General features: G+C 28.8%; 3 protein-coding genes and 1 pseudogene across 3 annotated transcripts in view; 2 read left to right on the top strand and 2 right to left on the bottom strand.

The window, feature by feature from the left end:
- Window positions 1-20,359: 20,359 nt before the first annotated feature.
- LOC124934952 lies at window positions 20,360-21,670 on the bottom strand (annotated as a pseudogene).
- A 9,045-nt stretch (window positions 21,671-30,715) lies between these two features.
- LOC124934378 lies at window positions 30,716-37,854 on the top strand. Its single transcript, XM_047474901.1, has 13 exons — window positions 30,716-30,893; window positions 31,509-31,605; window positions 31,933-32,079; window positions 32,179-32,294; window positions 32,464-32,618; window positions 33,173-33,261; window positions 33,559-34,093; window positions 34,467-34,595; window positions 35,082-35,236; window positions 35,340-35,419; window positions 36,100-36,211; window positions 37,342-37,416; window positions 37,519-37,854. The coding sequence occupies exons 2-13, from the start codon at window positions 31,516-31,518 to the stop codon at window positions 37,657-37,659; spliced, it is 1,824 nt and encodes a 607-aa protein (XP_047330857.1). The 5' UTR covers window positions 30,716-30,893; window positions 31,509-31,515; the 3' UTR covers window positions 37,660-37,854.
- A 312-nt stretch (window positions 37,855-38,166) lies between these two features.
- On the bottom strand, window positions 38,167-38,816 carry LOC124936894 (major strawberry allergen Fra a 1.06-like). The gene is made up of 2 exons (XM_047477424.1): window positions 38,608-38,816; window positions 38,167-38,516 (listed from the first exon to the last, which is right to left on the bottom strand). The coding sequence occupies exons 1-2, from the start codon at window positions 38,789-38,791 to the stop codon at window positions 38,218-38,220; spliced, it is 483 nt and encodes a 160-aa protein (XP_047333380.1). The 5' UTR covers window positions 38,792-38,816; the 3' UTR covers window positions 38,167-38,217.
- Window positions 38,817-47,895: 9,079 nt separating this feature from the next.
- LOC124936131 overlaps window positions 47,896-50,822 on the top strand; it is a 3,315-nt gene continuing 388 nt past the window's right edge. The window contains exons 1-6 of the mRNA XM_047476595.1: window positions 47,896-48,447; window positions 48,733-48,944; window positions 50,076-50,319; window positions 50,389-50,474; window positions 50,567-50,658; window positions 50,733-50,822. The exon at window positions 50,733-50,822 is cut by the window's right edge and continues 388 nt beyond it. Coding sequence (XP_047332551.1) covers window positions 48,127-48,447; window positions 48,733-48,944; window positions 50,076-50,319; window positions 50,389-50,474; window positions 50,567-50,658; window positions 50,733-50,822 — 1,045 coding nt within the window. The 5' untranslated portion in view covers window positions 47,896-48,126. The remainder of the gene's footprint in view (window positions 48,448-48,732; window positions 48,945-50,075; window positions 50,320-50,388; window positions 50,475-50,566; window positions 50,659-50,732) is intronic.

Here is a 50,822-nt window from a genome sequence, read left to right as displayed (position 1 = left end):
TGTTTATAATTATGAAAAGTAAATACGTTTGTGAATAGTAATACTCAAATATGAGTATTTCAGAGAGAAAAAAATGGTATTTTCATTATTTTGAGTTTGGGTTTGAGGATGGATTGGAGGGAAAAAACGCAAAATGAGTTTAAATTTGAGGGTGAGTTGGAGATGGTCTTAAGGATGTGATACACGCATATCCGGTATTCATTAGTATTTCATTGTTGAGATATGATATTTTAAATTGGTTTGGAGTTGTGTCAAGTATGAGGGCGTGAAGGAGGAACTCATTCAGGTTCAAGTTACGGATGTAGATGGTACAAAATCTATTTCTGTTACCTAACTATATTTATATTGAAAATAAAATAAAAAATTATTAAAATTTAATATTACATTTCACATGTCATCTCATAAAAATATAACTCAATACATATATTATTTATTTTGTTTCTTATCCATTTGTAACTCCAATTTTATTTTTTTAATATTTTAAGATTATTTCTTTCTCAAATCATTACTCTTTCATATATTTTTTTTATTAGTAAAATGTATTTCTCTTTCTTCATTTTTTATCTTTAATATTTATTTTTGTTATCTTATTGAACATCTATTAAATAAGTAATTAATTAAGTATGTATGTCTCTTTATCATCTTCAATATCTTTAAAATTATGTTTATTCTTCTAGAATATTTAATCTAATAAGTATAGATATAGATATACATCATGTTTGAGTAATGAAATTAAAATAGGGTTCGAAATGGTAGTACTTGTTGATCTCCTTAATTATATTTGACTACCTATCAAATTTATAATTTTCTTCTTAAAGTTTTTTCTTTCAACACTCCTAATTGGACTTTCCTAGCTCCATTTTCCTCGAAATTAGAGTATCATTATCAATATTTTTTTACTTCTCTTTATAGGAGAAAACTATTCAAATGTAGAAAAAAAAATTATATTCAATTACTTTTTTATAATCTCATTTCCTTTTTAAGCACTCATTTTGAATTAATTTTATGTTTTATTTGGTGCGATGTCTTCTTTAATCATACAGATTTTTCTTTAACATTTTTTACTTCGAATAATATTCTTAAAGTCATTATTATTGGTCATTTTTTGTTATAAATATGTTCTAATCTATATATATATTTGTTATAAATATGTTTTAATCTATATATATATATATATATATATATATATATATATATATATATATATATATATATATATATATATATATATATATATATATATATATATATATATATATATATATATAATGATGCTTAATTATCAAAGTGTCTGAATTGCCGGTCGAGAGCTGTGGTTAATTTGGATATAAATGTTAGAGTAAATGGATACTTGAGTCGGATTGTGAGTTCACCCGCCCATAAACTTAAAATGGTTAAAAATAAAATTAAAAATGTTACAAGTATGTTTCGAACTCGCAACCTAACAAAACAAGTACAACCCTTTAACTAATTAAGCTAATAAGACTTTATATTTTAATTTCAACACCAAATTTGATTAACGCGGGACGTTTTAACAATATAAATTCAACTTTTTAACTAACTAATATATATATATATAATTATTCTTAATTTTCAAAGTGTCCGGATTGTCGGATCGAGAGTTGTGGTTAATTTGGATATATATTTTAGAGTAAATAGATACTTGGGTCGGATTGTGGGTGCACCCGCCCATAAACTTAAAACGGTTAAAAAAAATTAAAAATGTTATATGTATGTTTCGAACTCGCAACCTAACAAAACAAGTATAACCCTTTAACTAATTAGGCTTATAAGACTATATTTTAAATTCAATACCAAATTTGATGAACGCGAGATATTTTAACAATATAAATTTAACTTTTTAACTAACTAATTTATATCTATATAATGATGCTTAATTTTTAAAGTGTCTGAATTGTCGGGTATAAGCACATTTTATATATATATATATATATAATTTTTAGTCATATCAATTATATATTAATACATAAATTTATTAAAAGAAATTAACAATCTTTAGTGGTTAAATGGTTAAGTGTTCATTCTACATAATAAAGATCGAGGGTTCGAATCTTACCCGGTGCAAATTTGTAATAATTATAAAGAGGGATTAAATAATATGTTGGTTATTTGACGAAAGTAAGTTGGTAAGTGGGTGAAAATAATATTGTTGTTTGAAATGCTTTGATAAAGCTCGGTAAAGAGAAGATGTTTGGGTAATATATAATATGCTAGATAAAAAAATGAGTTTGTAAGACCATCTCCAACCAAAAAACTCATTTTCAAACTCATTTTGGTGTAAATGTCACATCAAACAGTAATTCTACTCCAACCGAAAAACTCATTCTCAAACCCAAAAGAATATTCTTATAATATTCTTTCTTATATCAACTTTTATAACTTTTTAATAACACTCATATCTTTTACAAACTTATAAATTACACCACAATATTATAATATCATCTAAATATTTTAAACTTAAATATAAATTAATTATAAAAATTTATTAAAAATTCAAAAATTACAATACACGAACAAAAAAAATACATATGAGATTGAAATAAAAAATTATTCGTATAAATAAAAAGGAGAATAAAAATATTGTAATGTATTGTATTATTGTAATGTATTTGGTAATTTTTATAATTATATTTAATATAATATATATATATATATTAAAGTAATTATTTTTAATATTATTATAATTATTTTTAAATATTATTATAAATTTATGTTATATAAAAAATATTATATAAATTAATTTAATAATTATATAAATAAGCTCAATCTAAAATATAGAATAAAAATAAAAACATTAACAAATAAAACATATAAATAAATAAAATATATAAACAAATTAAAATATAAATAAATTATATAAATAAATTATATAAGTAAGTTTAATATATAAAATTAATTAAGTAAAAGTTAAAAGGCTAAAATGCAAAAAAATAAAAATATATGCGATTGTGAACAGTAGCAACGCATATTTGCGTTTTTTGAAGAGGGAAAATGAGAAATCTCATTTTGGGTTTGGTTTTGCATTCCGGTTGGAAGAGAAAACCCATTTTGGGTATGTGTTTCCAGTACTATTGGAGTTGCTCTAAGTGGGTGAAATTAAGATTGTTGGTTGACCAAAGTGAGTTATAAATCTCTGTAAAGAAGAGATAGTTGACTAATAAGGAATATGTTGTTTGATTAACGAACATGAGTCGGTAAGTAGGTGATGATGAAATTGTTATTTTATTTTTAACCGTTCAAATGTACGGAAACCTTGATAGTATGTATATAGTGATGCTTAACTTTTAAAGTGTCTGGATTGTCGGGTCGAGAGCTTTAGTTAATTTGAATATATATGTGAGAATAAATTAATACTTGGGTCGGATTGTGGATTGACCCGTCCATAAACATAAAACGGTTAAAAATAAAATTAAAAATGTTATATGTGTGTTTCGAATTTGCAACCTAACAATACAAGTACAACCTTTTAACCAACTAGCCTACCAAATTTGATGAACGCAGTACATTTTTAACTAACTAATCTATATATATATATATATATATATATATATATATATATATATATATATATATATAATTATGCTTAATTTTTAAAGTGTCTGAATTGTCGGGTCGAGAGCTAATATGGATATATATGTGAGAGTAAATGAATACTTGGGTCGGATTGTGAGTTGACCCGCCATAAACTTAAAACGGTTAAAAATAAAATTAAAAATGTTATATGTATGTTTCAAACTTGCAACCTACCAAAATAAATACAATACTTTAACCAACTAGGCTAATAACATTTTTTGTTTTAAATTCAACACCAAATTTGATGAACACATGACATTTTTAACTAACTAATCTATATATATAATGATACTTAATTTTTAAAGTGTCCGGATTGCCGGGTCGAGAACTGTGGTTAATTTGGATATATATGTGAGAGTAAATGGATATTTAGATTGGATTGTGGGTTGTCATGCCCATAAACTTAAAATGATTAAAAATAAAATTAAAATTTGTATATGTATGTTTCTGTTAGGATCGGGATCGCCGAAGGAGACTAGGGTCTAGCTAGGGTGAACGCTTACACACACGCCGGTTGATACTAATCATGTTAGAGGTTAATATCGGTCTCTATACTTAATAATTAATTATCTAATTTATCTAACAATTTCTCCCTTTTGATTATTTAATTGAAATATTCAAAACCCTGTAATCTTTGGCCGCTTAAGTTAATTTAATTTCTAACAATTTCTCCCTCTTTAATATTTTAGAATAAATTATCAAAGCCAATTTGTATTTATGAAAAACATTTCTTGTCAGTTTGTATTTATGAAAAGCATTTCTTGCAATTTCTCCCTTTTTGATTATTTTAACATTTAAAATTATCAAAACCAGTATTTAAAAAGGGGTTTATCATGAAGCATTCATGTTTGATAAATATGATAAGTAGAGTTAGTAAAGCGTAAACCATAATGTTTCAATCCCAAAGATACAGAAAGTAAAGACATATGAGTAAAGGATGGAAGGAGGAATAGGATTTAGTGTCTCCCTCTTTTGATTCTTGAGATCGTGTGTGAGAGAACATCTTCTACCGGTTGACCGCTAGTGTTCGGTTCAACATTGTGATCAGTCGAGCTCCCACCACCTCTTCAGAATCTTCGGTTTGACCGGGCACTGCGTGGAACAGCTTCTAGTGGGGGTGCTTCTGGTTGAGACTGAGAGAGTATTGTAGTTCTATGTTTTCGAATTAGTGGTATTTCATCCTCTTCTTCATCATCTTCTGGTTTTTCATTCTCCGGTTTTTCGATCTGTAGTTTTTCGGTCTCTAGTTGCGCATTTACCAGTTTTTCAGTCTCTGCTGCCTCAGACCTCTTGGATCTTTTCCATTTGACCGCCCTAGTCTTCTTATCAGTAGGAGCGGGCACGGTTGTTTCATTTGCATTGAATTCCTCTTGAAGACGATGATCAACCTCTTCATTTACCTTTTTAGCGGCCTTCGCATTCTCATCTTCTTCTTCTTGAATTCGACGGACATCTTCTTCATGCTCCGTGAGTTTCTCAGCATCGACAACACTTTGGGACTTAACCAGTTCATAGAGTTGTGATGATACGATCTCAACGGTTGAAAGTGTTTTAGAGACAATGGTCTTTAGTTGGCCTACTTTTTGCCATACCTTTTCCAATTTCTGATCATGAGACCTTAATGAGGAGGCTTGATATCTGATTGCTTCATCTATTCGGGCTTCCATGGATGCTTTCCATGGGACTTGGATGTTTCGGATTATCTGATTAGTGTTCACCCTTGGGATTTCTTTAGAGGTGGATCGGGTTGAACCAAGAGCGCGAGATTGAATAGGTAATACCCCGTGAGAGCTGACTTGAAGAGATCATTCTGTGCAGGTCGGTCTTTTAGCGTTGTTATCCCTTGTCTTGTTATTGTGGTCAGAAGACTTACCCGATAAGGATTTGACAGTTTCTTTTCCGGTGAGTGATGGGTTGGAGTTGGAAGTATCTTATCCATCCTCATGCTCTTCTTCTTCACAAGTTGACTTCAACGAACCAAATTCAACTTTATCCTCCAAAGCGACTCGAAATCCTTCGATTATTTCTTCATAATTCTGTTTTCCTATTCTGAAAGGATCGGCGTAATCAATAGACTTTTTATTCTGCACAATCCTTGCAAACTCTTGAACGATTCAAGTGCGGAAACGTTTTCTTAGGTTTGAATAAAAGAACCAAGAATGAAAAGATGACAGAAAGAAACAATACAGCAGTTTGTTTATGGATGTTCGGAGTTAACTCTCCTACGTCACCCCTTCTTCCAACCACCAGAAGGATTCACTAAACTTTCAACGAATCAAATACAGTCGCATGACTAGCTCACTGTTGAACAGAACAGACTTTGTTCAACTTACAATATGAAGAATATCACTCAGCTAATTCAATGCTTTGATTCTAACTCTCTCTTGATTGAACACACAGTAAAAGCAAGAAAGCAACTCACTCAATATGATAGTTTGTATGCTTAAGATAAAATAATCTGAGTATCGATAGATCGATGATTCTTCTGTTGTCCTTGAGGATCTTTAAATAAGGGGAAGGTACCAACGGTTGAATCTTCCATAGTGACACATGGAGAGCTTCCATTGGAGCGCCTCCATAGTACACAGCAAACTCTGAGTACTAGGATCGTGGCCGTATCAATCCGGTAGTGCGCCAAATACTATTCAAGGATATTCCTGCAAAAACAAGTAGTGGGAAGAATATTTGCTTACGTGACATTAATCAATTGGGTGCAACTGGTTGTCGTACTGATCTTCACAGGAAAGTGGAGCAGGAGTAGCGTACAACTAGTTAATCATGGGTAGACGGGTGCTAGCTTCAAGCAACTACTTAAGCCTAGCATTAGACGTATTTCACTTAGACGACCTCGTCTAATGAAATTAGACGCACCCGTCTAATATCAGGATCTATTAGACCACCTGGTCTAATGGAATTAGATAACACGTCTAATACCACATCCCTTCAGACTAATCTGAAGGAGTAAGACTGCACGTCTAACTTCCATTAGTTAGACTGCACGTCTAACTTCCATTAGTTAGACTGCACGTCTAACTATACATCCCTTCAGACTAATCTGAAGGAGTTAGACTGCACGTCTAACTCCACTAGTTAGACTGCACGTCTAACTCCTCTAGTTAGACTGCATGTCTAGCTCCGCTAGTTAGACCGCACGTCTAACTCCGCTAGTTAGACCGCACTTCTAACTCCGCTAGTTAGACCGCACGTATAACTACGTGTGTTAGATTGCACGTCTAACTCCGTCTGTTAGACTGCACGTCTAACTATGTCTGTTAGACGGCACGTCTAACTCCGTCTGACTCAATGCATCTAATGCCAAATTAGTCTAATGAACCTCATTAAGACTAAGTCTAATATAACATGTTTTCGATACACTAACACCAAAAACAATTAGACGACATAAATTGAGTTTTATATACATTCATCATCAAAATTCCAATAGTCAAACTACTTTGACACTTAGTCAAAATAATTTGACCCAACATATTCTAATGTACTTTTCTTTAACGCATGGACCTTGAACATCATAACCGTCAAATAATTTTCGTTCCTCGGAGGGAGTCTAAGTAAGCTTAGACAATTGACCCTTCTCAAAAGATGGCTTCACGTTTTCAGAAGTTTGAGTTTCTCCGTGAATAATAGGCCCTTCTTCAACCGGTGCAGATGTCGGTATCTCCTCAACCGTTATAGGCATTCTTCAAACTTAGAGATGACGACAAGAAGTTCCTCCATAAAAGTCTTTAGGAATACAATTACAGTCTTATTCACTCTTGTTGTAGCTCCACTTAAATTGAGATTCTCCTCCCGTTTTACAATAATTGACAGCAACACCTTCCTTCTAGCATTTGCTTCGACAAGTTTGCTTCTTGTCAAGGCTTCAGGTACTGATATGATTTTTTGTCAAAGAGAAGATCACCTATTAAATTAGGTATAAAATTGTAACTCCTTCCACCTGTTATAAGCCTTTACTAAAATCTTATTCCATTATTACCCTTATATATAATTTTATTGTATTTTATGTTTTTCATAAAATTTCCTAAGTTTTTCTCTATATTCTTCTTCATCCTTGCACCTTCCTTACATAATATTCAACAAATACATATAGATTTATATATTTCTTCTTTTCACTTATTTTTAATAAAAACATTTTCTATTATCCTTTCCTTGAGAAAGATACATAATTAGACTCTTGTGTTTGATTTTATTGTGTCGTCAATAACCTTTGATTTCAAAATTTATTTCTGTATGTCATTGAAAAATTGATGTTTCATTCGGTTTTGTTAATATGTTAATAATTTTTTTATATTCCTTAGTTTCTGATGGCTATGGTTCCATTCAACTATTTTGATGAGTTAGATTTAATTATGATGTGTTAGATTAGACTAAATTGGGTTGGGTCGAGTTAAAATATGTGAGTTGGTTTGAATTTTTATCCTAAATATATATTTATGTTTATTTTTTATAAATTTTATTTGTGCTTAACTAAAAGAATACCGAAAAATTTTCAATATTAATTGGTATATTTTGTTATCTCTATTAAGCTAAAACAAACAACTACACAAGGACAACCATTGAGGATGAAATTGAAACTAATGATAAGGAATAACAAAATGTTAGAAATTAATATATTTTGTTTGTGAGTATTAATATTTATATAATTATATAATTTAAATTATAAAGAATTATATATAAAATAATGCAAATGATATAATAGTATTATTTATTTTAAAAATCTATTTATATTGATAATTATATATTATTATTTTTATTAATTTTAATATAATTAATAATACAAATTACCTATAAGATAAATATTAAAATAATAATTAAAAATAATTTATATAAATACAAGGGAAAAATATATAGTCTTTTAGACGTTTTACTATTTTCTTATATCACTAACCGAACACAAAATAATAAAATCTATATAATTTATACTCTCCACTAAACACTAAAAACATATATATAAAAATTTATAATGTAATAGGATATAATGTAAATTCATAAAAAAAAAATCAACATGATTCGCGATTACCCATAGATTACTGTTACATCTAATAAAAAAAATAAAAAAATATTTTAGTCTAAATTCTAAAACAAAGAAGATGAAAAGTTTAGAAAGTAAGAAAATTTAAGTTCTCAAATCATATAAGATATTTTGTCACATAAGATTTGATTAATTAAATGTGCGCATATATATATATATATATATATATATATATATATATATATATATATATATATAAAAGTTTAATTAAATTTACAAAATTATATTTACTGATTTTACCATTTCTTTTAATTAAAAAATTGTGAAATTGTTATTATATTAATTTTTTAATTAATTATTTTAAAATATATTGAAAGTAAATTATTAAACATATTAGGTTACAATATCTAAACAATTTTCCCTCTCAAGGGAGACCGTACCAACACTAGGATATCTCATAATAGAGTAAAAATACAGAAAAATTGCATTAAACCGATTATATATTTTGATTAAGTATAAATATATAATAGGAACAAATTTAAATTTATTAAAAGAAAATCGAACTCGATTCGAGATCACCTTTATTTTGAGCTACCGTAGTATTTATGTTAGGGGTGTTCAATATTTGGTCTGAACCGAATATCCGACCGAATTCAAATAAACCGAATTCGAATTTTATTTTTGGTTTTCGAATCGAATTTCAAACCAATTCGAATGCAAATACGATTTTCGAATTGATTTTCGAGTTTGGGTTTCAACTCGAAAATCAAACCGAAAACCGAATTCATTTTTTTATTATATTCTTCCAAACTTAACTTAAGAAAAAGTTCAAAATAATCAAATTAGAATATTTTAAACTCAAAATTTAATAATAAAATAAAAAATAAACAAAAGCACCAGTGGTCTAGTGGTAGAATAGTACTCTGTCACGGTACAGACTTAGGGTTCAATTCCTAGCTAGTGCAATTTATTTTGAGTTATGATAGTTTCAAAAAAACGGTTTAATTAAAATTTATTCGAATTCGGTTCAGTTTTCGAATTGACTAAATAAAATAAAAATTCGAATAAATCGAACCGAGGAACTCGAATAACCCGAAAACCGAACCGATGAACACCCCTAGTTTATGTGATTAGGTTTTCTTTTCATTAGTTATATTGATTTTTTATTTTACCAAAAATTTCATATTACCTCTTACTTATTTTCAATCATTTAATTCATTTAATTCATTTATCATCCTACTAAAATACTTTTACTTCTATTTTCATTAAATTTAAATCTTTAAATAAATAAATTGTATTATAATAATTCAACCAATTAAACAATCAAATAACCTACTTTTATATCTAACCATATATATACTTTTTTTTTAAACTCAATAAAAATCCTTGTATCATCAAATGTGGTAGTTTGATTTGATTTTCCATTGAAGTTAAATTTTGTTAATACATTTTAATCTTTGTATCATTAAAGTTCAGTCAATCCCAAAGTGTTCAATTTATTTGAGTTATTTTGCTTATTTGAATTATAATGTGACCTATAAGCTAAAATCCTACTTACTTCTGTACGGGTTATTTGCGTTAATTTTCAAATAATTTTGTGTTTTCAAATAAGTTTGTTGATCGGTTTAGATTATTGAACAGTTGGTTATTTATTTAATATATAATAAACAATAGTTTTGAAAAAACAAAATAAAGAGTATTTTATTTTATTTATTAAAACTACAGTAAACTCTCGATAAAATTATATTCGATAAAATTATAACATCGATAAAATAATAAATTCTTATAGTCCCGATTCGGCCGAATAGTTAAAGTAATAATTCGTTAAATTTATTAAGTAATATAATTTTTTTGGCGCATATAGGTTCAAACCGATATATAAAGTAATAACTAATAATATACTATTTTTTTTAATAATTCAGTAGTGAAATTTGAGTTCACCGTTGTATGAAAATTTATATCTATTTGAATCTATTCCTCACTTTTTACAAAGCTTTATGAAGATGTGGAGTTCTTCTATCATATTGTAGAAGAAAATCACTAAGTTTTATTGTTGCTCTAATTGCTTTTTTTTTGTGAGAAACAGGTTCTAAAACACGACTATCATCCTCATTGTCTTCATTTGATTATTTTCTCTAAGACCCTCAATGATTTCTTCATCAGTTAAAATCTCGTTCGTGTCGTTTTCACCCGAATAATCCAAGAGTTGATCCACATTCATTGCGTTACGATAGTGTAACTCCTTTATTGTTGACCATAATTCCTTAATGCCTTCTTCTTCTTCGAAAAGGCTGTGAAACCACATTTTCTACTAAACGAAATTAGCAATGTTGAAAACAATTTGCAATTGTGGTATTCTTAACATCGTTCATCCAAGCTGAGATAACAATGGTTATTGCATCTAGAACATTGACCTTCTCTGAATTTGTTTCTCCAGCCTCAAAACCCTCTAAAATAGAACAACAAAATATGCGACGATAATGCATCTTAAATGCTCTTATAATTCCTGCATCACATGGCTGAATTTTTGAAGTTGTATTGGGTGGTAAGAAGAACAATTCAACATTTTGTAACCCTTGAAATACCTTTAGATGGGCAGGACAATTGTCAATAACCAATAAAACCTTTTGTCCATCAATCTTTTTGTTGAACCATCAAACATATTCTTCAAACAATACTCCAGTCATCCACGCTCATTTATTGGCACGATATTGGAAATTTAAACTTTGTAAATTAACATTTTTGAAGCAACATGGTTTCGCAAACTTACCAATGATCCATAATAGCATTTTCTCTTACCCATCTTCATTGCAACAAATGGCTACTATCATTCTTTCTTTGTCCTTTTTTTCCTCAAGTTGTTTTATAGCCAATGAATGATCATCTTGTAATCTATAAAAACAACCTAGTTTCATCCATGTTAAAAACATATTTCATGGAAAACAACCTTAATTTCTCTCTTATTGTTGGCAGGTTTCTATCCACATCTCTCATATTGACAGACCCTCTTTCGCTAAAACACCTAAAAGACTTGATACTATGTTGTGATTTAAACCTCTCCACCCAACCAAGAGAGTAATCAAACTCTTGACCATTATCACTATACAATATTTTCATAAATTCTTTTGCATTCTCTTGAATTAACTCTCACAATATATTTACCCGCTCTTGATGTTGAAGAATCCATTCAGACAAAGCATTTTCTAGATTTGGAAATTTTGCGGATTTGTGTCGTTTGCCATTAGGTTTCGTCAAATCAGCCGAGAGATATTCTGATAACCACTTAATTGTATTTGATATTGTCGCTTGACTAATCTGGATGTTAAATTTTTCATAAACCCATTTTTGTAGCTCTTTTTGAGACAAAGTTGGATTCTCATTTTTATACTCACACAATGCTTTACGCATTTCACATGTCATGGTTGTATGCTTCACTCCTTTGAGATAGAAAGCCATTAGAGATTAATACAACAAGAAAGAAGATAATAGTATAAGATTGATTAGAGAATGAAGAAAATAGAAGAGTAGTAGAAGATTGTGTACTATATGTATGTACTTGAAGCTGAATATTTTGAGATGAAAATTATCTTACAACATAGAATATTATATCATTTACATATTAAATGATTTTGAGAATAAAAAAAATTGTACAAATGATTATATTTTAACAACTTATTTAATAAATGAATCCTAATATATAAAATTTGAATTTTAAAATTTAACAACATTCAATACAATTATATTTTCGATAATATAACAACATTTTTTGATGATTATTTGTATTTTCGATACAATATATAACAAATGATTATTGTATTTTCGATATTTAACATACAGGTAAAATAATAAATTATTATTTGACCGATTAAATAATATTTCAATAATATAATATTTTTTTGGCTGACCTAACGTTATTACTTTTATTGAGTCTATTGTATTGTTATTACTGTATTAGTAGCTAGGACGACTAACGATATAAGTAAATTGTGAATCCCACCTTATTTATTTATTTAAACTTACTAACACGATTACATAATTCAAACAATTTTAAATATGCCTCAAATAAAAAATACATTGTTTAAAAAATTGAACTATTATTTGAATAGATAAAATAAGTTACAATAAAAATGATGACGGACTAATTTTGAAAGATAATATATCTCAAAAATATTGTAAGATAAAGACTTATTAGGTTATTTTAAATATTTTGATTTTTTTAAGAAAAAAAATTGTTTTTTAAAAATAATTTAATTAATAAAATACCACTAGTATTTATATTTTAAAATGTTGGAAAATATTAAATAAAAATATCTTGATTAAGAATTATTAATCTAAGATATTAGTTTGATTTGAGTTAATTTTAGATTTTTTTTTATTAAACTATGGTCTGATTTTGAAATATGCCTTTTAATTATGAATATCTTGAATTTACTATTTAAGTATACATCAATGAAATAAACTCTTTTCAAGTAAAATGAATTAACAACTTTATATATTTATCAATTTAGATGATATATAATATGTCTCATTAACAATTTAACACAAAATAAATAATAAATAATTATTTTTTATTATATATATTTTTTTCCAAACAATTATCATTCTCTCTTTTAGATCATCTCTAACCTACCCTTACCCCCAAAATATGTTTTTTCACTCTCTCTACAGCCGGGGAATTTGATCAAATGACGCTCAAAAGAATGTGGGAAATTTGAGGAGATGACCCTACTAATAGGCCTAATAGCGGAAAGTGCAGAGCTAAAAAAAAAAAAGCATTGGTGGACGATAATGCCCAGTTACTTTGTACAGATGACCCTTACTGTTTTTGAACGAAAATGTCCCAGTTGCATCACGCAACCTCAAGTTGCGTGACGCAATTTTTTATTTTTTTATTTTTAAAAACTTTAATTATGAATTTTTTTGGACGAAAATGTCCCAGTTACGTCACGCAACCCCAGTTGTGTCACGCAATTGCGAGACGAAAAAAAATTGGTTGCGTCACGCAACTGGAGTTGCGTTACGCAAGGGTATAATTGTCATTAAAAAAAGAGGGTCACCAGCGCTATTTAAATTATGCGCTCACACTATCCTCATTTAGGCCTATCAGTGGGGTCATTTTCTCAAATTTTCCAATAAGGTCATTCTCAAAACTGACCTTAATAATTTCAATTTTTTAATAAAATTGGACAACTTTACCCTTTCAATTATTTTTTTTAATCATTTTCCCTCTCATTTCACAGTTCCCAATCCATTTCACTTAACCCACTTTCTCTCTTTTCCTTTCCCCTTCTCCCCCGCGACCCAACTGGCACCGGGATCCCCTACCACCCCGCACCCATTCTCATCTCCTCATCTCACCAAGCAACGCCGCAGAACGACGAGACCCACCTGCAACGCCGGATGACGACGAGACCCAGCAGCATCGCCGTCCGACCAGCATCATCGCCTTCAAAATGAGTATGTTCATTTCTTTCATTCCCATTTAGTTGAACACTCAATATGTTTGGTACGTTTGAAATGCTGTGTCAAAATGGGTATGTTTACTACACTACCCACGCAATTTCAGTGGCATCCCACGACCCACGCACCACAACCCACGACCACGACCCACGCACGATTTTGTCTCACGCAATCTGAGTGGCGTCCCACGCACCACGACCCACGCACCACGATCCACGACCACGACCCACGCACCATGACCCACGACCCACACACGATTGCGTCCCACGCACCACGACCTTGGATAACAAGAATCACATTTAGAAGTACTTGCATCCAATGATCTTGAATGTGACAATCTTGGTTCGATCTGCCATGTAGATACTCTGATCCTCGGGAATTATATTGAAGAGATAGTGGTTTCAGCCGTATCTTACCATTTAATGAATAACAAGAATCCTGAATATATAAATGGGAAGCTGGTAATATCATCAGCCAGGTAGAACCAGTTTTCTTTTGTTGGATTTTTTCCTCCTTATAATCGGTCGGTTCGATATAATTTGCTATTGGTCATTGGAACAGCTTATCCCATGGATTTAGCATCTTCTAGGATGGAAAGGCTGTGAAAGAGATACTCTTAAGTGGAGGCAAATGCTGAATCATTAAAGGTTTCTTCTTCTTCATTTCCTTCCAAATTTTCATGAATGTCTCACTTGTTTCTATTGTTTCAAAAAACCGAAGTGGAAGCTGCAACGAAGCCTGAGGCGTGTAATGAACTACGTCGGGCCTGATTTTCTCATATTATGAGAGTACGTAGGCAACCTCTCACGAGGTTCGACCCTAAAAAATCACATCTTTTGTAATGAACTACGTCAGGCCTGATTTTCTCATATTATGAGAGTACGTAGGCAACCTCTCATGAGGTTCGGCCCTAAAAAAATCACATCTTTTGTAATGAACTACGTCGGGCCTGATTTTCTCATATTATGAGAGTATGTAGGCAACCTCTCACGAGGTTCGGCCCTAAAAAAATCACATCTTTTGTAATGAACTACGTTGGACCTGAATTCCCTTAGCTATGGGATACGTAGGCAGCTTGTATGAGCCCGATCCTAAACTTTTTATAAATACACAACCCCTATGTCAACACTAGGGTCATTTTTTATTAAAATAAAAATGATGGTTAAAATGATGAACGTTTAGCTTAAGTAAAAAGCTAACCTTGACCAGGTCAAACGTCAAAACCCAACATCGAAATTAGGGGCATTCAAAATAATCAAATGCTTTCACGCAATTGATCATGATCACATTGAGACGATTATTGACCTTTGATCTCTTTAAATGAATGATGGATAAAGAAATTAACACGAAAAGTGAAACGAGGATTTAGAAAATAAGTAAGGATAAGGAAAGGTCAATCATTTCCTTGACTGTCTCAAAAGGAGCCAAAGTAACTCTTGAAATTCGAATAGAGTGCTATCTGACTAAACTCACTCGAAAGTCTTACGGAGCGTCTGAAACATTGTTGGAAAAGCTCGTGGAAAAAGTCAAAATGCCCAAACTTGGAACCAATGTTACCAACAGAGGCGTTTCATCTCTAAAGGAGGTTATGCGTAAGAACTCAATGTCTCTAAAAAATAAAAAAATAAACAAGAACTTATATTAAACAAGATTGTGTTGGTTGAGATATTGAAATCACCACTAGTTGTTCGACCTAGACTCTTGTTTGGAGTGCTAAATGCAAGAACAAAAGTGTATCGATTCTATCAGATATACCCCGGTCGTTGGAAGAAAAATTGTGAAAAGACACTCATAATGGTTGAGATATTGAAATCACCACTTGTTGTTCACCTAGACTTTTGTCAGATTTTCTAAAGGCAAGAACAAGAGTGTATCGATTCTATTAGATATACCTCGAGTATGTCTAAGTAAATACATTTTAAGGCTTAGAGTTCGAAGCACATAACTTCCTAAAGAGAAACGAGATTTAACCTCATGGTACGTGGTTGAAAGATTAAGCTTGACGTGAACTTCATATATTGATGTTCGAGCTTATAGGATCCTTCAAGGAAATCGATGTTATCGTTCGTACTAGAGTTTGAATTCGTAATTGATAAACTCTGTGTGCAAGAAATGCACTTACGATTGGTCTCCTTTTGAATAGTCAAAGAGACAATGTACTGAACCAGTTCTTGAAAATATTTTGATCCAACGTCACAAAAAATGTGAGAACGTAGAGGCGCTAAAATACCTAGTAAGTTAAGAAGGTGTACATTTCGTTTCTCAAAGTGTGGTTAACTAATCAATTGATAAAAATTAAGGAACCCTCTATACTAGGGGCATTTTTATTAAAATAAAAATGAAAAAAGTATTTAGTTATTTGGCTTAAGTGGACAAGCTAAGTAATTTAAAATTTCTTAGTTTAAGTGAACAAGCTAGATTTAGTTATTTAGCTTAAGTGGACAAGCTAAAAGATATTTCTTAGCTCAGGTGGGCAACTAAATAATAGTCAGGTTAAAAGTAGAAACACTTCAGGGTTCTTAGTTTAAGTAGACAAACTAAGTCAAACACAAGAGTTTCATTTCTTATCTTAAGTTGACAAACTACAAAGATATTTCTTAGTTTAAGTGGACAAATTAAGTTATAACACAGGGTTCATAATTTAAGTGGACAAACTAAGTCAAAACGTAAGATTTTCGTTTCTTAACTAAAGTGGACAAGTTAAGTCGAACACCATAAAATTTTAATTCTTAGTTTAAGCGGACAAACTAAGTCAAACACAAGAGTTTCATTTCTTAGTTTAAGTGGACAAACTACAAAGATATTTCTTAGTTTAAGTGGACAAGCTAAATAGAGAATAACTTAGCTTAAGTGGACAAGCTACAAAGATATTCCTTAGTTTAAGTGGACAAATTAAGTTATGACACAGGGTCCTTAGTTTAAGTGGACAAATTAAGCTCAAAACCAATAATTGACAAGATGAACTAAATGGATAGTCGTTGAATTTTAAATTCTCCAACAAACATCATACGAGCATCAGGTTGGAAATGTCGTGAACATGAGAATTATCAAGTTTTATCTCTCTATCTTTTAATTGTTTTCCATAAATAAATCCAAGAAAAATAATAAATTTGGGAGATTCAAATAAAGTGCTTATTACTCAAGCTTGGACATGCGTTTTACCAAAACCAAAATTTTCATTCAAACTTTGTCCAAGAGGGGCATACTGTAGACACTCATTTTTGTTCCCCCAAATTTTATTATTTTAAAAGGTTAATAGCACTGGAATTAGAAATTATTTTTAAGGAACAATGCCGTATTATTTGGATCATAAAATAATTAATTGAAAGATTATTTTAAAAATCCGAGTGTTACAAATAAATAATTAAGGTGAATAATAGATTAAAGGAATTATTATCATTATTTATTAGGTATTTTGGGAAATATAAAAATTAATTGACCAAAATATATTAATAATTAAAGTTTAAAAAAAAAAATAATCTATTATTATCTATAAATATATTGGATGTTAAAGTATAAAATAAAATATAAAATAATAAATGGTAAGTTGATTAATAATCAATATACTCTTATTTTTTATTTTATTTAGAAATATTTTAAAAATGCATAAATAAGATGTAACAAATATATATGATTGATATTAATTTTATTATTTTTTATTTTGCAGGCCCATTAATTTATAAAGGAAATAAATAAAAAGACCAAATCCAAAAAATATGAGAGGCCCATCAACAATGAAATCCAAACAAATAATATATATATATTTTGATATTATTATGATTATTATTTTATTTTTATTTTGTATACAGAAAGAATTAAGCACAAACCTAATGAAAGCAAGCCCATCAGAGTACGAGTACGCCTAATACAAAAAGACTTAGATAAAAATATCCCTAGTTGAAGATAATTAAAAGAAAAGAGATTTTTTTGTAAACCTTCACGGCTGCCCCTCACTACACGACTTCTTCCTTCCAGAGAGAGTGAGCGAGACTCTCCCGAAGATGAAGGGTTTTTGACCGATTCCCGCTGCCGACTTCCCTCTCAAGCCACGTAGATCTGGTATTCCGATAGATCCGACGACTTCCTCAAGCCAGGTATGCGGTAGATCTGGTCTCCCAATGCCTCCGAGAAGACCTCGTCCTCTGATCTAATCTCCCAGTCGAGAAGTTTGATGTAGTCTCCCAAGACCAGACGCCTATAAAAGGAGATCGAGCAGACGAACAGATGGGGGAAATGAGGAGAAAAAGGGGAGAGAAGATTTGGAGCACAATCACTAACTATCGCTCAAGATATAGTCACAATCACTTAGGAAAGGAAAAAAAGAATGATTTTTCTAAAAATCTTTTAAAATACCAGGAAGAATCGTGCTCCAAATCTTCTCTCCCCTTTTTCTCCTCATTTCCCCCATCTGTTCGTCTGCTCGATCTCCTTTTATAGGCGTCTGGTCTTGGGAGACTAAATCAAATTTATCGACTGGGAGACTATATTAGAGGACGGGGTCTTCTCGGAGGCATTGGGAGACCAGATCTACCGCATATCTGGCTTGAGAAAGTCACTGAATCTATCGGAATACCAAATCTACGTGGCTTGAGATGGAAGTGGGCAACGGGAATCGGTGAAAAACCCTACATCTTCGGGAGAGCCTCACTCTCTCTCTCTCTAGAAGGAAGAAGTCATAGTGAGGGGCGGGTGTGAAGGTTTACAAAAAAAAATCTCTTTTCTTTTAACTATCTTCAACTAGGGCTATTTTTATCTAAGCCTTTTTGTATTATACTATTTTGATGGCATGCTTTAGGTTTTAGGTTTGGGCTTAGTTCTTTCTCTCTACAAAATAAAATAATAATCATAATAATATTAAAATATATATAAATAAAATAATAATCATAATAATATTAAAATATATATATATTATTTGTTTGGATTTCATTGTTGATGGGCCTCTCATATTTTATTAATCAACTTACCATTTATTATTTTATATTTTATTTTATATACTTTAACATCCAATATATTTATAGATAATAATAGATTAATTTTTTTTTTCAAACTTTAATTATTAATATATTTTGGTCAATTAATTTTTATCTTTCCCAAAATACCTAATAAATAAGGATAATAATTTCTGTAATCTATTATTCACCTTAATTATTTATTTGTAACACTCTTTCAATTAATTATTTTAGGATCCAAATAATACGGCATTGTTCCTTCAAATAATTTCTAATTGCAGTACTATTAACCTTTTAAAATAATAAAATTTGGGGAACAAAAATGAGTGTCTACAAGGCAAAACCTGTTTACCTGTCAAGAAAGAAGAGAATATTGCTGCATTATTGCCAAAAACACCTGTAATTAAGGCTTACCTACCCATTTTCTTTAAACCTGATACCTATCCATTTTTTGTAATACTTGTTTCTAATTCTGAACAGAAAGTTCCACTCGACAATGAATTTGAGAAACGCATAAGGCCGGAAGTTATTCCAGCAAAAGAGGTCGGGGTAACGTTTGTTGACATCGGTGCTATGGATGAGATAAAAGAATCACTTCAGGAATTGGTTATGCTGACGACCCGATCTATTCACAGGAGGTTTACTTAAGACATGCAGAGGAATACTCTTATTTGGACCACCCGGGACTGAAAAAACAATGCCTGCTAAAGTTATTGCAAAAGAGGAAAAAGTAATCATTCTCAGGTCATTAAACATGGAAGACATGAGACAGGCTAAAAAACAGGTATTCTTATTTCCATTATCCCCATATTCAATAATAGATCAAGATTGATTTTAATTTTCTCTGTTCTTTAATAATTATGGGCAGGTTGCTACAAGTTTTGCTTCAGAAGGATCAGTAATGAATGAACTGAAACAATGGAATGACTTGTATGGAGAAGGAGGAACAAGGAAGAAGCAACAGTTAACTTACTTCCTTTAAAACTTCCATATTGTTAGACAAGCTATTTTATTTTAAAACATCTACAAGAAATTCATCTAATGCATGATGTATTGTATGTAGGGTGGTCTAGTTTTAAAATTTGTAATTTACCTGTAATAATATTGAAATGCTTATTAGTAATTACCACTACAATTGTTTTTTTCATCACATTTCAAGCCTTCTAACCAAAATGAAACAATCTAATGGGTTATATTGAGCACAACAAAACTTTTTTAATCACATTTCAAGTCTTTCTAACCAAAATAAAACAATCTTCAACGTTATATTGAGCACAACAAAACAATTGAACAATGAGTCAGATTAGGTTTGGACATATGAAACATTTATGAAAAAGAAGATCCAAATATTTCTCAATAACCTTTCAAATTAACATTGAACCACAACAGTAAATAATAATACCAAAAAAAGAGAGCCACTCAAAAACGGAGACCATGTCCAAAACATAGGCAAATTTAAGAACAAACACACAAACACACAAGGTTTGTTCCTCTCGTAAGCAGCCTTGTTGCCTTTCAAGGGCCCTATTGGGATCTTACTCAGAACCTTCTCATCGAAAACCACATATTGTTTTTTTAACTCAATAAAGGCTTTCTCAACAAAAGGGTCCACACGATCCTCATGCTTTTCGTAAAGATAAGACACAGTTTGCAGCAACACAAACACTGTTCCATGGCAGAAATAGCGATTCAACAAGAAGTAAACTTACATGTATAGCAAAATTTCATAATTAAATGTTCTACAATACCTATATAGGCCAAGGTCAGAAAGTTTGACCAACTACCAACGACCAAGATCAACACAAGCCAGCAGCAACCTATGAAACAATTGATTAAGCCAAAATCACTCAAAACTTTAAATTTGAAAATTTTGAATAAAGTTTGTGATATGGCTTACAGCAATAAACTTCTTGAAATCACTTCCAGATAATATATCTCGGAGAACACCAATAACAAAGTTGATTTCAATCCTAGAGTGGAAACAACCCCCAGAATAATGTCATCAGAGATGTGAAATTCTTGAATTTCTGGTGCAGGCCTAGTAGTTGCATAGAAAACAGATGGTGAAGATTGGAGGATAAAATCAGAAGAAAAATAGGAGCCCCATCAAACTAAACTTACTTGTTGATAAAGCTTCCATTTTTTTGCTTTTCAACATTCATTCATCTAACCCAAATAATCTATTTATCTAAACAAGATCATGGATTATAATCTTCATTTGATTTAATCCAATACAATAAAAAACATCTCTTAAACATAGCAATGGACTAGTTGTTATATGCTCCAGACCAACTAGAAATGAAAATCCAACGTAATAGATAAAACAACAAGACATAATACCCAAAAGCATATCTTAAAACCAAGAATATCATCATAGTCTAAGCACACATGTAACTAATCGTGCATCAGATAATCAAAAACAGTTTCTAGATCTATAAAAAAACAAGATCTCTAAATTTGAAACTAATCTCATAATTATAGACTTACATTTTCCGTCGCCCAAAACCTTGTGCACAGGTTTCTCTCTTCCAAAGAGACGAAACACCTTGGCCTCGAAAGAAGAATGTTCGGAAGGCTTCTTGTTGTCATCGGAGTCAGAAGACGAGGACGAATCGTGGTCGTGAATCTTCTCTACGATCTTCTCAATAATTGATTCACGCTCTTCGACGTGATCAGCCATTGCTATCAAGGATACGAGTAATAGATAGATAGATCGATCTAACAGGGATTGGCCCGATATCCAAAACTCTCGTCAACCGGTGGGCAAGAACACTTATTTCTTAGAGGGTGTGGGTCATTCTTAAAAGAGGGTCGTGGGTCGTGGTCGTGGTGCGTGGGACGCAACTCAGATTGCGTGGGACGCAATCGTGCGTGGGTCGTGGTGCGTGGATCGTGGTGCGTGGATCGTGGTCGTGGGTCGTGGTGCGTGATCGTGGTGCGTAGGTCGTGGTCGTGGTGCGTGGGATGCCATTCAGATTGCGTGGGACGCAATCGTGCATGGGACGCAATCGTGCGTGGGTCGTGGGACTCAATTGTTCGTGGGACGTGGGACGCCACTGAAATTGCGTGGGTAGTGTAGTAAACATACCCCATCTTGACACAGCATTTCAAACGTACCTATTTTGACACAGCATTTAAAACGTACCAAACATATTGAGTGTTCAGCTAAATGGGAAGGAAAGAAATGAACATACTCATTTTGAAGGCGATGATGCTGGTCGGACGGCGATGCTGCTGGGTCTCGTCGTCCTCCGACGTTGTAGATGAGTCTCGTCATCCTACGGCGTTGCTTGGTGAGTCGAGGAGATAAGAATGGGTGCGGGGTGGAGGGGATCCCGGTGAACCCTTTCCAGTCCTACCCACATTTCAAACAAATTTTCCCAAACTATTCACCTTTTCATTCTTATTCTCAAACTACCTAATTCACTCTCTACAATATTAATTAACCCATTAATTAACTCACTCTCTTTCTTAACCCACTAATTAATTCTCTCTCTTAATCCACTAATTAACTCTCTCTCTATAAACCCATTAATTAACCTCTTTCTCTCTCCCAACTATTAATTAATATCATCCTTTTAAACTATTAATTAATTCATTCTATCTCAATCAAATAATTAATATATATTATATAAATATTAAAATAAAATAACACATATATTTTATTTTTATTTAAATTTATAAATATAATATATATATATATATATATTTCAAATTAAATACACTAAATTAAATAATTTAAATAACTATTATAAATTAAAATAAAATAGAATACATAAACAGAACTTGAAACTTGAAATAAAATATATTACATCACAATAAAATACATAAACATTATAATAAATATTAATCAAAATTGATAAAAGTTAGATAAAAATTGGATAAAAGTTGGATTGAAAAATCACTGTAAATATAAGATTGATAAAATTTGAATTGACAATTCACTACAAATATAACATTAAAAAATTAAATTGAAAAATCAACTTAGAAGTTTATATTAATTATATAAGAGTATGATTAACAAATCACTGTAAATATAATATTGAATTGACAAATCACTCACTCAAAAATTAGATGAAAAGTCATTAAAAGATTTATATAATATTTTTTATTATTTAATTTAGTGATTAATATTTATTATGTATTTTATTGTGACGTAATATATTTTATTTTATTTTAATTTATAATAGTTATTTAAAGTATTTAATTTAGTGTATTTAATTTGAAATATATATATTATATTTATATATTTAAATAAAAATAAAATATATTTGTTATTTTATTTTAATATTTATATAATATATTTTAATTATTTGACTAAGATAGAATGAATTAATTAATAATTTAAAAAGTGAAGATATTAATTAATAGTTGAGAGAGAGAGAGGTTAATTAATGGGTTTAGAGAGAGAGAGTTAATTAGTAGGTTAAAAGAAAGAGTGAGTTAATTAGTAGGTTAAGAGAGAGTGAGTTAATTAATATTGTAGAAAGGGAAGGTAGATAATTTGATAATGAGAATGAAAAGATGGGTAGTTTGGGAAAATTTGTTTAAAATGTGGGTACGACCAAAAGGATTCGAATCCAATACTAATTGGGTTTGGGTCACGAGGGAGAAAGAGGAAGGAAAAGAGAAATTGGATTGGTGAAATGGATTGAGAACAGTGAAATTGAAATGAGAGAGAAAATGATTAAAAAAAATAATATAAAAATTAAAATTGTCCAATTTTATTAAAAAAAGTTATATTTAAAAATTGAAATTATTAAAATCACTTTAAGGAATGTAAAGGATCAAATTTCCCTTCCAATCACCTCTAAACTAAAACCCAAAACCTGTTACCATCATTCTCTCTCTTCCAAACAAACTTAAGTTATTATGGTTCAATTACCCAATTTATTAAAATAATTATAAATTGGTTCTCTAATTACTAATATATATATATATATATGTTAATTTTATATATTTCATTTTTTTATATAATTTATTTATATGTTTAATTTTATCTTTTTTATTAATATTTTTTATATATTATAAATTTATAATAATGAACAACGTTAATAAAAATTAAAATAAATAATAAATAATTTTATTAAAATAAAACATACAAGTATGAAAAATAAAAAACAATAATAAGTGTAGTGTAATTTGTTTATTTAATGATGTTTAATTTATTTTTATGTTTATAAATTATTGATTTATAATTAATTTATCATAATTTTATCTAATTAAATGAGAAAAATATTATGATTAAATTTATAAATTTGATAATATATAAGTAGTATTGAATTTTTTTTAAAATAGAATAAAAAGAAATTTTAAGAAAATATTTTTTAATTTGAAAAGGAGTTTTTATATTTGATTGAATTTTATATGTTTGAGAATTTGTTTTTGGATTGTTTAGGATTATACACAAATTTTTTTTTCTCAATTATTTTATCATTCATTTCATATTTTATATTAATTACAATTATTTTATCTTTCATATTTTCCGTGTATATATATATTTTAAATTATTTTTTTTTATATATATATTTAACCACTAATCCACTAATGCATTGTTTAATTATTTTATTTTATTTTATTATTAATTATTTTTATTAGTAATTGAATCATATTATTGATTTATTATTATTTTTATTCTTATTAGTAATTAAATTATATTATTATTTATTTTTAGAGACCTCTTATTTTTATTAGATTCATGTTTAAATTGTCATAAAAAAATTTTGTTAAAATATAACGAGTCAAAAATAATTCAATTTCTTATATTTTAATTAAGGTATTTTATTTATTTATTTACCAATTAATCATATTCTCAAATAAAAATATTTTTCAATAATATTCTTCTTTTTTGTTTGAAGAAAAAAACTCATAATTTTTTTGAAGTAATAATAAAAAAATAAAATTTAAATAGTTGTTGAGAGAAAGGAGAGGAGACAAAACTTATAATTTAAGGGTAATTTAATAGATTTATAATTTAATAATTTATTTTAAAATTTACTTATAATTTAATGGTGAATATATGTATTAACCCTAATTTATATTTTCATGAATAAAAAAAATCAAAAAAAATAAATATCTCAACATTAAATAAACTCAAAATTAAAAGTAAAATATAAATTTTGAAAAATGATATCAAAAATCGAGATGACCTAAAAAGTCAAAGTGTAGTAGCTTAACCCAACGCAAAATTTACTCTTTTACACATTTACCATAACACCCCGGACTCTTTATTCAAGTATACAAACAAATAGAAAAAATAAAACTCAATTTCCAATAATATCGAACCACGTGTCCAACACCACCTTAAATTTTGCAACTTATTTCAAAAAAATTAAACCTCCCCTAAAAACCTAACTGCTCCACCATTTTTACTCAAAAACACTTTTAAATTTTAATTTCTCTCTCAAATCGCTATTATAATTAAACCCATTAAACAAGAAACATAACTGCAAATGGAGAGAGTTAAAGAAGAAGAAAAAGAAAAAGAAGAAGATATTACATACTGTAAATTGAAGCTGGTCAAAGATATTTGCAACATCTCTTCACGCGCCACCGACTGCTCTCATCGGCGCCACCGTGGAAGACGGCCGTTCATTGACTGGTATCTTGTTCTTCAAGTAAGTGCGTCATTATTATCATTATTAGTTTAACTCGTCAATATTGTAACATTCGGCTTCAGAGACCAAAAATCACGAGTTCGATTTCGCTTATGCTTTGAGTTGAAGTTAATGAATGGTTGTTTTGTAAATAATTACAGGTTGAGGAAAACGCTAACTTAGATGGCATCAAGAAACAATACCATAAACTGGGTATAATTTAATCTTATTTAAGATTAATTAATATGCAGATTAATTATTATTGATTATATTCGTGTTTCATTGCAGCTTTAAGAGTTCATCCAGATAAGAACAAACATCCTCAGGCTGAAGTTGCATTCAACCTTCTTCATCAGGTTAGAAGATAGTTGAACATCAATATAATATAGAATTAACATTTCAAATAAAATTATTATGTATGGTGTATGTTAATGGTCAACTTTGGATTATTTTTTAAAACTATTGCATTGATACATAATTCTTGCCATGATCACAAAAGAAAATGGTGAAAAGAGGTCAAAATTTATAAGATTAGAAAATCCTTAACATTTGCAGTCAGTTTTGGATTCTTTGTTTACCAATACTTAAATAATGTTGGTTTATTGAATGTTACATTTACGATGTTATAAAAAAATGTTTGAGGATAATGTCTATACAGATAATTGGATGCATTTAAAAACATTTTTAGAGTTGAATATAGGTCTGGATTTATGTTTAGACGAATAAAGATCAATAAATATATAAATATCTCTACTTAAGTTATGTTCAACGACGTTCTCTCGTCTAAAACATCAACAAATTTAGTAACGAGCCTAATGGACCATTTAGAAACATTTTTCAGATCCAAATTTAGGTATTCTGAGTAACGTCAATTTATTGGCATTTTTCTAGTTCAAATTAAGATAGCCTCTCAAGATCCAACTCTGTAAATTGATTTCAAATTATTTTAATGTTTATCATATTAAAAGTTGTGCAACAATTATGTTAATATAAATTTTAATATTTCAAATTAAAAAAACTAATTGTATATGATAATGTCAACTTTGGATTCTACACTAATTACCAGTTTCTTGATAATGGGTTTTATTGATGGCCTAGCATTTGGTGTTAGGACTTTGATTAAATGAATTACTATATTATTTCTGTGTGACCTAGATTTTATATTATGTATATATTTGTTAACTCAATTATTATTTATGTAGGCTTACACATGTCTCATTCAAGATTCAACAAGACAAGAATTTGAGTATGATAGACAGAAAAACTTATGTGTAGAGTGTAACCAAAGATCGAACCCCGATTTATTTGATAACCCTACAACCCGTTTTTCTACACGATCTTCTAAAGTAGCCCGTAATATCAATTCCCTAAGAGCCAAGCTCTTTGAAGAGGTGATAGTGATTGAGCATTGCCTTTTTAACAAATCGTCAAAGAAAGAACTTCCGGTCTTTAATCCTTCGGATTACCTTTCCAAAGGCTATCCTCATTATAGGCCGGGCATTTGCAAGAGGGTGAAAACCCTTTCTCGGTTCCAAGCTGAGAATATAGATAATTGTAGGAGGCAATTTGAGTCACCTATCTTTGGATTTAAATAAAGATGTTCATTCATTCAAATGCAAATATTCCTGTAAGGGTTAAGAATTCAAGAATTGCATTTTCACTCTTTTATTTTTAAATGTAGTATCATCTAATTAATGGTTCTCAAACTATGAAAAATATTAGAGATCATGATCAATGACTTGAAGGAAATTTGTTAAACTCTTCTCTTTTAGTTTGTTAATTTGTTTGAATTGATCAAATAAAAACAAATCATAAATAATTATTGTTGTTTATATTGACATTTCAATGATAAAACTTAGCATAAATATAGTAGCTACCCCTAAGGGCCTAAGCGAGAAAAAATAAATAAATATATATATATATATATATATAAATATATATATTTAATTTAATTTAGTAATTATATTTTGTGTCAACTAAATAAATATAATAAGTTTTTTATTGTTTATTACAAAAATAACATAGTTTAATTGATTAGATGTTATTGTTATTCCAAAATGATTTAGTGATCTAATACTATTAATTTTAATATTTTTATTTTATTTCAGGTGCCCTTGTGCATGGTTAGGGGCCTAAGGCTTCTCCAACAGGACTACAAAAACGCATACGTAACTCCAATTTTTGCTCCAAGCGAACGGCAAACGTCCCTGCAAAATGAGAATGTAAATTCTCTCTAAAAATAAACAAAATAAACGCATATATGCGTGGTTCCTGTTCACCCTACATAGTATTTTTATAAAAGGTTAATTAAGTCCTTGAAATATATAACTATATTAATTTAAATATTAAACTTGTTTAAATAAATTATTTGAAACAATTTATTGGTCTTTTTTAATTTTTAATTTTTAATTTTAAGATAAAAAGTTATAATATTTTTTAAATATTTAATTAAATTATTAAATTGTATTATATTTAAAATTTTATCTAATTTATTTTATATTTATATTTTATTTTATATTTTATATTTAAAATGAGAATTTATACATTGTTTATGCTACTAAGTGTTTTTTATTTATTAATAATGTTTGTTTAAATATAATATGTTTGTTTATTTAAATGTATTATTGAATTATTTTATTGTTTATAAATTATTGATATATATACTTAATTTTATTTTAATATTATTAAATGAATGAGAAAAAGATTGGTGTTAAATATGTAAAGTTGATAAATATATAGATAATATTAATAAGGTTAAAAAGTTAGTGTAAAAAAGAAATATTCTAAGAATATTCTTTTGGGTTTGGAAATAGGTTTTTGGGTTGGAGATGAATTACTGTTTGATATGACGTTTACTGCATTTTGGGTTTGAGAATTGGTTTGTGTGTTGGAGATGGTAAGTAAGTCACCTAGTTGGCCTTACCTATTATAAATATGTCACATTTGCAAGAGGGTGAAAACCCTTTCTCGGTTCCAAACTGAGAATATAGATAATTGTAGGAGGCAATTTGAGTCACCTATCTTTGGATTTAAATAAAGATGTTCATTCATTCAAATGCAAATATTCTTGTAAGGGTTAAGAATTCGAGAATTGCATTTTCACTCTTTTCTTTTTAAATGTAGTATCATCTAATTAATGGTTCTCAAACTATGAAAAATATTAGAGATCATGATCAATGACTTAAAGGAAATTTGTTAAACTCTTCTCTTTTAGTTTGTTAATTTGTTTGAATTGATGAAATAAAAACAAATCATAAATAATTATTGTTGTTTATATTGACATTTCAATGATAAAACTTAGCATAAATATAGTAGCTATCCTTAAGGGCCTAAGCGAGAATATATATATATATATATATATATATATATATATAATAAGTTTTTTATTGTTTATTACAAAAATAACATAGTTTAATTGATTAGATGTTATTGTTAACCCAAAATGATTTAGTGATCTAATACTATTAATTTTAATATTTTTATTTTATTTCAGGTGCCCTTGTGCATGGTTAGGGGCCTAAGTAAGTAGGTCACCTAGTTGGCCATACCTATTATAAATATGTCACATTTTTTAAAGTTTGTAAAGAAATACCAACTTTGTAAAGAAATATAATATATACTATTCTCAAACTAAACAGGTTTCTATTCATACACTAAATTCCTAGTATTTATAAAACCAAACAAAGGCGACGGGCGACCTGTCAAACAAAGCTTTGTACAAACATTTAATTCTAGAACCAAACATGTCCTTGAGCTATTTTGCTGGAAACCAAACAAATTCGCAGGTTGCTCAAATCTAGATCCAATAGTCTTTTTGTGAAATATTAACACCCACATCTTTTTTACAAATATAGGAATGAATATTTATTTATCTCAAAATTCATTATCCCTGAAATTCAGATTTTAATTATGGAAAGAAAGTTAGACCTTCTTGAGTAAAGAAACTTTAGAACAAGATTACAAATATAGGAATGAATATTTATTTATCTCAAAATTCATTATAAAATTCATATTTTAATTATGAAAAGAAAGGTAGACCTTCTTGAGTAAAGAAACTTTGTTCCACTTTGGAACAAGATGTCTAAGTTGATAGTATTTTCTTCCGAAGTTTGGATAGAAATCGAGGGCTCAATTGGGGTGAGTCGATGAGTCAATATTTAAGTTATTTTTTGATGGAATATTTACTTGAAAAGAATCTTAGGACGTTCAGTGATCGCGGTTGATTAATACGTTTACTCAAAAACGCTATTATTATGACGACATAAGAAGTTTTCTTTGGGAAAGTTGGTGGAAGCAGTGGATGAACTCATTATTTTTTTAAGAAACTTCAAACTCATTAACGCTATTTTTTATGTTTATTCGTTGAACAATTTTACTCTTGTTTTTGTTTGTTTTTGTTTGTACTATTGTTCCAAATGGTTAAGTTCGTATTTGTAACACTTTAAATACTCATGTTTTTTAATTATTTTTGTCAATATGATTAAACCACTCCTCATTATATCATATTACATTTATCTTAAAATAAAGAAATATATATAAAAAAAGAGATTAAAAAACCATATAAACTTGGCCAATTCAGTCATTACTTTAAGTAGCATCTTATTCTTAAACGGTCTATCATTTAATTTATTAATAAAATATATGTCACATCTTATTCACAATCCTATCACTTAATTTATTAATGAAAATAAAATATATTATAATACACAGTAATATAGTTTATTAATAAAAGTAATATATATTATATTTAAATTATTAATTTTTATCTTATCATTATATATTAATACGTTTTAAGTTTTTTTATAAAAAATTTTAAAAATTTTCAAAAATTTCAAAATCTTCAAAATAGTTATTTATTGTTATTTTTTCAAATAATTAAATTATTTAAATAATCAGCATCCAAAACAAGTTTTGAATTTAAAAATATTTTTTTATTTTTTTTTATCAATAAAGTTTGAAATCTCTCTGAAAAATATAATGAAATATTTTACTAGAAATTTTATTTAATTATTTATTTATCTATTTTAATAGAAGTTTTTGATTTACCTAAAGGTGCATGTATGACCCCTTTGCGGCGGCAAAGCAAACCCCTGTTCTCTTAAACCCTTTGATTTTCTCACCCCCTCCTTCTCTGGACAGACTGTAGACCTATCTTCTTCACTCTCCACTCTTCAGACCGCGGCAGGGAAGATCCACTCGACAGCACGACCCAATACTTAGGAGTCCAAATCAGCCGTCGTTCAGATTCTAGATTCCAGGCACCCTTTTGATTTTCACATATCATTTTTGATCTATTTACGACTACGAGTGAGTTTCAAGGCGCCGTTCATTGTTTTTCTGAATCTTTTAGTATATTAGTCTCATAGTCTGATAATCTGTTAGGTTATTAATATCTTTATCTATTAGTATATTAGTTTGTAATTATGTTAGATTATTAGTTTAGAAATTAAGATTGCTTTTTTTTTCACCCCTTTAATTCAGAGTGTTCTTAGTGAGAAATTAAAATTTAGGAATTAGGTTAAAGGAAAATAATGTCATAATGTGCTTGTTATCTAAGAAGAAAAAACCAATTGTTTTAATTTATGTTGAAGATTCTATGACAATTAAAATGGAGATGGAGATCAGGAAACTTGTTATAGTTCTTCAACAGGAAATGGAGAACACATACATATATATTAGCAGAGGATCAATCTATTTGTTGTTCTTTTTCATTTTATTCCGTGTAGAGTTGCTTCTAACGTGTATCGATAAACAATGAATGAATTGAATGATGACATTGTTGTTTCACCAAAGAGCACTATGACAATTAAAACAATGAAAAGTCTTACTTTATTTGTGTGTGTATCTATCTTATCTGTTTTGTGCATACGTTTTTAGCAATGGAGTATGTGTTCTCATGCCTCTTTTGTTCTTGAATTGCAGTCTCTAGATGGGCTTGTTGAATGTTAGAGAGATGCTAACATCGTTTAGTCCGTCATTGAACTTTTTGGCTATCAGTTCTGGGGATGGTCGGATTAAGGTAAACTATGTTCTTTTCTAGCAATATACTAAGTTGGAATAAGAGATGAAATCTTTGAATAGTAACTGGCAACTTATGTATTTGTATGATTAGATTTCTCATTTCTCTTTTCTGTTCATGTCGGCAAAGTTATGTTTACAATTTTATCTGCAAAAAGTACCTTTTCTTAGTTTCTACACAAATGGAAGCCAACATGAATCAGAGGCCATGAAGAAATAGCTAAATAAATAAATGCGCACAATGTCTTTATTTAATTTTTCTAGATATGATTCCTCTTGTGAGTATTATTTTCTTTTGTTGCTTTATTCATTCTCTGTCTTGCCTCAGGTTTGGGATGCTATAAAGGGGCAGATTCAGACCGAATTCGCTGACATTTTCTCAAATGATGATGGCCCAGGTTTATTTGATAAACCGCAAAAGGGTCACCTTTCAATGGATTATACATGCATGAAGTGGATCTCTTTGGATAAAATGGTTCTCAGATTAATGTCAAATTTTAAATGCCTAGCTCTTAGTTTGTTGTGATTTGATCTGAATTCATCGTTTTGGTGCTGAATCTATTTTATTTATCAGAAAAAGAGGAAACTTGAAAGCACATTATTAATATTGGGAACTGGCGGTGGTGATGTTCTTGCCTTGGATGTATCAGCTGGTCATTTGAAGTGGAGGGCTAGTGACTGTCATCCTGGGTAAAGATTTTTTCAGCAAGTTTTATGTTTCAATTGCCAGTGAATTGTTTTAACCTGTTTTATTTAATAGTGCCTTCTTTTTTAAGCTTTTCAAAAAGTAAATAAATAGAATCAACAGTTGCCTTCTTTGCATCAGTCTGACCTAAATCTTTCCTTAATTATTATGCAGGGGTGTCAGTTCCATCTCTTCTCCTATGCACGATTCATGCATTTACACTGCAGGAGCTGATGGTATGATTTGCAAGCTAAATTCTATGACTGGAAATTTGTTGGAGAAGTTTAAAGCTTCATCGAAGGCAATATCATCACTGTCTGTTTCTTCAGGTTTGTCATATTAATATTCCTTGACTTCAAATATCAAGCATCTTTTTCTTCCTTAAAAACAAAAATCATATTTAGCATCAAAGAGAACATGACTAATGGAACTCAATGAGATATTAGTAGCTATTTTTGGTTCAGACGGAACTGAAATTAGAATTGGAATTGTGGGTCCAACTCTAAATCCTTTGTTTGTTTGACGACTGAAAATAAGAAAATAGATTTGAAATTGTATTTAATTTTTTAAGTTTCAATTCCATCATTTTCACTTCAGAATTGCAATTCCTTGATTTCTCCAAACTTAAGAATTGAATTGTAATTCAATTATAAAATTGGAATTATAATTCTAACTCCAATTCTAATTTCAATTACATGCATCCAAACATAGCTAGTATAATGGATACTCAATATGACTGAAGCAGGATATCAGATTCTGGTGCTTGTGATGTTTCTTATTCTTCTGGGCATCCTTGTTTAACTTACTTAGGTGGGTTCTTGGTTGGCTTTGATTCTTACTTGGTATTAACTTTATCATTTTGGTTGGTGTCACTTTATACCAGATGGAAATGTGTTAGCAATCGGTTCTGCTCAGATGAAGGTTTTCAACTGCTCTGATCATAAAAAGATACAGAAGTTTTCAGGCCACCCTGTGAGTTGTTTTTTCAAATTTATTTTTCTTTGTTTTGCATGCCATTGTCTGCATCATTCTGGTTCATTCTTATAAATGTTACTTTGAACCTATTTGGAAATTAGTATTTTTGTCACAATCACACTTGAAAGTCGCCAAAGCTAAAACTCAAAGTGATTTTTTTAACTTTTTTCCCTTTTGGTACAAGTATTTTTTTCTTGTCTGGATCATGATCATATTATCTTTTAGATCATTGTCAAGAATACAATGTAATTTTTTGCTTCATTTAGTTAATTATGTCTTAAAACTGTTAAACAGGGACCCATCCGTTCCATGATATTCACTGATGATGGGAAATACATACTTTCTTCTGCTTCTTCCGAACGATACATTGCAATTTGGAAACTCGATGGTGGAAAGAAAAAGTCAGCCTGCTGTGTTCTTGCAATGGATCATCCAGCTGTCTTTCTCGATAGCTGTGTTGTTGAGACTGAAGATACAGATTCTCCTGCTTTTTATGTGTTGGCTATATCTGAAACTGGCATTTGTTACTTTTGGTATGGTCAAAATATTGAGGAACTAAGTAGCAGCAAACCAACAAAAATCTCCCTATCAGTTGATTTCATTGATAAGGCTGCTATTCCAGCAATATTTGCTTCAAAATTGCAGGGTGTTGTAAAACCTGCTTCTGTTCACATATTTTTGGCCCATGGATTGCTAGTAAAGCCATCATTTGAGAAAATCTTAGTCAATGCCGGTACTGATGTAAAATTGAGTTGTTCTCTTACTGGCATCCTGCTGCCAAACAAGCAAGCTCACAAAAAGAAAAAAGGCTCAACTAGAAATGATGAAGGCAAGTCAAGACTGATCAATACTCGCATCCTTGTTATCATTTTAGACTTGTAGCTGTTACAGATAAGTTAAATAAGTTATATGATGTTTTAGCTTATGGTTAGGAAAAAGATGTTTGAGCTTGTGTATATTTTTTTTGGAGCAAACTGATTTTTATTTTTTTTATTATTTTTAAGAATGAATCTGCATTTGGGTCTTCTTGGTCCAAATGACATCCTGAGTAAACTTCTATGCTTACTAGCCATTTTCCGTGGAAGAGCCTTCTATGGTTTTAACAAATAGGTGTTCTAGTCTTATGGGTCATTTTCTCTTCGTATACACTCCTTGTGAATTGTATTTGAAGATCTTAATATGAGTATTTTTTATATAAGCAGTTACTGCACTAGATCGTGCAAATGCAGAAGATGCATTGCTTCCTATTCCAAAGATTCTTGGTTTGCATGATAAAAAGGGGAGCCATTGGAGTTCAGACAAGTTCGAAGGTGTTCATAGCAGTAGTGAAGGTAAGCTAATATTCTTTCACATAATCTCCTTAGCTGCTTCTGTAAAATGATGGATCCTTTCATATTCTATATTTCCTGATTTAGATACTCAATAAATGGATTTGTTGAATCATTGGTTTTCTTCCAGAATAATGGTCCATGATAAGCATGTGCTTTGACCTCTTGTCTTCTCTTTAAACTGGTGTATCCAACTTTCATTTTGAATTAATTGATGTTACCAATGCAGAAATGTGTTTTACTTTTTTTTAGAGCTTGTTCAATATAGGTTTTCTTTAATTAAATCATCCGTTTTTTTTGAAAAAAAAACCTTGTTTGATGAAAAAGTGCATTATTTGGGTTATTTCAGTTAAATGACTAAAACATCATTTATATTTAATATCATGTGGACTGTCCCTGATCATTGATGCCTACCTAGTGCCCGATTTTTGCTTTGAAAATACATCATTTTGGTCATTGATTAATTATTTGTATTTCGTCCTCTTACAGATGAAATGGAAATTGAAATGCCTGCTATTAGCATGGAGGATAAGCTAAAGGATCTTGGGATTATTAACCACAAAAAGGATATTCCTTCTGAGTTATTGACAGACTCAACAAAATTGTTGGGTTTAAGTATTGAAGATAATGTGTCACAGAAGAAGGTCTGCTTCCAATTTTTTGAAATCTATAATTTATATTAGTTCTTTGGATTTACAATTTTTTTCAGTTGCTAAATCACACTATGAACTAATATTTTTCCACCAGATGAGAATAGCTGTTTTATCTTTGGAACCTAGTGAAGCATTCAAGCTACTGGAATTATTGGTGGCAATTTGGAAGTTAAGGTGTGTTTCTCCATTCCTTTTGAATCTAGTTCAATGCAAATTTTCTAAACCTTGCAGACAAGGGAGGAGAGTAAACAACTCAAGCATTGTCTTGTACAGTAGTTTTTGTTTGAATTCATTCAGACACTAGCAGTGCAAAAGTGATTATTGTTCACTTGGGCCTGGTTTGATGAAAGGGTTGCTTGGATTTAATTCCATTAACCAAAATACCAAATCACCATTATTTTATTTTTATAACATTTTAAATAGAAAATATATTTTTGTCATTTTTAACCCAAATAATCCACTTTTTCATCAAACAAGTTTTTTTCCCAAAAGAAAATGATTTATTTAAAAAAAAACCTACATCAAAGAATCAAAGAAGCTCTTGATATTTTTATTTAATGCTTTATAAATAATTTTCGTTTTACTTTAATAATATTCCACTTTAAACTGGTGAAAACAGACTAGTCTTTAGTGTTGGAATATCATCTTTGTTAGACAATGCACCCATTTGAAACATTTATTATTTTTTGGGATTTATATCGAAATGAGGAACAACTAATAAATTTCTGAAATTGTGCCTTGACTAACTTTAGTTTTCAGAAGGTTGCAGATTGGTAGCTTTATTATAAGACTACTTCGTTGGAATATTTTGCATTCAATTATGATATGAATTTGTGTTGTCTCTCATATAACAGGGCATGCAGCGGGAATCTTGTTTTGCCATGGATTTGTTGTATATTGGTGAACCACAGTGATTTCGTAGTTTCTCAGGATCCAGCTTCTGAGCTATTCGATTCACTACACAAGGTATTTTTTTTAAGGTCAACATTTCATTAAGAAAAATGCTAGTGGAGAACTTAGTTTGTGTGTACATGCTACTTTTCTTTGTATATTTTAACTACTTTAACCATGAACTAACTTTCTTACATTCTAAGCTTATTTTAGCACTTTTTATCAAATCAGAAACATTTTAACACAATCATTTGTGCAAAATGCCTTCTTTGGAAACCAACAAAAATGGGAATGGACATGTAACTTTTTACTTTTGTGAGGAGAGAAATGGTTTGTATAAATATAAAGTAGCCGTGAAAGATAGTTAATGTGATTGATATAAAGTAACTGATTACTGAAAAAAGACTTATGTGGAAAAAGTGGAAACCAAAAGAATCTTTTGAACGAAGTGCAAAAAATGTGATCTTAATTGTCCTATGCTTTTGTTTTAACGAGATTCAAAAGGGGTCCTAGAATAGGTATTTTAATTTATTGAATATATGTGCCATGATTCTTTGCTGAAATGGTTTCTGGCCAGCTTAGGCACTTGAAATTCATCTTTTGAAGATCATAGACCTTTATTGCTTGGAAGATGAATATTTTTATCCCACAAATTATTTTTATTGAAATACACTATTACAATTCATCTCTCTTTCTGTCTCTTTAAATTTCTTAAATTTGCCCATACTAGTAGCAGAAGTGTTAGATGTGTTCATCTATAAGAGGCTAGGTCACAACTCACAAGCTCGATAAAAAAAACATATAAACCCTGTATTATGTTGTTTGCTAGTCTAAACCACATGCCCTTGTATCATTTTTTCCTTTTTTTTTAGAAGGAATTTAAACTTGGTATTCATAATGAAACAGATTTACAGAATTTTTAATGAATGTTGGACATGCCCAGTTTCAAAAGCAAAGATATACATCATAAGTTTCATCCTAATTTCATCTGTCAAGCCACATTGCTAACACCATGCATAGTTGATAGCATCTGTTCAGGATCCAATCCCCATTCTTTGCAGTGCCTGTATATCATTTTCGACTACTTGCATCGTTTTTTCTTGAATTTTATACGACTAGGAACTATCTTTTGCTCACATACTTGTTTCAATTGCCAAACTCTTATCTTTTTAATCTCATGTTTTGTATGGTGGCTATTTTTCCAGCTTACCCAATCAAGAGCAACATCAGTGCAGTCATTATTCCAGTTATCAGGTCGTTTGCAACTTATTGGGGCTCAGGTAGTTCCTTATGTCATGTTCATCTTATAGTAGTTGAAAAAGAGATTTTGATGATGATGATGACGACAATGTTGTTTCAATTTGTTTTGGGTATATTATTAGATTGAGAAGGCTGTTCAGAATAAAAATCACCCAACCCCTTCTATTGCGGACAATTTGGATGAAAGTGAAGATGATGAAGATGTTGACGATGTTCTTTATGGTGAAGAAGAAGGAAGCAGCAGCAGCGATAATGATGAGTAGATTTTGTTAAATTCAGACCGATGAAGAGAAAAAGAGGAAGCGACCACCAACTCGCTGTTGAGATATCTGCTGTTTTTGCCAGTATGCATTTTGTTCTTATTTTTGTAGCCCACAATTTTGTCTTTGTTTTACAGATAATATATGACCAATTTTTAATTTTAGATTATTTGTTGTTGTAGTGAAAAATCCACATTAGACATTTTTTCTTCTCTGCCTCCTGGAAAAAACAATTAAATTCTAAATTATTTGTCAAATTAATATTCAAATGCATGAAAGTTTGAGTTGGCAAGACTAACAATTACTTAATAATACATATAAAATGCAACATAAGAAAATTATAAAACCAAACATATATTGGTAAAATAGGAAAACTGTTATTAAAAGAAGTAAAGCTTTATTTATGATGATATCAATAATAAAAGTTACACACAAATAAAAAGAAATTCAAACACCATAACACCCATTGGTAACACTTATTATCAAATCCAAAGGGAAATAAGAGAATCATGCACACAACTAAAGTAGAAATCGAACGTCGAGTTTTTGATTCATCGACAACTAAATATATGCATCGGGGTTTTGAATAAGATAATCCTCAACCACCTTGAATGCTGCCCCAGCTTTCTCTTTACCTTCTCTAATCTCCTCCTCGCTAATCACCACATCGACTAATGGGTAGTACTTATTGGTTGATTTGATAATCGAACCGCCATTTGAACCTGCCACAATCTGAAGTTCATACGAGACTTTTTCTAGTTTTCCTGCCAAAACATCGCCCTCTATCAACGTGTATGAGTACTTGTATGTTTCTTCATCAATTTCATCAATCCTATGCTTCAAAGATTTCATGGGAACACCTAAAATAAACAAATTAATCCAAAGTAATTCTATAAGTCACAAAAAAAAAACAATGTTTTAGTAAAATTTGATCAACAAAAAGAAATTAACCTTCGACAAAATTGATTTGCTTGATGCTTCCCACTTTCCCATCTCCTTCAACGATTTCAATACTCTTGATGGCTTGCGGCATTAGTTTTGGGAGCAAAGTGTCAGCATGAAGGACCATGGCGTTGAATGCCCTTGTTGGTGGGACTGCAGTTACACTCTCCTCGATGATTGTTACAATGGCCATGACTCTCGTTAATTGAAGTAAACCGATTTGGAGTGGGCTTCTTTTGGATGATGCATGTAATGGGGGAAGATATGGTAATTTATAGGTCTTGAAAGACAAATACATTATTATAATTTGTTGTTTTGGTTGGTTGTGTGTTTTGTTTCTCATAATATTCAATGTGATCTAAAATTCCATTTGTTGTCATTGTTGTATAAACAGGCTAAGAATATTTGCATTAATATATTGCAAACAGAGAGGACAAAATTATGAATCTCAAATGTTATAATATGCCAACTTAGAGAATGAATTAGATATTATAATGAACATTGTTCATATGTTATATTAAATTATGGATATTATATGTTTTCAATTATTTTTACATTTGTTAGGAGGTTGGTTATGGTTGATACATGATCACGAGTTCGATTATTACTTATAACGTCTTAAGTTGAAGTGGATGTCATAACATTCTAGCCTCTACGTTAAAAAAAATTAAATTATTAATATATTAACTATAAGTTAAAAGAGTAGATGTTCATATACTAAAATATCATATTTTTAATTTTAAAATAATAATAACACAACTAAATTTTTATTTACTTTATTTTTTTTTTGTGATATTTTAGTTTCAAATATTGATAATATTTATTAATTTCAAATTCACAACAAATATACAAATTTATAAATTTCAATTAATACCACTTCAACTTATTTTTATCAAACTTCTACAATGAAACATTAAATAAATGTATTTAATTCTATTCTTAGTTATCAATAATTAAATTTATAAACTGAGATAATTCAATAATAACTTAAAATCTCGAGTTGACTCTTAAAATCTTACGATTTTACATAAAGGTTAACGAGTCTGATTTTAAGTAAACTCTTAAATAGGTAAACTCTTACGATTTTAAATTTACGATAATTATAAGGTATTGATGAACTATGAAATAACGATTTTTCATCATAGTTTATCAATACCTTATAATTATAACATAATTGAGAAAGAATTATTTTTGTTTGTTTGTTACATGAGCATATAAATCGATGCCTTACATTACCTGGATCACAACATTAAAATAAAATCAAATAGAAGCTCAAGCAATTTTTGAGTGACATATATTATGTGTTTACTGAACTATTATTAGCTCCTCTGTTTATTTTAAGCCTGAGATTTTTAAATGATATTTAACTCATTTAACTTTTATATGAAATAATATGCATAATTGTTTTTTAGACATCATTCTACAAATTTATAGCACATGTAGATTTATTGCCATTATTTTCTTTTTTGTAGATGTGTTATTGAGATGTATAGTGTGATGACATCATGTTTTTTTATGACAATAATGGTATGTTGAGCTACCTAAAGTATTGTGTTATATCTTGTAAAAGTTAGTTTTATTATTGTTTTTAAGGATAAATTAAATTTGAAAACTTGCATATATAAATATATAAGATGAGTAATGATAGATAACGGAAATTTGATGTCATGAATAATGTCGGAAATGATGTGCCAATGGGGTGAACTTAAATCTAATAGGAGAGAGAAATTTCTTTTTTTAAGCCTAATTATGTGTTGAAACATTATTCCCAACACAGATATTTAAAAAAAAAAAAAATAAAAATAGTTGTTACATTTTATTTTTAAGGCTTAAATAAGGGGCCAAACCTTGAAAGCAACAACTCATAAATTTAATTTTAGGACTCATTCTCAATTAAACAAAAGAGAAATATTTTGAACCATGAATTAAAAAAATACCAAATAATAATCACACAAAAATTTTAGATAATGAAGATAAAAAAAATAATATGTATACTAAATCAAACAAAAAAATCAATTAATCTATAATTTGGATAATAATTAAGAAAATAATCTTTTACAATCAAAAATATTATTTATATATATTTTACTTTAAGTATTTTATTTAATGTGAATATGATTATATACAAATTATAATATTCAATATTTTAATATTAATTTCTTAAAAAGCTTAGAATAAAAATTATAAATATTTTAAAATTTAATATTATAATAAAAATACTAATAATAATGGGTTATTTCGATAAATTAAAATATTAACACAATTATAAAATTTATACCAATTTAATGATACAAATAAATCAATTAAACTAATAAAAAAATAAATCACCAAAACAACATATCTGATAAATATGCTTGACAATGTTAGAATGAATCTATTAGTAATTCAACCATGTAAGTTATTAATAGTCCTGATTGAGAGGGAATGAATAGTCCTGATTGATTTGATAGATAAGAGAAGGAATGAAGTAATATTTAATTTTGTTGAGTTATTTGAAAATTTTAAATTCAAACAAAGTTTAAGAGAATTTCAAAGTTTTGCATTTATGTAACAATTTTATGGGTATTTAAATAACTATCACCTATTTTAAAAGAATAATTACAATTGAAAAGAACTAAAAAATACATTTAAAGACAAAGATTAGTTAGGCAATATATTTAGAAAAAAAATCTATAATATTATGAAATTATTGAAAGGGTATTTTTGTTCTGAAAAATAAAATCATTGAATACATATTTTGATCATTAATTTAGGATAATTATATTATCAAACTTCTCATTAGTCATGAAATATATTTAAATTACTAATTCTTGATTGATAACAAAAATCAATTCACTAATTTCTTGATTGACAAGAGAGTCCTATATCACCGCTAATTTGTTGATTGACAACAAAACAATAGTAAATGTCATTGTACATTAATTTTGACGATAATTGTACTTTTGATCATTTATTTCATAAAATGAAGTGTTTAATTAGTTCAATTCAACGAATATTATTTCATTTTCATCTATTATTTTATTTAATTTATTAATTAAAATATTGATAAATTATATATTTTTTATTTTATCATTATATATTAATATATTTTAAGTATTTTTACTACAAAAATCACCGGTTCAAAAAAAATCATTATCAATCATTACTTTTTAAATAAAATATTTTTGAGAATAATAATTATCGATAATGATTTTGAAAAAATAAAAATGTTTTACAAAAAAAAAAATGTATTAGTATATATTTTAAAATAAAAGTATTTTATTTTTTTTTAATGAATTGAATATGTGATTACGAAGAAAGGAGCGAAATAATTTTTTTTTATTAATTTATGTTTGAATTATTTAAAAAATTGGATGATATGTAAACTTATTTGCAATTTCAATATTAGCATTGTGATTAAAATAATCCGGTTGGATTCAATTGTATTACTAATTATGCTTCAATTAAATTGGGATCAAATTTGTATTTCTTTCAACACACCTAAATATATTAGTCTTATAATCTAATTTCATTCATCAAAGTCATACAATGGCTTAATTTCAACAATAATTTTGGTGATAATGACTTTTACTACATAAATAATGAAATGAAATTAGTAATTAAGGCTGGTTCGGTTTTAATTTACTTAAATAAATTTGATTTATTTAAAAAATATTTATGTACGGTGATTTTGAGGAGATGTTATTTTTTGGGTAAAAGACTTAAAGAATATTATTTTAAATAATGATAAATTTATTTATTTATTTTAAATATAAAGTATTTTAATTATTTTATGATAGAATAATATAAAGATGTTTGAATATGTTGAATTTAAAACGATCAAACTATTAAAATTTATAATAAAAATATTAAAATGATAGAATTGATAAATATGTTTTGCTGGTCTAGAATATTACTTTAACTTTGTTGATTATTTAATGAGTTTGTTAAGTTGATTTGTTTATAATATTTTTTTTATAAGAAGACTTAACTTTTCAAGAACGACAATTACGACATATATGTAGAGAGGCAAATGTTTTTTTTAGTTGGAAATATTAAATATTAAAAATATTAATTTAAAGACTATATAACTAGTGTTTTATATTTTTTTACAGTATATTAAAATTCCATAATATTTGATAAATTATATATTGATTTATGATCTTTAAAATTTAATAATACTTTTTACCCATTATAGTTATAATTTGTAATGATGCTTCTCATCAAAATAGTGACATCTCAAATAAGATAATATTGTTGGAAGAAAAAAAAAAGTATCTAATGGAAGAATGTTTATGCTTTGGCATATTCGCATCAGAACCGCCTTCCCATCTATACATAAACTAGCTAAGTGCAAATTTCTAATTGATATTAATCACCTCTTTTATGTCAAACGTGTTTAGATCTGTTTTGGATCCTCAATTAAATTTTTGATAATATTGGAGGTAAATCAGTAAGGATGGCAATTTGAAACCGTCCCGCGAAAACCGAACCGAATTGTCCTGTTTGGGACGGTTTTTCCCCGAAACCGAACAAGGATGGGGCGGGGATGGTATTTGTGTCCCCCGCCCCGACCCGCCCCGATTTTACCCCATTTTCACCCCGATTCTACCCCGAATACCATAAATATAATTAAATATATTAAATCACCAATATATTTATTTATTTACTATATTTTATAAGAGTATTAAAACTATTTCTTTATAATAATATAAAATTTTAATATATTATAATATATATTATATTAAAAAATTCGTTTATATAATTTTATTGTATAATTTTTATTTATTATTTTAAATAAAATTATTAACGGTGTCCCGCGGGATTCTCCGAAACTGAAAAAAACTGAACGGAGCGGGGATAGTATTAAAAAAATCCCCGAAATTAAAACGGAGCGGGGATGGTAATTGCATTCCTCACCTCGAACCGCCCCATTACCATCTCTAGTAAGTAGGGTCAGTCCAGGAAGCTTCGGACTAAGGAAACTCATTGCCCATGATTAATAAAACATATAAGAGTTTTAGATTTTTTAAACTAAACTTAAGATAACAATAAAAAAATATTTTTTTTTCTATCGGAGAAGGAGGCTGTAATAGCCCAAAGCTTGGGACCAACTCTAATTTGTGAGGATAAATAACTTAATATTAAACTCATTTTGAATAACTCAACAATATGAAGTCAATATGTAAAATTATTGTGATTCAAAAATAAATATGTTATTTAGAATCAATTAAAGTGTTTTAAAATAAATTAATAAATAAATATTAATTGTGCATATGTATAGAACCTCACCTTACAAAATTAATATTATAAATTATTATAATGATAATGTTAAACTAAGTTAATAATTAATTACAATATGTTAATATCATAAAATTGTCGTGATTATCAAAATTGTTAAGACATTTTCACTAAACTATAGTTGCTCAAATGGGTATGGTAAAATTTTAAATTCGAATCACATTACAAATTGTAAGATGTAATGGATGTTACAAGGATCTTGCATTAGACCACACTCAATTTTGGATATATTTGAAAAGTTTGCTTTGTTATTTCTTTTTTTTTTTAATTTGTTTTTTCAGTGTCAAGTTACAATTAAATGTGTTTTTTTTTGTTTTGATAGTTCAGTTATATTTGCATGTAATTTGATTAATTCATTATAAATAACATCTTTTGTATTAATTTTAGTATTCTCACAATATTTAGGGTCTAACTTTAAAAAAGAAAGAGTTATTCTTTATTGATGTGAGAAAAAATTAAACAAAAAATACCTAAGATATAAGCAAAACTAACAGAACTACCTAAATCGAAATGAACTGATTAATATTTAAGTTTTTATTATTAGAGTACAAATAGTTATTTGTTTTTCAAAACAAATACACCTTTTAATATTTATTTTTCAAAACAAATTTGAAGTATAATTTTATTATTTATTAATAATTTTTGATAAACGAATAAAATCGATTGAATAAACTAAATCCATCTTTTATCAAACAAATTGAACATACTAATAAATTAAAACAGGCAATTTAAAATGTTCTCAATTCGACTTTAGCAATTTGATTTTCATTTCGGTGTACAAATCAATTAACCAGACCACTTATCTTGAAAAACTCCATTATCTAACCTCATATTTAAGTTACAATAAAATATATCATCTAATCTCCTTTTCTATAAACAAACCTAGCTATTATTAAAACCCTTGCTGATCAATTCAAGTACAACTCTCCATAGATTGTTTGAATCTTTAACAATTTTGTCACCAAGTCAATAACAATGTACTCACATTTTGATCCAAAAATGACAAGATTTCCACCCAAATTCCTTTGCATGTAACAATAATCCTCAAAAAGCCTCAACTTCCAAAATAATATCTCATTTAAATCTAACAAAAAATTAATATTTCCATTTGATATCAGCTACTATTCCAATAAGAAAACATTAGCTTATATCCTTTGTTTGTTTGTCAAAGTCTTTTGTTTGGTTTTTAGTTTAGGTCAATGTGACACTAGCTCTAATTTTGTCTTTTTAGTTATTATTCTTGAATTTTTGTTTTTGTCATTTACTTGTTTTTTCTATTATTGTTTGAGAATTTTAATTTTGTCGTTTGTTTATTTTTCTACTGAGAATGTTTACTATGTCGTTAGTGTTTAAACACCCGTTTTTTATGATATATTTTATTCAATTTTGTTTCGGAAAAAGAAATATCAAACAACAAAAATAAAAGTAACTTGGTTCTAGACATGAATGGTAATACAATATTGAACATTTAAAAAAAAAAATTTGTTACCATCACTATTATATTTGAAAATTATAAAAAGAAAGTGAAAATAATTTTTAACATATCAAAGTATATTGAAATTCATTTAATAAAAATGTGTAAAAAATTGTCAAACATTTTCAATTGCATTGTCATTACAATTTGTAGTAAACTATTTTTTTTTTTTGTTTAAGTATTCTTGAATATTTGTTTTGTGATTTGCTTGATTTTTATGTTATTATTTAAAAATCTTAATTTTGTTGTTTGTTTGTTCGGAATGTTTATTTTGTCGTTTGTTTGTTCGGAATGTTTATTTTGTTGTTGGTGTTTAAACAACTATTTTTTTATTTTTTTTATTTTAATAAATTTACTTTTATTTATAATTCTTAATTAACCTATTTTCAGAAAAAGAAATATCAAAAAACAAAAACAAGAGAAACCTGGTTTTAGACATGAATGGTAACACAATATTGAGCATCTATTTTTTAAATAAAATTTTGTTACCATTACTATTTTATATTTGAAAATTACAAAAAATTTGAAAATACTTTTTAACATATCAAAGTGAAATTCACTGTCAATATTTTTAATTGCGACGAGGATTACCATTTATTGCTTAAGTTTATTTGTATCGTTTGCTTATTTCTGTTATTACTTCAAATCTTAATTTTGTCGTTTGTTTGTTTTTTCTTACGAAAATATTTATGTTGCCATGGTTGTTTAAACAACTCTTTTTTTATGATTTATTTTATTCAATGTATATTTATTTTTACTTCTTAACCTATTTTCAGGAAATAAAAATTTGGAACAGCAAAAAAATTAGAACAACTTGGTTTTAGACATTAATGGTAATCCAATATTGCATCTCTTTTTAACAACAAAATTTTGTTACCATCACTATTATATTTAAAAATTATAAAAAATAAAAAATAATTTTTAACATATCAAAGTGTAAATGAAATTCATGTAATAAAAAATGTGTACAAAATTATTAATATTTTTAATTGTGTCGGGATTACAATTTTTTGCTTAAATGTATTCTTAAATGTTTGTTTTGTCGTTTACTTATTTTTTCTATTATTATTTGAGAATTTTATTTTCGTCGTTTGATTGTTTTTTCTTGAAAAATTACTTTGTCGTTAGTGTTTAAACAAATGTTTTTGTATGATTTATTTTATTCAATTCGTTTTCATTTATTTCTATTGTGGCCTATTTTCAGAAAAAATATCAAACAACAAAATAAGAGCTACATGGTTTTAGTCATGAATGGTAACTCAATATTGAGCACCTCTTTTTTAAAATACAAATTTGTTACCATCACTATTATGAACCTATGAAAGTGTAATTGAAATTCATTTAATAAAATGTGTAAAAAATTGTCTAACATTTTCAATTGCATTAGAATTACAATTATTTTGTTTAAGTTTATTCTTAAATATTTGTTTTGTGGTTTGTTTATTTTTTCTATTATTATTTGAGAATCTTAATTTTGTCGTTTGATTGTTTTTTCTGTCGGGAATTTATTTGACATTCGCGTTTAAATAACTAATTTTATATTATTTATTTTATTTTATTCAATTCATTTTTTTTTTTGTCTATTGTGAACTATTTAAAAAAACAAACATAAAATACAATATTGAGCATCTCTTTTTTAAAATACAAATTTGTTACCATCACTATTATATTTGAAAATTATAAAAATCAGAAGTGTAATTTTGAACCTATGAAAGTGTAATTGAAATTCATTTAATAAAATGTGTAAAAAATTGTCTAACATTTTCAATTGCATTAGAATTACAATTATTTTGTTTAAGTTTATTCTTAAATATTTGTTATTTTTTCTATTATTATTTGAGAATTTAATTTTGTTGTTTGATTGTTTCTTCTGTCGGAAATTTCTTTGTCATTCGCGTTTAAATAACTAATTTTATATTATTTATTTTATTCAATTCATTTTTTTTTTTTTTTTTTTTGTCTATTGTGAACTATTTAAAAAAAAAAACATAAAAAAAACATAAATAAAAGCTACTTGATTTTAGTCATAAATGGTAACACAATATGGAACATTCTATTTTTTATTTTATTCTAAAATAAAATTTTCTTACCATCACTATTATATTAAAAAATTATAAAAAAAGTGAAAATAATTTATAAAACATGAAAATATAAATAAAAAAATATGTAAAAAATTGTCAAAATTTTGAATTGAGATAAGGATTACAAAAATATGTAATTAAAACAAATCTTTGGTTCATTTTGTCAAAATTTGTTTAACTTTATCTAAAAAGTTGATTTTTTAAATTAATATTTTATTTAAAAATAATTTATTTAATACAATCTTATCTCTTATATTAAATGCAATAAATATAAAAATAATAAATTATTAAAAAAATAGAAAAAAAAGAAAAAGAAAAGTCTAAACCTACTTTTATTATATATATATATTTCCATTAAAATGTCTACATTATGTTCAACTAGAGAAATAACTCTTCATGGAAATTAGAATTATCTAGAAGAAGGTATATGATAAGAAAGGTGAACCCCCGTCTCCGTTGAGAACTGGTTTTTCTCGCTTCGAACAATCTCCCATCGAATTCTTCTATCTCTCCTCCTCATCATCATCGCACCTCAAAAACCCTAATTCAAACACTTAAACCTCTTCAAGAAACTCAAACATTTCACATCTGTTCATCAATTCTTTACTACAAATCAACGAGAAATCATCCATTCCTATAATACAAATAAACGGAGAAGCCTTATCTTTGTCTTCTTCGTAAGAATCCTCCTGAATGTCTGCATCCAGAGCGACTCGCAGTCGTCGAGGCGGTGAAGACCGTTTCTACTGTCCACCCGCGATGCGAAGGTTGCAGCAGCAGCAGCAGCAACAACAGAGATTACATCCGAATAGTAATAAATCTTCCAAGCCAAGTTCCAAGGCATCTTCATCTGATGCCGATAGGAGAACCGACTCGGAGACATCGTCAACTACGAAGGAACTTCCATCTGCGCCTTCTTCATCGCTTTCGACACCGAGAGCAAGTGATTTAACTAATTTAGATCGATTTCTGGAACACACCACTCCTTGGGTTCAAGCTCAGCATGTATCCAAGGTACTTCAATTTTTCAGAATTAGGGTTTTTTTTTTATTCTTCAAAGATTGTAATTAGTCAAAGATAATGTCTATGTTTGTTTTCCATTTTTCATATAGATTAGTGGGCATGAAAGTATTGAAATTACTCATTTTCCCCACTCATAATTCTTGCCAATTCCCTGTATAAACTTCCACAAAGTCCGATTCAAGATGACTTAAACAGCTATCACATGCTCTTTTGTTGCTGAAATATTTTAATATTCATGTATACCTTGCTAATTTCATGTCCTTTGAATATTTGTAGATGTCCATGAGGGCATGGAGAATGCGCGAGCATAGCCCAAATCCATACTTCATACTTGGGGATCTTTGGGAATCCTTTGGAGAATGGAGTGCATATGGAGCTGGAGTTCCTCTTGTTATGAATGACATTGACTCTGTTGTGCAATACTATGTTCCGTATCTGTCTGGTATTCAGTTGTATATAGATCCATTAAAGTCGGCAATGAAACTCAGGTTAGTTCTCTTATTCACTGATGTTGTGTAGTTCTATCCGATTGTATATGAAATGTAGGGTTAGAAAGTGATTGTGTTATTGTGATTTGAAATTCCCGTTTCTCCTGAAGTTCTTTAGCTTGAGTTTGTTATATTGGTGGAACTTGATTGATTGTATAAAAAATGGCTTAAAATATGTGTCATCTATGAATGTTTTGTGTTTGTGGAATCCATATATCTCTCATGCACTGTTCATATCTATCTTAGCCATTAGTTCATAGTCCAAAAGCCTTAAGTATATCAAGAACATTGTAAGAAGGGATGTAGTACTGTTTAACCACAACTCCCAGTCTCTGTGTAATTCTGATCTGTTCATGTAGGATCTCATTTGGGCCTTGTTTGATCTTAGGTTATTTGAATAACCAAGTGGTTATTTCCAAATAATCTTGTTTGATGTAGGTTATTTGGGGGGTTATTTGGGTAAAAAGAAGGGTATAAATATATATATTTTTAGAATATAAGGAGTATTTTGGATGTTGATTTGAAAGCCATTCTTCTGAATTGTTCATAAATTTATTGTTGTTAAATCAACATGGATTGCCATTATAGGAGTTGCTTATGTCAAAACTGAAATCTTTACCCAACTGCACTGATGAAAAATATTAACACTATGACTATGAAGTAAAGAACCCTCTTTAGGATATTCATGAGATAGTAGTGTTCGGCATTAGGTCTTAATCTTCAAGATAAAAAGGTCCCATAGAAAAACTCATTCATCCAAGATGAACACTGGGCTTGTAGGCTTTTTGAAATGTTTCATGCTACAGAAATAACTTGATCAGTTTTTACCTGAGAAATAAAATTACAACATGCTGGTCTGAAATTTAGACTATGTGGATGAATTTGAAGTTAATGCTCATGGGAATCCCTCCAATTTCTTCTCTATTAGAATATTGTTAAGGTCATCTACTAGTTTACCCATGGTAAGTTCTTTAAACAACTTTTAGTTGTTTCTTTCCGTTAGGAACCAGAACTGTCTCTGGTTTCTTTTTTAACTGCTTGGAAGAGTAATAAGCTTTGTTGTTGCTGAGACTAATTAGACATAATCTGTTAAGTTTTCACTAATTCTTCTTATCTGTTTGAATTAATCAGGAGACCTGGTGAGGAGAGTGATGGAGATTCATCAAGGGATAGTAGTAGTGATGGGAGTAATGAATACAGTAGAGAGAGTAATGGAAATAACCACCAGGCCAGTTGGAGCCAGCACAAGAGAGGTCATAATGCTGTAACTGGATCATCAAGTGATGAGAGTGACGTCACTAATCCTCCTGGTTTGCTTACATTTGAATACTTTGAGCAGGATTCGCCTTATGGCCGTGAGCCTCTTGCTGACAAGGCAAGTCCTAGTTTTTTTTATAATTTTTTTTATCATCATCATTAATCATATATGTGTGTATTTTAACAGATTGTAGTGTTGGCCTCTATGTTTCCTAAACTGAAAACATTTAGAAGCTGTGATCTAAATCCTGCAAGCTGGGTTTCTGTAGCTTGGTGAGCCTTTATCCAAATTACAGTTTTATATAATCTTCTACAAAATACAATTCTTGAATACTAAATTTTATCGTGTCTCTTGAAAATAAAAGGTACCCGATTTACAGAATACCAACAGGTCCCACATTAAAGAATTTAGATGCATGCTTCTTAACATTCCACTCTCTATCAACACCTACTAGAGGTGAGTCTCATTTATTTATTTTTACAGAGTAATTGTCATTTTTTGTAATTGATTTTGGATAATGGGTTTGACAGGTGTGAATAGTAGCAGTGAGTTGGATAATCCTGGCAAGTTGTCGTTACAGACATTTGGGCTTGCTTCGTATAAGTTCAAGGCAGATATAT

Source organism: Impatiens glandulifera, chromosome 4, assembly GCF_907164915.1.
Source record: "Impatiens glandulifera chromosome 4, dImpGla2.1, whole genome shotgun sequence".
NCBI lineage: Eukaryota > Viridiplantae > Streptophyta > Magnoliopsida > Ericales > Balsaminaceae > Impatiens > Impatiens glandulifera.
The sequence above is the reverse complement of the archived record's forward strand: the minus strand, read 5'-3'. Positions and strand labels throughout refer to the sequence as shown.

Bases quoted from the DNA above. Each gene is read 5' to 3' on its own strand.
- LOC124934378 (XM_047474901.1), top strand. From the start codon at position 31,516: ATGGGCTTGTTGAATGTTAGAGAGATGCTAACATCGTTTAGTCCGTCA. The intron at 32,080-32,178 runs GTTCTCAGATTA...TTTATTTATCAG, and splicing joins GGATCTCTTTGGATAAAATG to AAAAAGAGGAAACTTGAAAG. The intron at 34,094-34,466 runs GCAAGTCAAGAC...TTATATAAGCAG, and splicing joins CTCAACTAGAAATGATGAAG to TTACTGCACTAGATCGTGCA.
- LOC124936894 (XM_047477424.1), bottom strand. From the start codon at position 38,791: ATGGCCATTGTAACAATCATCGAGGAGAGTGTAACTGCAGTCCCACCA. The intron at 38,517-38,607 runs GTTAATTTCTTT...TGTTTATTTTAG, and splicing joins GCAAATCAATTTTGTCGAAG to GTGTTCCCATGAAATCTTTG.